The 71,291-nt window shown below is 50.2% G+C and overlaps 2 protein-coding genes across 3 annotated transcripts in view; both read right to left on the bottom strand.

The window, feature by feature from the left end:
• Positions 1–13,818: 13,818 nt before the first annotated feature.
• On the bottom strand, positions 13,819–43,920 carry LOC115082033 (sterol 26-hydroxylase, mitochondrial-like). Of its 2 annotated transcripts, XM_029586295.1 has the most exons (9): positions 43,324–43,918; positions 39,761–39,951; positions 36,425–36,624; positions 32,083–32,280; positions 19,398–19,561; positions 19,058–19,224; positions 18,324–18,405; positions 16,833–17,033; positions 13,819–15,054 (listed from the first exon to the last, which is right to left on the bottom strand). In XM_029586295.1, exons 1-9 carry the CDS (start codon positions 43,558–43,560, stop codon positions 14,923–14,925), a joined length of 1,572 nt encoding a protein of 523 aa, XP_029442155.1. In that variant the 5' UTR covers positions 43,561–43,918; the 3' UTR covers positions 13,819–14,922. The 2 variants fall into 2 exon arrangements, with proteins under 2 accessions (XP_029442155.1, XP_029442156.1); XM_029586296.1 differs by lacking the exon at positions 32,083–32,280 and having other exon boundaries at positions 43,324–43,920.
• A 10,347-nt stretch (positions 43,921–54,267) lies between these two features.
• LOC115082030 (sterol 26-hydroxylase, mitochondrial-like) overlaps positions 54,268–71,291 on the bottom strand; it is a gene marked incomplete at its 5' end in the record, with an annotated part of 39,057 nt that continues 22,033 nt past the window's right edge. The window contains 4 exons of the mRNA XM_029586287.1: positions 54,268–55,057; positions 55,850–56,050; positions 56,527–56,608; positions 61,230–61,396. Of these exons, the coding sequence (XP_029442147.1) occupies positions 54,863–55,057; positions 55,850–56,050; positions 56,527–56,608; positions 61,230–61,396 (645 nt within the window). The remainder of the gene's footprint in view (positions 55,058–55,849; positions 56,051–56,526; positions 56,609–61,229; positions 61,397–71,291) is intronic.

Below are 71,291 nucleotides of genomic sequence, written 5' to 3' on the forward strand. Positions count from 1 at the left end.
GGACCAGTTCTCTCTACATACAAGTGGAAGAGAGAGAAGTCTGTGTGGCATGGGCAGCCAGTTCAGTTAATTACCTTGGTTACTGCATGAGGCTGTTGGAGCTCCTTCACTGCTTCTGCTCCCAACACTCAGAATAAGTTAGATCTAGTGCTCAGTGCATGTTCTGCCTGTCTCATTAAGCCTAAGGGTAAGACAGAGGCTGGAAGGCCTCGAAGTAGGAATCTCAGAAAGGGGGGAAGATATATGCGCTGAAAAAAAGTGGGTCTTGGCTATCCATAGTCTGCATGGTGCTTAGTAATTTCCCTACTCCAGGGCTCATGCTGTAACTAGGAAGAGGAGGCATATGTGACTATACATGGTCTAAGAAAGGAGCTTCTAACATAGTTAAGAACCATTGCTGGTGTCTCTTGTTGCTGTGGGGTGCTGAGAGCAGAGCCCAGGTGGTGTTCTGGATCTGAGCATCAGGCAGTGGTGACTTTTCCGTGACACACCTGATCAGGTCTGAAGGGGAAACACCGGGGCAGGGAAGATGAGGCAGTGGGTATTAGAATAGTACCATCATTCCTTCCTAAGGTAATTTCTGCTTTTCATGGTCAAAATATTTTGTCTGCCCTCTTTCTGGAAAGAGGTATGCAGGGAAGAGTTAGGACAATTGCATCGTTTGAATAGGAAGAGGATTTTGCCTCTCTACTTGAAGGTCCTAAGTGATTTCAGGAGGTCTCATCATGTTTTTGTTCTTTTCAGTGGTTCCGGGAAAGGTGAGACGGCTTCGAAAGTGTCCATTGCATGATGGATACTACTCCAAGGTCTCTTGCTTGCGTGATTAGAGTATTGGGTTGGGTTGGTTGAGGTGTGTCACTGTGTTCCGGCGTTATAAGGAGGAGTTCTGTTTTGGCCGCGTTGAGTACCAGGTTTAGGCTGGAGAGGAGGAGATTGATAGCTTGAAGGCAGTTGTTCCAGAAATTAAGTGTTTTTGTAAGTGATTCGGTTATAGGGATTAGAATTTGAACATCATCTGCATAGAGATAATGTTTCAGCCCTAGATCTGTTAGCAGTTGGCAGAGAGGGAGGAAGTATATGTTGAAGAGGGTGGGGGACAGGGAGGAGCCCTGGGGAACTCCTAGTGAGGGATTGATTAGTGGAGATTCTTTATTGTTGACTTTGACCTTATAACCTCTACTGGTGAGGAAGGAGTCGAACCATCTGAGGGCTGTTCCTTTTTTCCCTATATCGGATAGTCTATTCAGGAGGATGGAGTGGTTCACCGTGTCGAAGGCCACCGAGATGTCGAGTAGTACTAGCAGGAAGGAGGTCCCCTTATCTAGACCCATAATGAGGTGGTCTGTGAGGGAGATGAGCAGGGTTTCTGTGCTTAGCGATTTCCGGAATCCGTATTGAGAGTTGTGAAGTATATTGTGGTCTTCGAGATAGTGTGAAAGTTGAACATTTACTACTTTTTCCATTACCTTAGCGACAAAAGGTAGATTAGAGATAGGGCGGAAGTTAGGATCTTTTGTGTCTAAGTTTGGTTTCTTAAGAAGTGGTTTGAGGGTGGCGAGTTTAAGCACCTCTGGGAAGATTCCCTGTGACAAAGAGCAGTTAATTATATTGGCCAAACATTTGGTTATAGTGTCTGGTATTAATAAGAGCAGTTTGGTCTAGATTTGGTCGGAAGGATGGGTAGAGGGTTTCATTTTTTTAGAATGGTTTCTATTTCTGTGGCAGAAGTGGGTTCAAAAGATTCAAATGATGCTCCCATATATGAGAGGGAGGAAAAGGGAATGGGAGGAGTGGTAGAGCTGGAGGGGAGGCGTGTTAGGAGATTGGAAATTTTGTTCTGAAGAAAGTTGCCAGTTCATTGGCTTTAGTTTGTGCTTGGTTGTCTGGGATGTTTGGCGTGGAGGTTTTAGTGAGAATAAAGCCTTAGCATCAAATACGAGGTCGTGTATTCTAAGAGCGTAGAAGTCTTTTTTTTTTTTTTGTTTTGTTCGTAGAGTTGAGTTCCTGTAGGAGTGGAGGGCGGATTTGTAGACCGCAAGTGTACTGGGGCAAGGGGTCTTGCGCCATTTGCTTTCTTTTTGTCTAAGGTTTTGCTTCATTTTCTGGAGTTCTTTTGAGAACCAGGGTTGTTTGTTTTTTAACGCCGGGTTGATTGTTTTGGTTGATAGAGGGCATAGTTTGTTTGCTACCAGTTCAGTAATGCTATGCCATGAGAGTAAGGCTGAATTCGGGTTTGAGACATCCAGTTTGGTGAGTTCTTTGGCTAGTTGCTCGCTTAATTCCTCTGAAGAGCATGATCTTCTGAATTGAAAAGTGGATTGAGGTTGGTGCTGTGAAGGATTTTCTTTCATCTTGAGGGTGGTAGAGATCAGGGAATGGTCAGACCAGGGGATGGGAACACATTTGGGAGGTATGGTGTGAGTGAATCTGGAGTTGATGAATATAAGATCCAGAGTATGGCCAGCTTTATGTCTGGGCTTATTGACGATTTGCTTGAAGCCCATTGCCGTGAGAGAGGTGAGAAATGCATCGCAGTTGGAGGGGTTGTGTCGATGTGTAGGTTGAAGTCCCCTAAGATCATAGCTGGGGAATCCAAGTTTAAGAATTTAGCTATAGTTTCAATCACTGGAGAGGCGTCTGAATCTAGGACTCCTGGTGGAGCATATATGAGTAGGATTTGAAAAGAGTTCGATTTAAAATTGCCCATTTCTAGCTTAGAGGTGGCCTTGATTGGTTGTAGGGATATTCTCAGCTCTTTCTTAGCTGCTAAAAGAAGGCCGCTTCCTCTCTTTTTTTTGTCTTGTGAGAAGAAATCGTAAAGATGTATTGGTAATTGGTTAATCAATGCTATATCCGTCGCTTTAAGCCAAGTTTGTTATCGCACAGATGTCTGGCTTAGAGTCGAGGAGATAGTCATTGAGAATATGGGATTTCTTTGTGAGCGATTGTGCATTGAAGAAAGTTACAGAGAAAAGCGCAAGACCCAGGAGTTGGGTAAGAGGGGATATCGTGATAGGGATAAGAGTTCTTATGGAGCGTGTCCGGAGCAGCGTGAGTGTGCTACCCATGGTGAAAAGTTTGTGTTGGATGATTGGGATAGGGAGGCCTTGTGTCACGCTTCTGCTCCTGTTGTTGGTGGAGTCCGAGTGCTGGTATTGGGGAAGGAAGCTTACAGTAAGATCGCACTCTGGATCGCACTAAGGGGCGCACAAAGGGGCAGGCCCCTTTGTCGTGCTCCTATGGCGCCGGAAGGACGGCAGGGAATTAAATCCCTGGAGGTCGCCGGCTAGTGACGTCACCAGAGCGCCTCCGTTCTGGAATGGCCGCTGAGAAGGAGGAGGGGCGAGTAGCCCGAAGGCTCGGCGGGCTGAGAAGGCTCGGAGGGCTGTGAGGAAGAGAAGATCCGCCTCTTGGTCGGCGGGGGAGCCCGTTGGAGGTAAGTGCGGATTTGGGAGGCCTTACCCTGGTGGGCTTTCAGCGCCGACCGCGCAAGCCCAAACTCCGCTTCTCTTCTCGTCCGTCTGTCTGTGGGGCTGATCGCCAGGAAGAAAGGATGCCGGAAGGACGGCGGGGAATTAAATCCCTGGAGGTCGCCAGCTAGTGACGTCACTGGAGCGCCCCCACTCCGGAATGGCCGCTGAGACGAAGGAGGGGTGAGTAGCCCGAAGACTTGTCGGGCTGAGAAGGCTCGGAGGGCTGTGAGGAAGAGAAGATCTGCCTCGTGGTCAGCGGGGGAGCTCATTGGAGGTAAGTGCGGATTTGGGAGGCCTTACCCTGACAGGCTTTCAGTGCCGACCGCGCAGGCCCAAACTCCGCTTCTCTTCTCGTCCATCCGTCTGTGGGGCCGATCGCCAGGAAAAAAAGGATGGTGGGGGTATGAGAACTGACGGGTAATGGAGTGATCGGCACAGGAGGTTTCAACCTCTAGATTTCTGAAGGCTGGACCGCCATCTGTACAGAGAAACTGAAAAGGCAAAATACCAAAAACAATGGCAAGACAATTAACAGTCACTGCTGCTGTAAGGCGTTTCTGTGCAAATAGGAAAACGAAGCCCGAAAAGGAGTCTAGCACCACTAAGATATGTTGGTAGCCACACGAAATAAGTGGTCCAACGTGATCCATATAGACTACCTGTCCTGGTCTTATCCCACGTGGAAGTGTTCCTTCTACATAAGGGGGTCCAGTTCTTTTAGGGTTTGTACGCTGACATTCTATACAGTCGCGAACCAGTTTCTTAGCCTGATCTCTGGTTAAAATCCCATCTGAGTGATGGCACAGAGTTGCTGCATTTAAATGTAAGGAACTATGTCGGGCGAGCCGTGCCTGTACAGTGGTTTCTTGCTGAGAGGCCGCTCTTTTGGCAGCTTCATCTACCATATTATTAAAACGAGCATACCACCCTTCAGCCCGGTGAGCTGTTACATGTAAGACCAATACTGGGACCGTAAAGGTTCGGGAAGATGAAAATATCAATCTCCAGTGTGCTCGGTGTGTTATTGGCTTGCCAGTAACATCTAAAAAGTCATTGTTTTCCCAGACTTTCATGTGTGTTGTATCCAGAGACAACATATGTGGAATCTGAACAAACCAGTATGGATCTTCCAGTGTCCAAATTGGTCATGTGTTCAGTATATGTTAATGTCTTTTGAAATGTAATGAGTTCAGCTCGTTGAGCTACCATGTCGCCTAACGGCCAAATATGTGTATCTGATACTTTCCACTGTCCTCTCTTATTAGGAGTTAAAATGACATTGGCTGCTCCCGCAAAGAAGGTTGTGAGATAGTCAGTAGATGGGGTTGCAGACCCATCGGTAAAAATGACCATCTGTGCTTGTCTAGAGTTAGGAGGGAGCATCTGGTCTGGTTGGGGATCTCTGGGAACTTCCTAACTCAATGCCTGAGTCTGCAAGACCATTTTGATAATGGAATTGTACATTGTCCCTATACTGATCGGCGCACCATTGCACCTAGCAAGTGGCGATAGAAGAAAATTATTATTTACCTGCTAATCTTCGTTCCTGTAGTACCATGGATCAGTCCAGACAGTGGGTTATGTCCCCAATCCAGCAGATGGAGTCAGCACAAGCTTTGAGGGGGCGTATCCATATATACTACTACCCCCTCTGCAGGAGTTCAGTATCGAGTATATCAAAGCCAGAGTAGAAACCCCCGAAGGATCAAGTTTGTGGAAACAGATAATGAAAACAATTGTAACCGCAACAAGTAACTGCAAACATCCTACCAACTTGTAGGGAGCTGTGAAAAACAGCGAAAAGAGACTGTGAAGACACAGAACACTGCGAGCAAGAAGGAGCGCAGAGCTGAGCAGGATCAAGAACCCAAACGCGGTGGGCGTCTGGACTGATCCATGGTACTACAGGAACGAAAATTAGCAGGTAAGTAATAATTTTCTTTTCCCTGTACGTACCTGGATCAGTCCAGACAGTGGGATGTACCCAAGCTTCCCTAAATCGGGTGGGGTCCTGCGAGGCCTGCTCGGAGAACCTGCTCGCCAAAGTGTCCAGAGACCGAAGAGGCGAGGTGCAGACGATAGTGCCTCGAGAACGTGTGTAACAATTTCCAGGTGGCTGCCCTACAAATTTCCTGCGAGGATACCGAGCGAATCTCTGCCCAGGAAGCCGCCTGAGAACGTGTAGAATGCGCTATGATTCCGGGTGGGGGAGTCCGACCCGCCCCAATGTAGGAAGCAGCAATGCCGGCCTTCAGCCATCTGGCAATGGTAGTCTTCGAGGCCTGAGACCCCTTCTTAGGACCGGCCCAGAGTACGAACAGATGGTCAGAGGTCCGGAACTCATTTGTAGCCTCCAGATAGAGGCGCAGAGTGCGCTTGACATTCAAGAGACGGAGAGACTTCGGCTCTGAGGAAGAGAAGGACGGCAACTCCACCGTCTGGTTCACATGGAATGCAGAAACCACCTTCGGAAGGAAGGAGGGAACGGTGCGAAGCGAAACTCCAGAGTCGGAGAAACGGAGATAGGGCTCTCTACACAACAGAGCCTGCATCTCCGAGATGCGTCGAGCGGAACAGATGGTCACAAGAAATACAGTCTTGAGAGTGAGATCCTTTATCGTTGCGCTGCGCAGCGGCTCGAACGGTGGTCCCGACAGGGAGCGAAGCACAAGGTTAAGACTCCAGGAGGGACAAGGGTCCCGTAACGGAGGACGCATATGCTTGACACCCTTGAGAAAACAAGCAATGTCAGGATACTGTAGAAGAGAGCCCCCATCGCTCAACAGCGAACCAAGGGCGGCCACCTGAACCCGTAGTGAATTATAGGCGAGCCCTTTTTCCACCCCCGCCTGTAGAAACTGAAGGATCTGAGGTACAGAAGCCTTAGCGGGTCTTGTGGCCTGGCTGGTACACCACAGCTCGAACACCTTCCAGACTCGAACATAGGCCGCCGACGTCGATGTCTTTCGTGCCCGCAATAGCGTGGATACTACCGCCTCCGGGTAGCCCCGACGCTGGAGGCGGCGCCTCTCAAAAGCCAGGCCGCAAGACAGAAGAGTTCTGCCTGCTCGAAAAATACCGGGCCCTGATGTAGGAGCTGGGGGAGGTGCCCCAGCCTGATTGGCCCGTCGATCACCAGCTGTAGCAGGTCCGCAAACCAGGGTCGCCTGGGCCATTCTGGGACGATGAAAACCACGGTCCCCTGATGGCTTTCTATTCTGCGGAGCATCCTGCCCACCAGGGGCCATGGTGGAAAAGCGTAGAGCAGAAGATGTGGCGGCCACGGAAGGACCAGGGCATCCACTCCCTCCGCGCCGCGCTCTCTCCGGCGACTGAAGAAGCGTGGAGCCTTGGCGTTGAGAGCGGATGCCATCAGATCCAAGTGGGGGGGCCCCCACCGATGGACGAGAAGTTGCATCGCTTTGTCGGAGAGAGACCACTCTCCGGGGTCCAGCAGTTGACGACTGAGGAAGTCCGCCTGGACGTTGTCCACACCGGCGATGTGCGAGGCTGCTAGCCGGACGAGATGACGCTCCACCCATTGCATCAGCAGCGCCGCCTCGAGCGCGACCTGCGGGCTGCGCGTGCCTCCTTGTCGGTTGATGTAGGCCACGGTGGTAGCGTTGTCCGATAGGATTCTGACTTCCCGGTTCCGAAGAAGCGGGAGGAAATGTCGCAGAGCTAGCCGGACCGCTCTGGTTTCCAGACGGTTGATTGACCACTTCGCCTCCACCGTGGACCACGTCCCCTGCGTGGCGCTTCGATCACAGACTGCACCCCAGCCTGCTAGACTGGCATCGGTGGTCACCACCACCCAATTTGGCAGATCGAGGGACACGCCACGGGCCAGGTTCGGCGGATCCAACCACCAGCCCAGACTGTCCCTGGCAATCTGCGGGAGTGGGAGAATCATCTGGTAGTCCTGCGATACTGGTTTCCAACGGGAGAGGAGCGCCCACTGTAAGGTCCTGAGGTGAGCGAAAGCCCAAGGTACAAGGTCGATGGTGGACCCCATCACTCCCAGGAGTTGCAGGTAGTCCCAGGAGGTGGGCTCTGGTAACGCAGAGAACCGTCGTGTGTGATCCCGCAAGGATTGAGCTTTGTCCTGGCGCAGAAAAACTTTGCCCAGTAGGGTGTGGAAGGTCGCCCCCAAAAAAACCCAAGCGTTGCGAGGGCATGAGGGAGCTCTTGGTCGTACTACTCGAGTCACCGCTGAGCGTCCATGATCGAATGACTTCGCCCGGAGGAGCCAATCGTCCAGATAAGGATGAACCAGGATGCCCTCCTTCCGGAGAGCTGCCGCCACGACTACCATGATCTTGGTGAAGGCGCGCGGTGCCGTCGCCAATCCGAACGGGAGAGCCGTGAACTGAAAATGCTGGTCCAGAATTTTGAAACGAAGGAAACGGTGGTGGTCCGGGTGGATGGGAATGTGCAGGTAGGCCTCCGTTAAGTCCAGGGAGGCGAGGAACTCCCCCTGATGCACCGCCGCAATCACTGACCGGACCGTTTCCATGCGGAACCGAACGACTCGAAGGGATTTGTTGACTTCCTTGAGGTCTAGGATAGGCCGGAAAGAACCGTCCTTCTTTGGTACGACGAAATAGATGGAATAGTGGCCCGAGCCCACCTCTCCGAAGGGCACGGGCGCAATAGCGCCTATCTCCCGGAGTCTGTCCAGAGTCAGCTGCACCGCTCCTCTCTTGAGGTCCGAGCCACAGGGGGAAAAGATGAACCTTCCCTGCGGGGGGCGGACAAATTCCAATGCGTAGCCGTGTTTTATGGTATCCAGGACCCACTGGTCCGAGGTGATCCGTGCCCACTCTGCGTAGAAATACGTTAGTCGGCCCCCAATCCTGGGGACAGGGGAGTGGGCGAGACTGGCATCATTTTGAAGACTTGGTAGAGGGGTTCCCGGTTCCGGGAGTAGTGCGTGCGGGCCGACGCCCGCGAAAGGAGCGCGACCAGGGCTGAGACCTGGGGGCGGATGACCGGGAGCCCGCCTGTCTGTATCCCCTGTAGCGCCGTTGCGCTCTGGCTCTGGTCCGAGAAGAAGAAAACGCTCTGGATGGTCGAAACCTATCCTCCGGCAGCCGATGAACAGCGTTCTCCCCCAGGGACTTGATGATCTGGTCCAAATCCTCCCCGAAGAGGAACTTGCCCCTGAAGGGAAGAGAGCCCAGACTCGACTTAGAGGACGTATCAGCCGCCCAATTGCGTAGCCACAGTAGTCGTCGTGCTGCCACTACCGAAACCATGGATCTTGCGAGGACCCGAAAAAGGTCGTACGAGGCATCCGCCCCATACGCCACTGCGGCTTCTAGCCGATCTGCCTGGGCAGCCTCATCGGACGGCAGGTTCTGAGACGTGAGGAGTTGTTGCACCCAAAGGAGACTAGCCCGCTGGGCAAGCGAACTGCACATCACCGCCCGCATACCCAGAGTGGAGACCTCGAAAACCCGCTTAAGGAAAACTTCCAACTTACGATCCTGTGTGTCCCGCAACGCCGCACCTCCCGTCACTGGGATAGTCGTCCTCTTCGTGACCGCCGACACTGCGGAGTCCACCTTTGGGACCTTGATGAGGTCCAGAAAATCTTCGGGGAGCGGGTACAGCTTTTCCATAGCCCGGCTGCTCTTCAGGGGGGCCTCCGGGGTGTCCCATTCCCTGGTGAGAAGTTGTAAAAATGAGTCATGAATGGGAAAGGCCCGAGCCCTCGGCCGGAGTGCCGCCAGGACAGGATCTCCCTTCCTTGAAGAAGTGACGACAGCGGGAGCTACTGGGGCAGGCGGGTCTGGTGGCGGATCCAAATCTAATTCTTGGATGATCTGCGGGATGAGGTCGTCCAGCTCTTCCCTCTGGAAGAGGCGTAGGGTACGCGGATCATCCCCCTCCTGCGTGCCGTCCCCTTGTCCCCCGTCCGGGAGGTCAAGTCCATGTCCCGCTGGGTCTGACACCGCCCCCACTGCCGCGGGCGTGGATCGGACCCGGGTAGGAAGGCGGGAGGCCCCCACTCCCGGAGGGTCGGGGGGGGGGCCGGCGTCGAGGGCGACATCCGAGGGATCTTAGGAGGGGGGGGGTCCCACAGGTGCTTCCAGCCCCTGCAGATAAGCGGTATGCATGAGCAGGATAAACTCCGGAGAGAACCCCGGCCTGCTCGGGTGCGCTTCGGGGGCGGCGTGGTTCCTGCTCCCTGGCCCTGGGTGCTTGGTTCCTGCACCAAAATCGGGGGAACACCCCCGCTGGTAGAGTCCTCCAGGGATCCGTTCCCCCTCGTGGCCTGCGCCTCAGGGCGCTCAGAATGTAAAATGGCCGCCGTTCCCGCCAAAAATGGCGGAGTGGCCGGCCAGCGCCGCCCGGGCAAAAAAGAGAAATCAGTCAGGGACTGAGGTACCTTCCCCCCCGGGAAGGCATCGTGCACAGATGTCCTCCCGGGAAATCCGGGACCCCGGGTCTCCGCAGGCCGCACAGCGGGACGGCCGCGGCATCGGGATCGCTGTAGGAGAAAAGAAAAAAGCCATGGGGGGGGGCCACGCGCACAAAAGCGCCGCTGCGGGGGGCCCCGGTCGGCCCGCACTGCCCGCTGTCCGAAAATAGAGGAGGGTGCCGCGGGGGGGCCTTCCCGGCCACATGACCCGCCCCAGACATCTTTCCCTAAATGGCTCAGCAGCCCATGAGGAGCTGTAAAATGGCCGCGGGTGAGGGAGTAAAGAGCGAAGAGGCCGGCTCCACCGGCTTTCGCGGGCACCGGGGGCTGAGTTGTGAAGGAAAAAAAAAACTACAAAGGAAAAACAAACTTACCCCTGGCTGCAACGAGAAATAAACAGCAAGGCCGCAGAGAAGAGACAAGGAAGAGAAGCCACTCCCCAGAAGTTGAAAGAACTCTGCCTTTTTTTTTTTAAACTTAATACAAACTTGATACAAACTTGATCCACAGAAAAAGACAACAGGCCATAATCAAGCAAGAAAGTGAAGAAAAAGGAAAAGGAGGGGAAGCCTGATTCCCCTACTCGCATCTGCTGGAGTCAGAAGATACTGAACTCCTGCAGAGGGGGTAGTAGGATATATGGATACGCCCCCCTCAAAGCTTGTGCTGACTCCATCTGCTGGATTGGGGTCATAACCCACTGTCTGGACTGATCCAGGTACGTACAGGGAACCCTGCTTTCAGGTAGAGAGGGCTGAGTTACTGCTTGCAGTTGTGGTATACCAGTGTAACAGTGCATGCATTTACCTTGTGCCAAAGCAGAAATTTTGGAAAGCAATATCTAACATCTGTTAAAGTGCGCTCAATTATATTAAACTTTTTCTCGGGGAGAAAGTGTGTGTAATACAGCAAATAGGTTGGGACTCATCATGATTACTTATTGTAGCTAAGAAATGTGAGTCAGAAACCTGAAGGACAAGGTCCAAATCCTTTACAGGGTTTTGATGTGCTAAAGGAGCAGAATTTTTTATAGCCTCCTGGAGTGCCCGAAGGCATTCTGAATGTAAAGTGGTCCAGTCCCTAGCTACCACTGCATCGCCTTTTAACATATAAGGGTTTCGCTAGTGCTGCAAAATTTGGTGCCGTTTTACGGGCAAAATTGAGACTTCCCATTATAACCTGTAACTGGCACGAAGTGCATGGTTTGGGAAAGGAAATTATTTTTTTCTTGGAGTGTGGGGGCCAGTGTTGTTCCTGCCATCCTAATTAGAAATCCCAAAAATTTTACTTCCTCAAAGCCTATTCTTGCTTTGGCGAAATTTACCCCTAATCCTTCTTCCCTCAGGACCCGTATCAGTTTGACCACTGTGTGCCAAAGTGCCTGCAGTGTATCAGAAGCCAAATATATGTCATCTACATATGGTATGGCATTATTATTGTAATGTCTTTGAAGGATCTCTTCAACGGCTGCTGAAAACAATACAGGGGAATTTTTAAATCCCAGGGGGAGACTCATATATTGATATTGCAGTTAACAGGGATGAACTCAAGGGGGTATACTCCAGAACCCATTGGCTAAATCTAAGGTGGCTTTCCACCTAGGGTGAGGCAAGTTATCAATCATTGATGCTGGATTGAGGGTCTGCACTGCCACAGTTTCAGAGGAGGCATTAAGGACCTGATAGTCAATGACCATACAAATCTTCCCATTTGGTTTGGGCACTGGGAGCAGAGGGGAGTTAGATTGAGAATATTCCTATCTTAAAATCCCTTGAGCTATTTTCTCATTAACAATCTCATCAAGGTCATCCCAGAATTTTTGGTGTACAGGGTACTGTTTCTGGGGACTAAATGGTTTAGTTAATGCGATTTCTATTGGCTTGGGGATGTGAACTGAACCAGTGTGTGTGGGATAAAGCTGAATAACCCCTAATGTAAGCCATTCCTTAAATCTCTTTTCTAGTTCTGCTTCCCCTACAGAGGTTTTGAGCTGAGGTGATATTGAAGCTTTAACTGCCTCTAACCCATAGGCCGGGTCTTCCCTTATCATAGAGGGGAGTACCGGTACATCATCTGGCGCGAAGTAGACTGCATATGGGTCTTCATCAAATAAACAAGCTACGTTTATGGTGCGAGATCCTTTGTAGAAGGGGGAATAAATATCTATGATTGCTAAGGGAGCTTGGGTCTGCTGTCCCGCATAGTAATTGTTATGTTTTGTTGTAAATACTGTACAGTCTCCCATTCTCGTTTCAGTATACTAATGGTAGTTCCTGTATCTACCATCCCCACATAAAGTTTACCCTGTTCCTTACTCTGGATCCACAAGGGGTTGAGTTTTGGGGCCAGGGCTGCCATGATGTGTGGCACACTTGGCCGGTTTTCTCGGGGTAGGTGTGGGAGGGCGATCAGCTTTAGTTGAAGCTCCAGATACCCGTGGGGTTCTTTCTGGTGCTGGATAGCGTATAGGTGGAGTCCCTCTATTTTCCCTCACAGGGTACCGGGGAGCCCACCCGGTGCCTGGAGGAGTTCTCTGTGGAGGAGGTGGGTATTCCTGTCTAGGTTCCCTAATCTCCCTATGATTCCTTTCCTGGGAGGATGGGTTTCTGAAATTAAAGCTTACCCTTTGGATGTACTTATCAGGTTGAGACCTCTGGCTGTCCCTTCCTCTGTCTTTATGTTTATCTGACCCTTGGTGCGCTGGTTTGAACGGCTTCCCCAGGATTAAGGATTTTCCTGCTGCCTCGTATGCCTGTTGGATCAGGAATGGAAATCGTTGGTTCCTTTCAGCAGGAGCCAAAGTGCTTAGTCTATTACTAAGATCAATACAGATAGAGGTTTCAGGACTTTCCATACCTGGTCAAAATTTTCTAAAGTCATTAATATTCCTAGTGAATAGGCAGCGGATATCCCATACTTATGTAATATTTTCTATAATACATCCCCTAGATTAGTGATCAAGGGTTTACCATTTATTGCGCTATAGTACCAGGCATAATAAGTTCCCCATGAGTCACAAGCAGACGGGGGGGACTAAATTTTGTGGCATTAGGGATGAAATTATATAGTGTCTGGTGCATCCATCGACCTGACCAGTGACTGCCTCTAAGGCTACTATCCGGGTAGCCAGATGTTCTGGTACCCGGTTAATGTCTCTAAGGGAGAGTGTCTGAAGTATCTGCTTTGTGGTCAATCTCACTATGGCCCCCATACCCCGCAAGCATCCCTGTCGGGGTTGAGGTGCTTCCATAATGATCTCGTAATGTTAAAAAGCATCTCAAGACAGTGGTGTAGTACACACCCCGTTTTCCAGCCGGGACTTAGTTCACCGCGGATCATATGATAATACTGCATCGAGAGGTGGTCTGGTTTCTGTGAAAGCCAAGCTTCCTCGCTTCTCTGATACCGGGATGGTCGGATTGTCTGTAAACAGACACTAAGTGTGTATGACATTTGGCAATCAGGGAGAGTAAAGGGTATGAAGTTCTCATCTCCCCTATGATCTAATCCCTGATGCCTCCTTTGTCAGGGCTTTTAATCGACAAATATCTTTGTTATAGCACAGGGAGGAATCACTGTCTATCTGCAAATGTAGTACAAAAGACCTACCTTCCTGAATGTGGTTTGCCTCCACCCACTTGCGAAATACAGTCTCTTGGCTAGCCCTTATCCTATAGGGGTCTGCCATTCTATATTAATATAGAATTTTTTATTATAGGTAATATCACTTTATTGGAAATTAAAATTCCTATTTTATTTTTCCCTAGATATTACTTATTTCACCATGTCGGTGAAAGTCAGGATATGCTCTGCTCCTATCCTACCTTTTCATAAGACCCTCCAGTCCTTAGGGAGGACTTTATTATTTAGAGATGAGGGTTCCCCAATAGTTATTTAGAGAAATAAACCAGCTAGATGTATAAAAATAAGTCTCTTTATTCAGATACCAGTTATCTTATTATTAGCTTATGAAGCGTTATACTTCTCAAATCTTATCTTAATCAAACAGTACAGAGCTATAAGTATAAGTACGATAACAATAGTTACTGCAACTCTAGCAATTAGATAAATATCTACTAAAGACATTTTTCTTGTAAAATAAATGCTTTCTAGTACATGATTAGCTAATATTACCTAGGTTAATTATATTAGCGAGAGTTAATTATACTACCAAGGGTTCTTGTATGCAGAATAATAACTACTTAATTAAAAGGCTTACCAATCGCATGATGCAATTAGCCTGTTGATTGTCTCTCTCGTGCAGTCAGTCAGAGTTTATCTTGCTCCGCTACCATTCCTCTTCTCGTACTGTTCTTAACAGGGGTTTAAATAGACAGAACAGCCAGGTCGGTGGGGACTCAGAATTTGAAGATAAAGTGGGAAGGCATCCCAATTGAGGAAAGATAACTTTTTTGCCCCCCCACAAGAGTAGCCAGGTGTGGGGGCTCTTATTTTCTCACTGCCCAAGAACAAAGATCAGAAGTAAAGTTTCTTACCTCCAAGGACACAGGTGTCTGAAGTTGTAAGGCATCTCAAAAGAGGCCCTCATCTAAGCAATAGTAAAAGTTGCATTTCATATGCTTCAATATGAACGTAATTTAACTGACTACACCGTACATGCAGGATTACAAAGAAACACATTTTCTGACATAGTGAGCTCACTGATAATGTGACGTTACAGTCGTCACAATTTCTTGCCCTAAGGACAGAGTACTGCTGAAAGCTGCTTTGCACAGTAGATCTATATCCATATCTGTTTATGGTTGTGCAGCCCTGGTCCTTGAAGTAATAATATGCACCACTGCTCATTCGCTCACAGGGTTGGGTGTACTGCCTGAATACTCATTTTAGGGACAGCTCTGCTCAGAAGTCTCTTCCCTGAGAGGGATCATCATTTATGCTGATTGCAAACCTAGGTGAGAAAAAACGCTCCAAAGAAATGGATGTGCAGAACATTCCTGTGAAAACATGGAGATCAGGGATTTGAGGAGTGGGGCCGGGTCCTTCCACCGGCCGGAGAGCTCATCCCTGCCCGACGCCCCGTCTCTCCAGGAGCTGCAGGTCAATAGGTCTGTTGGGGGTCAGGACAATCCGCGAAAGAGATTTCACTTCCACGCCCTGGGCGTTTGGCCTCACTTCAAACATGCGGATTATCTGCAGAAAGGAACATAAAAAATGCCAGGCTGGGTCAGAGCAAGGTCCATCGAGCCCAGCATCCTGTCTCTGGCATTGGCCAGTCCAGGTCACAAGTACATGGCAGATCCGAAACAGTAAATCCCTTTCTTGTTCATTCCCAAGCAGGCTTTTTTTTTTTTTTTTTTTTAAATAAAAAAAATGGAGCCGGTTAACCAGGGGACTGTGCTTCCCTGGGCAGAAACAGTAAATAGCTCCCTTCAGAGGAATGAAGCGTCTCTGGAATCGTAGGGGGAAGGGACCAGCCCACCGGGAAATCCCCCTTACTCGGGTATTACTCATGCTTTCTGGGTATTGAGGCTTGTGGACACAAAGCCCTGCCCTATGAGGAAAGACTAAAGAGATTAGGCCTGTTCAGCTTGGAGAAGAGACGGCTGAGGGGGGATATGATAGAGGTCTTTAAAATCATGAGAGGTCTAGAACGGGTAGATGTGAATCGGTTATTTAATCTTTCAGGTAATAGAAGGACTAGGGGGCACTCCATGAAGTTAGCAAGTAGCACATTTAAAACTAATCGGCGATAGGTCTTCACTCAACGCACAATTAAACTCTGGAATTTGTTGCCAGAGGATGTGGTTAGTGCAGGTAGTGTAGCTGGGTTTAAAAGAGGATTGGATTAGTTCTTGGAGGAGAAGTCCATTACCTGCTATTAAGTTCACTTAGAGAATAGCCACTGCCATTAGCAATGGTTACATGGAATAGACTTAGTGTTTGGGTACTTGCCAGGTTCTTGTGGCCTGGATTGGCCTCTGTTGGAAACAGGATGCTGGGCTTGATGGACCCTTGGTCTGATCCAGCATGGCATGTTCTTATGTTCTTGTGCCTGCCTGCTTACAAGAGGGGGGAAGGACTAAAACTGGCCCCCCTTCTTAGAGAAGATCTGTACTCTTTGTGCTTTTCTCCTTTTTTTTAAACTAACAATGATCTAGTCAAAGGTTATTAAGGATATCAGAAACCCCTTCCCAATAGAAATAAACACCCAACAATTTGGAAAGGATCAGGACCGCAGGTTGTCTTCCTTCACCTGCTGGAGTCAGAGAAATACTGAGGGATAGCAGATGGCACACTAGGTTATCAGAGGATACCTTCAACTTTTTTCTCTGACTCCATCTGCTGGAAGGGAGGCATAATCCAGCGGTCTGGACTGATCCTGATACGTACAGGGAACACAGTTTATGGACTTTTCCTCTAGGAGCCTGTCCAAACCTCTTTTAAACCCCGCTGTGCTAGTCACCTTGATCACATCCTCTGGCAAAAAAGTACTTTCTATGATTGGATGTAAATCTGCTGGTTGCTAGTTTCATGGAGGATCCTCTTGTACTGTTTCCTATTTATCCATCCAACCCACTCAGGATTTTGTGAGCCTCTATCGTGTCCCCTCTGTTGACTCTTCTTCAAGCTGAAGAGCCCTCACCTGTTTTGCCTTGGGTCATGAGGGAGCCTCTCCAGTCCCCTTTATCGTTTTTGTTGCCCTCCTCTGTGTTCTCTAGTTTTGCTATTTTGATTTTCTTTATAGTACATTTAGTGTCTTTTCTGAGCCTATACATTTGGACTACAAGTCCCAGAATGCAATGGGAACATGCACCCCCATCTCTGCTGTTCATGTTTGCCCAAGACAAGGAGGGAAGCCTCCTCTGAAGCTCTGCCTTCCCCGTGGCAGCAGTGGGGCACTCATCCTCCCTCCCCCCCTCCTGAAAACCAGGACTGGCTCTGGCTTGGAGGAATAAGTTGCCTCTCACCCTGCAAAGCGCCAGGTGCATCTCCAGCTCAGCGATCCGGCGCCCCACGCAGGCGCGCACGCCGTAGCCGAAGGGGATGGAGCTGAAGGGGTGGTGCTTCATGCCCCCGTCTCGCAGCCAGCGCCCGGGGAGGAACAGGTGGGGCCGTGGGAAGTTGGCCTCGTCGTACGAGAGTGCGTAATGGGTGAGGTGGAACATGGTCTGGAAGAAGAAGAAGAACACGGTCCCATTCAGTGCTCTCACCGGGCATCGAGAGGAGAGTCAGTGACTGACTCTGGGTCAGCTGGAGAGATGAGCCAGGCCTGTTTTTATCACTTCATTCTCTGAGGCCAGCAGGAGTGGCTCGGTCTGTCCAGATGGAGCCAGGTCCTCACCTTTGGAGGAACAGAAACTGGAACCGTACTCTACCCCCACGTTCTTGGCACCTCTCTGCCTCTCCCTTACCGTCCGCTTCCCCCAAACTCATTGTCTGGCCTGGTAAGAAGGTAGGGGAAGGAGAGGGGAAGACACAGGTCAGGGAGTTGCAAGGAAAGGTGAGAGAGAGGACTAAGTATGGCTCCTTTTTCAGATTTCATCTTGTGCTCCCCAGCTGGGGTTTTAATGCAGCAGCCTAAGCCTCGCTCCAGGCCCGGATTTAAGCAAAGGTGACAGCCTAGGACACCAGATTTTGAAGGCACCATCTAATCCAGGCCTTCTGCTTGCTGTAGGGCAGGGATGGCGAACTCCAGTCCTGGAGGGCTGCAAACAGGCCAGGTTTTCAGGATATCCACAATGAGCACGCATGAGAGAGATCTGCATCCAGTGGAGGCAGTGCATGCAGATCTTTCTCACGTGTATTCATTGTGGATATCCTGAAAACCTGGCCTGTTGGTGGCCCTCCAGGACTGCAGTTCACCCTCCCTGCTTTAGGGCCATGGGTCGGCTGTGGCACTCTGCCTGAGGGCACCACAATCCTCAATCCGGCCCTGACATCAGAAGGGGGTTTAAAAGAACTTTATTAAATCCGTGCAGCTGGCTGACACTACGCGCACCTCTCCTCCTGCCCAGCGAGACTAAGTCCTTTGCTCCGTGCTCTGCCGAGCGTCACTGAATTATTAAAAGTGTCCCGGGGGGGGGGCAGCTGTCAAATGTCGGCGTGGTGCATTGCAGGGGCCAGGGATCCTCTCCCCTGAGAAAACTGCACTGGGGAAAAGGACCTGCAGAGATATCCACCTGCTTTCTTGGGTGGATAAGCTTTCCCTGCAACACGACGCGTGTGCTGACTTCCCACCTTACCCCCCTACCTCCCTTTGATCCCATCTCCTTTTCCAGCAGGTAAAAGCCTGCACCTTGCTGATCCCCCGCATGCTTTTTCACCTGCTGCTTACGCAGCTGTCAAATTCCCCACCGCGCGCCCAATGGCAGAAGGTGCGCCTGACCCCAGCGCTCTGCTTAATTTCCGATCCCCTGTCCCTCTGCGATGCTCTTCCTCCCCCTCTTCCCCCAGCTCACGTTTTTGGGGAAGCGATAGTCGCCGATGAGGATCTCCTTCTCGACGGCGACCCTGGCGTTGGAGGGCACCACGGGATACATCCTGCCAGTCAGGGTCGGGCAAAAACAAAAGAAGAAACACCATTAAACTGCCTTAATCCCTGAAAACCGGTCTATGAAAGTGATCAGAGCACGGCGTTAAAAAGCAAATAAATAAGCAAGGCCCGCTCGGCGGAGAAAGCAGAGGGTGCGACCCACTCATGTAGAATTCCTGCTCGTCCTGCGCTCGGAGAATCTGGCGCTGCACCCAGAAGGCGGGTTTCTCATGGCAGAAACACCGCAAAGAGGGAGGCAGGGGCTCGCTTTATAATCTGCGCTCTTCCTTTACAGCAAGTGTAATACATAGAATAATAAATAACTGCCTCCCCCCTGTGCCATTAATAAGTGTCCCCCTCCCCCCACCACGAATGGTGCCATAGAGTTCATTTATGACACCGCCCTCTCCTGCCAGCGAAGTACTGAAAGGTCTCACTCATTGCCCCTTCCTCTAATACCGTACTGGCTGTCCTCCTATAACGCGTTATAGGATCTCATTAATGTCTGTCCCCAATTCTGCACGATAACGTCTCGTTCATGAATCCCCTCCCTCTCGGTGTCATGGCTGTTTCCCCCTCCGCCCCCCTTCAGGTCCCCTGGGTATCTCCCCGTTGCCAGGGGGCTCACAATCTAAGGTTTTTGTTCTCCTGAGGCTGTACCGTAGGGTTTCCTTAATGATGGCCTTGAGCAGCGGCATTCTGGCGATATCCTCCGTGGTGGGCATCTGGTCACCGGGCACGACGCCCATCACCTCTTGGTATAGAGAGTCCTGGATCTCCGGCTCCCTCGCCAGGTGATGCAGGGTCCAAGACAACGTGTTGGAAGTCTGAGAGGTAGAACGGGGAACTTGCAATGCGTCGGTCAAGAGAGCAAGCAGAATACGTTGCTGCTGTGATCACTTACGAGAAGAACAATGCTGAAAGGCTGTTTGTACCCCAAGCCAAGCCGTCTAAGTGCCCCTCCTCTTCCCACATCCACCCATTATGTGCCCCCACGTACCGTGTCTATCCCGGCCAGCAGCAGCTCGGCCACGCTGCCGTACACCTCCTTGAGGGTCAGCTTGCCGCTGGACAGCAGGTAGGTGAGGTACTCGCCTTCCACCTTCTCTCCGCGCTCCAGCCTCGCCTGCACCTTCTCCATCTTCTCATCAATCAACTTCTTTCCTGAAACAAAGTTCAGCCGAAGAAGTCGCACAAAAGAAGACAAACAAAGCACAAACTGCTCTCCGAGGTGCCGAGTACCCGCGGAAGGACTGAGTTATAAATACTTTTCCTTTTCAAAACAGATTTTTATGGATATCCAAAGCAGATCCAGTAAAGTCTAAAGTTTCTTATCAAAGCTTTGCCTTTCGCTCGTTAGCTTCTTCATTAACAACAACCTTTCATATTCCGGCAAGCTAACCTGTCAGCAGGGGCACATTTGGGGTTTGCTTGGTTTTTTTTACAATTAGCAGCAAAGAACATGTGGAAAATAAGCATGTTAAAATGATTTCAGGGTATTACTCCCAAGGGTTTAACACATCCAACATTTCATCTATAATAATCTGAATTTTTTTTTGTCAATAAGCAGGGCTGAATTAGCCATGGCACGTTGCTGATGTCCTCTGGCAGCACTGAACAGACCTCTCTCGTACAGCTAGGAGAGCTTTTGCTCTACCGAGCATGTGCAGGAATTCCCACTCGGGTGTTGCCTCGTGAACCCCCAAACAGGCTGATGCAATATCCGCATGGCAAAAAAGGGCACTCATAATTAAGCCCCTGCTTTCCTAATGCACCCCCATCGACCTCTCCTGGGCACGTGATGCAGTAGGCTAATGAGTCGTTGCATTAAAAAGAGGCACTGGAAAAATTGTGCATGCTTAGCACCTTCTTGGCTTCGTGCACCCAGGTGAAGTAGCTGTATGTGGGTTAGGAAAACAGACGAACAATTTTATGAGCCTCCATTTCCTAACCTGTGCACTCCCATCAAGACTTTTTTTTTTAATATATTTTTCAAATTGCTGCTTTTCTGCTATTCTGTTAAACTTTTGGGGCTCTTCAAGACTTACCGTCAGCTCTGGGGCTGATGTTAAGTTTTGAGGGTTAAAATGTGCATGTCGGGCGCACTGTTATTTTTTTACATAATTGGGGTACTAGCTAATAGCCTCATCGACATATGGTCTCCAGAACTGAACACAATACTCCAGCTGCGGCCTCACCAAGGACCTGTACAAGGGGATTATCACCTCCTTTTTCTTCCTGGTTATTCTTCTCTCTATACATCCCAGCATGCTTCTGGCTTTAGCTATCGCCTTGTCACATTGCTTGGCCATCTTCAGATCGCCAGACACTATCCCTCTCTTGCTCTGTGCATAACAGCCTTTCAACCCCCTATCACCTATAGCTCTTCTGGATTACCACACCCCAAATGCCTGACTCTGCACTTCTTGGCAGAAAACACCATTTGGAGAAAACAGCCACCAACGCAGTCTGGGTCACAGGTGAAAACGACTGAAAAGAAACAAAGGATGCTGGATGTTCTGCTATATGCTTCGGGATTGGAAATTGTGTATTCCCTCTCTATGTGTTTCCTATGCAAAACCCAAATAGAGAGCTTAACTTGGTCTTTACTCGCAGACAGAGGAGGTGGCTGCTTCATCTCCAAACTTTAACAACAGTCAAAAGAATAAACATTGTTACTGTACATAAACTGGAGATAACAGCAACCAGTGCAGTCTGGGTCACAGGAGTAAAGACAGGTAAAAAGAGGATAATTCTGCAGGATTAGGCCAGATTAGTTGCTGATGCACAGAGACTCACCAGACCCGATTGAAAACACAAGGCAAAAAACTCCCAGGCACCCGTGTTTCCCAATCAGATGTTAAATCTTTAGAGTCAGTTGAAGGGAAAAGCTGCGAACATTCAGGCTGACCGCCAGTTAGTAGTGTAGCAGTAAAAGGAAAACTGGTTCTTGCTTGCTAATTTTCATTCCTGTAGTACCACGGATCAGTCCAGACTGTGGGTTGAGCCTCCTGTCCAGCAGATGGAGACAGATCAAAACTGTCCCATATCAGGACAGAGCCTACCCTGCATCTCTTCAGGATAAAACAATTTCAAAGCAGATATAACTCCCAGAAAATCAAGCAAGTAACAAGAAAAAACTGATAAATTGAACAATTGAAAGAATTCTGTATAACAAATGCTCTTGCATAAAGATTTATTTTCATTTTCATCTGTGAGATTCTTCCGGTCCCTTAAGAAATAATAAAAAATTCAGGTATCCGGAAAACCTGTAAAGGAAGAAACCGAGCGGACGGAGCAGATCTAGTATGGGAGGGTGTCTGGACTGATCTGTGGTACTACAGGAACAAAAATTAGCAGGTAAGAAACAATTTTCCTTTCCCTGTACGTACCCGGATCAGTCCAGACCATGGATTGATCCGGGTACGTAAGCTTCCCTAAACAGGATTTATTTATTTTATTTTATTTATTTAACACTTTTCTATACCGACCTTCATAGTAGAGACCATATCAGGTCGGTTCACATCGAATAGGGGAACTGAACCAAGAACAGTAACCAAAAACAAAAGGTTGAACATGAAAAAGCAAAGTTACATTTAACAGGGAAATTAAACTTGGGATGGGACCGAGACAGTCCTGCTCGAAGAACCTGCCACCTGAAAGAACCAAAAACTGAAGCCTGTACATCCAGGCGGTAATGACAAGCAAAAGTATGCAGAGATTTCCATGTAGCTGCCCTACATATTTCCTGTGGAGACACTGACGGACTTTCCGCCCAAGAAGTGGCCTGAGAACGCAAGGAATGAGCCTTTAAACCTTTCGGAATGGAACGACCCTTACAGATGTAGGCCGACGCAATAGCCTCCTTTAGCCAACGTGCAATAGTGTCTTTGAAGCTTTATTACCCTTATTTGGGCCACTCCACAGGACAAACAGGTGATGCGAAACCCGGAACTCATTTGTAATCTGGAGGTAACGTAGCAAAACCCGTTTTACATCGAGGCGCCTCAGATCACCCCCAGATGTGTGTGCGAAGTCTTCAGAAGAAAATGCCAGGAGTTCTACTGACTGATTGGCGTGAAAGGAAGACACTACCTTTGGCAAGAAGGAGGGTACCGTCTTGAGGGTTACCCCTGAATCAGAAAAACGGAGAAAAGGTTCCCTGCACGACAAAGCTTGGAGCTCCGACACCCTTCTGGCGGAACAAATGGACACCAGAAAGACGGTTTTGAGAGTCAAATCCTTAAGTGTAGCCCTCCGCAGAGGTTCGAAGGGAGCTTCGCAGAGAACCCGAAGAACCACGTTAAGACTCCACGAGGGACAAGTAGCCCGAACCGGCGGATTCAAATGTTTGGCCCCCTTGAGGAAGCGGACTACATCCGGATGAGTCGCCACTGTGTAACCATCAATGTTGCCTAAGAGGGAGCCGAGGGCAGAGATCTGCACCGCAAGGAACTGAAAAAGACAACCCCTTGGAGAGACCGTTCTGGAGGAAGGAAAGGACCTGGGAAACCGGAGCCTTACGAGCTGACACTCCCAAAGCGGTACATGCATTCTCGAAAACCTTCCATACCCGGACATAAGCGAGAGAGGTAGCCGGCTTCCGGGCCCTCAACAGAGTGGATATAACTTCTTCCTTATATCCCTTCTTTCTCAGCCTCCGCCATTCAAAAGCCAGGCCGCTAGACAAAAGCGATCCCCCTGATCGAAAAATACGGGACCCTGCCGAAGAAGGTGGGGGAGATGACAGAGGCGGAGGGGCCGTCCGTGGCGAGATTCACTAGGTCCGCGAACCACGGTCTGCAGGGCCACTCTGGAGCCACTAGAATGATGGGACCCTGATGGAGCTCGATTCTTCTGAGTACTTTGCCCACTAGTAAACAAGGGGGGAACATGTACAGGAGAATGTCGTGAGGCCAGGGAAGGACCAGCGCATCCACTCCTTCTGCGCAATGTTCCCTTCTGCAGCTGAAGAACCTGGGAGCTTTTGCATTGTTCATCGTGGCCATCAGATCTATGTGTGGGGGACTCCCATCTGCAGATGATCATATTCATCGCTCTGTCTGACAACTCCCACTCGCCGGGATCTAGCAGCTGGTGACTGAGGAAGTCGGCTTGAACATTCTCCTTCCCCACAATGTGGGATGCTGCTAAGCGCTCTAGGTGATGTTCTGCCCAGGTGAAGAGTTTGCTGGCTTCCAGAGCCACCAGGCAACTCCTGGTGCCTCTCTGCCGATTGATGTAAGCCACCGTGGTGGAGTTGTCCGAGAGAACCCGAACCGCCTTGCGATGGAGTAAAGGAAGGAAGACCTTGAGAGCCAGGTGTACTGCTCAAGCCTCCCAATCGATTGATGTGCCAGCAAGATTGGACTGGGGACCAGTATCCTTGAGCAGACTGGCACGTTGCTCCCCAGCCGGAGAGGCTGGCGTCTGTTGTGACCACAATCTACTGTGGCGTCTGAAGGGACACCCTTTTCAGAAGGTGAGCAGGAGAGAGCCACCACTGCAGCTCGGTGACGGAAGACTCTGAGAGCGGGAGGGGCGTCTGAAATTGCTCAGACACCGGCTTCCAGCGGGATAGCAAAGCTTTCTGTAACGGACGCATATATGCAAAAGCCCAAGGAACCAGATCGATAGTGGAGGCCATGGACCCCAGGACCTGGAGATAGTCCCAGGCCGTGGGTAGTGCAAGAGAGAGAAAAGCGCACACTTGGTCCCTGAGCTTGAATGCCTGTGCGTCTGGAAGGAATGCCTTACCAACTCGAGTGTCGAATCTTGCCCCCAAAAATTCCAGGGTCTGGGATGGCTGACGTTTGCTCTTGGGAAAATTGATTATCCACTCAAAGGATAATCAACAAGACAGGACCTTGTCGACCGCCAACTTGTAGAGAAACTCCGATTTGGCCCGGATGAGCCAATCATCCAGGTAAGGGTGAACCAGAACTCCGTCCCGATGAAGAGAGGCAGCCACTACCACCATGATCTTGGTGAAAGTGCGCGGCGCCGTGGTGAGACCGAATGGGAGCGCTCGAAACTGGAAATGTTGGCCCAGGATCTTGAACCGGAGGTACCGCTGATGGTCGTGGCGAATCGGAATGTGCAAGTAGGCCTCCGTCAGGTCGAGCGATGCCAGTAATTCTCCGGAGCGAACTGCCACTATTACCACTTTTAGGGTTTCCATTCGAAAATGGGGAACCTTGAGAGCCCAGTTGACTCGCTTGAGATCCAAAATTGGACAAAAAGAGCCTTCCTTTTTGGGGATGACGAAGTAGATGGAGTATTGGCCGGACCCTTGTTCCTCCACCGGGACTGGGACTATGACACCCAGTTCCAGCAGCCTGCTCAGGGTCTGGTAGACCGCAGACCTCTTTCGACTTCCGCAGGGGGAGATTAGGTGAAGGTCCGGTAGGTCTCAAGCAAATTCTAATGCATAGCCTTTTTCTATTACCTCTAGGACCCACTGATCTGTCGTTATCTTGGCCCATTCCTCGAGAAACAGGGACAGCCATCCACCTAAGTTTAGCATGGAGGAATGGGCTGGCCGTATTTCATTGGGAGGAGGACTTTGTGGCCGAGTGTTGCTGGCTACTATCCCGGCAGGATCAACATCCTCGAAAGGAATGAGACCAGGATTGGGTTCTGGAAGCATTACATCTCGGAAAGGAATCTCATGCTCTGGTGTTATATCGCCGTTGCCCTCTGAAGCGAGTGCGGGAGGGGAAGAAAGTCCTAGACTGTTTCAGGCGGTCCTCCAGCAGCTTAAGACCTTATTTTCCCCCAATTTCTCAGCCAGAGGAGACACCTGGCCAAGACAGTGGAGACCATGGCTCGGACTTGCACCCTTAGAAGATCGTAAAGGGCATCAGCCCCATATGCGATTGTGCCTTCTAGTCAATCCGCCTGCTCCACCTCTGCAGATGGGAGGTCTTGGGTGCTAAGTAATTGCTGAACCCACCTGAGGCTTGCCCGCTGCATGAGACTGCTGCAGATTGTCGCCCGAACACCTAGGGATAAGACTTCAAAGATGCGTTTGAGATAAAATTCCAATTTACGGTCCTGGACATCCTTTAAAGCCATAGCCCCCACTACCGGAATGGTGGTGTGCTTGGTAACTGCAGAGACAGAGGAATCCACCTTAGGCATCTTAAGCATATTCAAGCAGTCCTCAGGGAGAGGGTAGAGCTTGTCCATAACCCTACCCACTCGGAGTCCTGCCTCCGGGGACTCCCATCCCAAAGAAGCATCAGCTTGTGCATGGGATGGAATGGAAATGTATGCCGAGGGGCCCTAAGTCCTGCCAGGACTGGGTCCACGTTAGGAGGCATCGCGGCCATAACCGTATCCTCAGGGGGCACTTTGATTCCCAGTTCCTGCAATATGAAGGGAATGAGCAGTTCCAGTTCCTCCCTTTGAAATATGCGGAGCACCCATGGATCGTCCCCTTCAAGGGGAGGGTTGGGAAGCAGAGGATCAGCATCCGGATCTGGATCAGGGACCAACAGCGGCTGAGGGGGATCCGGAGGCGGCAGGACCCCCGGGACCACCCTAACTCTAATGGAGTCCTGTCCTTCCGGCTCCTTAGGAGGTTGCGGTGGGGGGGCCCAAGGGAGAAGTCGTCCTCCTCCAGTAGACTAGCGAGATAAGATTTGTGCATAAGGAGCACGAACTCTGTGGAAAAATCGAGACTTCGGCTTCCTGGGGTGGGGGGGAATGAGGGGGGCTCAAATCCGGTGGAGAAATTAAAGAATCGGGCTCACCTTCTTCCTGCAGCCCCGTTTCAGTATCTGAGATTGTTTCCAAAATGGCTGCTGTTCCTGCGGTTTTTCGGGTCGGGAACGGCCTGGCCACATGGCATGCAGCTCGTCCCCGGGTCGCAGTAGTCTGGGATGCCTAGGAGGGGCCCTCCCCACCCAGCAGGCACCCAGAGCAGAGGCCTGCGCGGGAGAGCCTCTTGGCAGGCTCCCCGCAGGCACCTCAGACGCTGGAACACGGCATCAGCGTTAGAAAAAAAAATTGCTGTGAGGAGTAAAACAGCTGAGCTGAGCCGGCCGGTCAGCGAGGGCAAAGACTGCACGCTGCCGAAGCTCTCCACGGTTCTGAAGTTAGTAAAATAGGGCTCAGTTTAAAAAATCTTTCCTTCTTTTTTTTTTTTTTTAAACACAGCAGTGCAGGGGAAAGTTTCCCTTACCCCGGCCCTATGTGGACAGCTAGCCAAGGGGGATTGACTGGACCACCAGTATCAACCCAGAAGGTCACTGGGAATGGGAGCCTAGGCTGAAGATTTCAAGGGGCAAAGCCCCCCTAGGCCCCCAGCAGAGCGAGGAGACAGGACTGTCTCCCAGAAAAACAGAGAGAAATCTTTCAAATGTAACTTTTTTTTTAATTTTTTTAATATGAACAAGAGCTAATACTTGCTTGATCCTGTAAAGCAAATAGTATAAGATCCCCTCAGGGAAAAAGATAAGGCGATAAGAAGGGGAACCACAGGTTCAGCTGCCTGCATCTGCTGGAGACAGACGAATATTGAGGGGATGCAGGGTAGGCTCTTTCCTGATATGGGATACCCTTTCAGTTTTAGTCTGTCTCCATCTGCTGGACAGGAGGCTCAACCCATGGTCTGGACTGATCCGGGTACGTACAGGGAACAAGGAAAAAGAAAATTAGGTCTTACCTTCGATAATTTTTGTTCCTGTAGTACCAAGGATCAGTCCAGACTCTTGGATTTTGCCTCCGCACCAGCAGGTGGAGACAGAGCAAGATTTGACAGGCTCTGCCATATATACCAGGGTGCCACCCACAGCCTGTCAGTATTACGCAATGTCAAAGCAGAATAATTCCCAGATGTAAACTAACTATATACATGAATCTCAACTGGGAAACTCTCGGGTCACTCCTCCCAACACGAATCTGACCCAAACAAACGGAAGAAGACAGAGTTAAGGATCCTTCCAGGACCCAAAACTTTGAGTAGAATTAGAACCAGCGGACTCTCCAGACTCAATGCATCAGTGGGAGGGACTCTGGACTGATCTTTGGTACTACAGGAACGAAAAGTATCGAAGGTAGGACCTAATTTTCTTTTCCTTGTACGTACCGGATCAGTCCAGACTCCTGGGATGTACCAGAGCTCAATTACTTGGGGTGGGAACCGGAGAGGCCCGCTCTCAATACGCCTGCTCCGAAATTGCCCTCCCTGGAGTCCTGTACATCCAGACGATAATGACGTGTGAAGGTGTGCAACGATTTTTGCCGCAAATCGGCCACCGGACCAAGGCTCACCTCCGAGGGACCACGGAAATCACCTCGGGAAACTCAACTGGGGGAGGGACCCGAGGGTATCACCGCAGGAGTGTGGGGCTCGTCTTCAGGTAGGATTCTTCTGTAAATTTCGGATTTGTTCTTTTAATTTTGGTCTAACGCTCTGAGAGCGTGCAGATAGTCCCTAACTGCTATGGAGAAGGAAAATACTGAGGAGCTGCACTTCCTGCAGGGGTATATGTACTAGGGGCTGACGTCAGATTGAAATCTGATCCGTCTCCAACTGCTAACAGGAGTACACTATACCCACTGGTCCTGAGTCCATCTGCTACATGCTAGGAAATTATGGTTTCCTTCAACCACCGCAAAATGGTGGTCTTAGATGCCATATTACCCTTTTTGGGACCATTCCAGAGGACAAAAAGGTGATCCGACACCCGAAAACCATTAGTAACTTCCAGGTAACGTAAGAGGGCCCTACGCACATCTAGTTTCTTCAGATCCTTGGAAAGAGTACCCGACCTGTCGAGATGAGAAAATGCTGGAAGCTCCACCAACTGATTCAGATGAAACGAAGAAACTACCTTGGGTAGGAAAGAAGGGACCGTCCAGAGACTAACTCCGGAATCAGAGATCCGAAAGAAGGGTTCCCTGCAGGACAATGCCTGGAGTTCAGAAACCTGCCTAGCCGAGGTGATTGCTACAAAGAATACAACTTTCAACGTAAGATCCTTCAGGGTCGCTCTCTTCAGTGGTTCGAACGGGGGTACACACAAGGCTTTGAGTACCACATTTAAGTTCCAGGAAGGACAGGGTGCAAATAGCGGTGGACGTAGATGCTTTGCCCCCTTCAGGAACTGAATAATATCAGGATGAGATGCCAAAGTCCCCCTTCCACCGAACCACGTAAACAACTGAGGGCAGCCACCTGTACTCGCAACGAACTACAAGATAGCCCCTTGGCCAAACCATCCTGAAGAAAGGCCAAAATATCTGAAACGGCTGCCCGAGTAGCTCGAATCGCCCAAGAAACGCACCATGACTCGAATACCTTCCAAACACGAACATAAGACAATGAAGGCGAGGCCTTGCGCGATCGCAGAAGAGTGGACACCACCACGTCCGAATAACCTTTACTACTTAAACGGCACCTCTCAAAAGCCATGCCGCTAGAAAAAAGCGTTGTACCTGATCGAAACAGACAGGACCCTGATGAAGAAGATTCGGTAGTGCCGGGAGATGGAGTGGTTCTTCTAATGCTAGGTTGACGAGATCTGCAAACCACAGACGCCGAGGCCACTCAGCGGATGATACTCTATGCGGCGAAGGACTTTGCCTATCAGAGGCCAGGGGGGAAAGACATACAGACGGATTGACGTCGGCCAGGGTAGCGCCAAGGCGTCCACCCCCAGTTCCCTGCGCCGGGCAAAGAAGCGCGGAGCTTTGGAATTCTGAAAGGTTGCCATCAGGTCCTTGGCCGGCTGTCCCCATCTGTCGCAGATAAGCTGGAAGGCTCTGTCCGCCAGCTCCCATTCTCCGGGATCGAGCTGATGACGGCTCAGAAAATCCACGTGAATGTTGTCTACCCCTGCAATGTGAGACGTGGCGATGCTGAGAAGGTGTCGCTCCGCCCAGTGTATTAGGAGCCGAGCTTCTAGCGCCACCGGGCCCCCCCTGATGATTGATGTAGGCCACCGTTGTCACATTGTCGGACAGAACCCTGACCGACTTTCCCCGGACCAGGGGTAGGAATGGCCGAAGTGCCAGGCGCACCGCCCTGGTCTCCAAGCAATTGATCGACCAGCGAGACTCGGTCGTGGATCAGCGACCCTGTACTGACTGTCGCAAACATACCGCTCCCCAGCCAGAGAGGCTCGCATCTGTAGTGACCACTCTCCAATCCAGAGCCACAATCGAAACCTCCTTGAGGAGATTGTCCGAGTGCAACCACCATCCCAGGCTGGAACGCGCCATGGCCATTAGGGGTAAAGGAAGATGAAACTGCTCGGACACCGGACTCCAGCGGGAAAGCAATGCCGATTGTAAAGGACGCATGTGCGCAAAAGCCCATGGAACCAGTTCCAGTGTTGATGCCATGGAACCAGTCAACTGTAGATAGTCCCAAACCGTTGGTGTCTGCATCTGCAGAAGGGCCGCGACCTGCCCTCACAATTTGCGACTGCAGTCGACGGAGAGGAAGACCTTGCCTTGCCGCATGTCGAATAAAGCTCCCAAAAATTCCAGTGACTGAGAGGGATTGAGGTGATTCTTGGCTGTACTGACCACCCAGCCGAGGGAGTGCAACAGTTGTAGAACTCGCTGAATTGCTGACCGACAAAGCTCCTCGAATTTTGCTCAGATCAACCAATCGTCCAGGTATGAATGGACTAACAGCCCCTCTCGGCGCAACTGTGCCGCTACCACTACCATTATCTTAGTGAAAGTTCTGGGGGCTGTCGCGAGCCCGAACGGTAACGCTTGGAATTGGTAATGATTTCCCAACACATAGAACTTGAGGTATTTCTGATGATCCTTCCGGATCCCAATATGCAGGTATGCCTCTGTGAGATCCAGAGAGGCCAGGAACTCTCCCGGTCGCACAGACGCAATCACGGACCTCAGGGTCTCCATGCGAAAGCGTGGAATCCACAGGCACCGATTGACTTCCTTTTGATCTAGAATGGGCCAGAAGGAGCCCTTTTTCTTGGAAATGACAAAGTATATGGAGTAGTGTCCTCTTCGTTGTTCCAAGGCGGGAACTGGAACAATAGCTCAGAGATCTACCAACTGGACCAAAGTCTGATGAACCGCTGACCGCTTGTCTACAGGTCCGCACGGGGATGGAAAAAACCTCAGATTGGGAAGACGAGCAAAATCTAAAGCGCAGCCGTGTTTTATCACAGAGAGTACCCACTGGTCTGTCGTGATTGTGGTCCATGCCTCGTAAAAGAGGGTCAGCCTGCCCCCTACCTTCGGCACCAAGGGATGGACCGGCAGGACATTATTGTGCCGACTTACCGCCAGGGGCCGAAGAGGTGGAAGCAGGCCTACCAAAACGCCGTCCTCGAAAGGACTGAGGCTGTCTACCCCCTCCCGACCGAAAGGAGGATGAAGGGGTAGTAGGACGAGGGGTTAGAGACTTACGATTACCCCGAAATCTAGAACAGGACGAAAAAGACCCCTTGGAACGCGACCTGTCCTCCAGCAGATGGTAACCTTTATTCTCGCCGAGCAACTATATTATATCATCCAGTTCTTTACCGAAAAGCAGATTGCCTTTAAAGGGCAAGGAACCCAGGCGAGACTTGGAGGCCCCATCCACAGACCAGTTCCTTAGCCAAAAGAGACGTCTGGCCGAGACGGAAGACACCATGGAGCATGCCGAAGTTCTAAGGAGGTCGTACAGAGCATCCGCACTGTAAGCCACGACCGCCTCGAGACGACCGGCCTGTCTGGCTTCTTCCTCTCACAGGCCCTCGTTGGCGAGTAGCTGCTGCACCCAATGCAGACCGGCCCTTAAGGCAAAGTTACTACAGATCACTGCTCGGGCCCCCAGAGCAGAAACTTCAAAAATCTTTTTCAACTGGATTTCCAATTTGCGATCTTGGAGGTCCTTCAACGCCGTGGTGCCCGTAACCGGAATGGTCATCCTCTTTGTCACCGCTGAGACCGCGGCATCCACCTTCGGCACCTGTAGGACTTCCAGAGCCTCCTGCAGCAAGGGATAAAGTTTATCCATGGCCTTCGTGACCTTCAGGCTCAGATCTGGGATATCCCATTCCCTAAAGAGAAGATCCGTCGCTGAAAAGGGAAAATTGTAGGGGGACCACTCAGGCCCAACAACACTGGATCCATTGAGCCAAGCCGAGACTCCTCTGGGGGTGTGGCTATCCCTAACTCCCCCAAAATAGCAGGAATAAGCGGGGCCAGCTCCTCCTGACGGAAGAGGCCAGTAATGTCATGCCAGTCCATTTACCCCCCCCCCCCCCCCCCCCGAGGTGGCTGCGTTTCCTCATCCATTCCACAAGGGTCCTCTCTGCCCTAAATTAGACTTTACTGAGAAGATCAGGGAAGCAAAGCAGATTGGGTTGGAAAAACTAGAGAACCCGAGCAAGGAAGGACTTTGATTTGACCCTAACCTGAATCAACTCGAACTGCATACAGGGAGTTTTGGTTTTTTTTCCTGGGAATTTCAATGTTGTAACAAAAAAATAAATCACTAAAGTTCACTTTTCCCACTGATTTTTCTCCTGTGTTATATATCAAGGTTACTTTTCCACTGATTATTTTTCTTTCTGTTATAACGGTGAAGCTTCCAGAAAAAGCAAAATATAATCTGAAAGCGAAGGTCCCTAGATATCATACAGTGGCCTGCCAGGCTGAAGGAGGCCTGGCATCTCCCTTACCTACAGCCCAGAAAGACTCACCGAAAGCAAAGATGGTGTCCCAGCCCTCCAGGTAGCGTTTCCAGTACGGCAGCAGGTTCCTGGTCCACTTGGGTAGGAAGGTGGCATAGACGGAGTTCTTTAGCATGTAGCCGATGGAGCTGATGAACCTCTGAGTCTCCGGCGGGATCTGCTTCTCCAGGCAGCCCATGCGCGTCTCGAAAAGGATGGAGGAGATCCCTGGGGGGACAGTGGGACAGAACTAGAGACAGACGCCTGCCTTAGGAGGACAAGCTCCACGATTTAGTCAAAATATGAGAAAAGGATGTCCTGCATTGCTTCTGATGTCCCTCTTCCTCACTACTTAGAATGGCATTTAAAATCACCCACATTCATTGTAGTCTCCCCCCCCCCCTTTACAGATACACCTGTTAGCAGGAGTTCACTTGATACCAGGACTTAGTCCTGATTCAGTCCTTCAATGGGCGGAAAAATTACCTTCAGGACTCAGGGTGTTTAAATGGCATAGAAGCATGCGGACACCTGACGCAAGGGAGTGGTCTTTTTTTCAAGACTGTTCCCATGAAAATGTTGCATGTGGCACAGTCCTGATTTTCAAAAGCATTTTAAACGGTTAAAAAGGAAAATTGGTTCTTACCTGATAATTTTTGTTCCTGTAGTACCAAGGATCAGTCCAGACTGCTGGGTTATGCCTCCCTTCCAGCAGATGGAGTCAGAGAAAAGCTGAAAAGCACCCCCCAGATATACTGGTGTTCCACCTGCGATCCTTCAGTATAATCAATATCAAAGCAGAATGAAGTAAATTTATCAACCAATGACTAGATCAAGCAAAAAATGTTCCCATTTTTTTTGCAAACAATAACCAGCGAAAACTATGTATAAGTGAGCGTGCAATACTTCAAAGGCGTCAAGATCTGTAAACAGAAACAACAAAAAACTGAGCGGACTCTCCTGAACAGTATATCCCTGGGCGGGCGTCTGGACTGATCCATGGTACTACAGGGACAAAAATTAGCAGGTAAGAACCAATTTTCCTTTCCCTGTTTGTACCAGGATCAGACCAGACTGCTGGAATGTACCCAAACTGCCCTAAATGGGGTGGGACCCGGAGAGTCCAGCTCGAAGCACAAGAATCCACAGCTGGAGCTCGGACATCCAACCGGTAAAGCTTAGCAAACGTGTGCAAGGATTTCCAAGTAGCTGCCCTGCAGATTTCTTGAGGTGATATACATTGGCTCTCTGCCCACGACGCCGCTTACGATCTGATAGAATGAGCCTTAAGACCATGTGGCACTTGTCACCCATGCCATATGTACGTTGAAGCAATAGCATCCTTTAGCCATCGGGCAATGGTAGTCTTGGAAGCCTTACACCCCTTCTTTGGACTGCTCCATAAGACAAAAAGATGATCAGACATTCAAAGTATTAGTCACCTCCAAGTATCGCAGAAGAATCCATCGGACGTCCAAACTCCTCATATCCTGGCCCTGAGGAGAACTCTTATCCACCTCTGGAAAAGCTGGTAACTCAACAGACTGGTTCACGTGGAACGCCGAGACCACCTTTGGCAGAAAAGAAGGCACTGTCTGAAGTGAAACTCCAGAGTCAGATATTCGTAAGAACTGTTCTCTGCATGACAATGCCTGAAGTTCCGAAACACATCTAGCCAAACAGATAGCCACGAGAAACACCGTTTTGAGAGTTAAATCCTTCAACATGGCCCACTTGATAGGCTCAAAAGGAGAACCGCAAAGGCCACGGAGAACCAAATTCAAACTCCACGAAGGACAAATTGCCTGCAGTGGCCGGTGTAAATGTTTTGCTCCCCTCAAACTCAGTGGCTCAGACGTTGGGCGATGTGCAAGCCTCAACGCTTCATTGACTCTGGAACAAGCATCTGCTCCCCTCCAGTCTGGCTGATGATGCAGAGCAAGAAACATCATTGTCGTAGCCTGATGACATCAGGAGATGACCTGTGGCGGTGTCTGTAGTCCCCTGGATGTTGGAGCTGCTGGGAGCAAAGGGAGATACAGTCCTTCATTTTACCTAAGCCTTCTACTATTACTCTTGATGTGATTTGGGAAGCAATAACTAATTGGTCTCTGCAGCTGGGTCCATTTGTGTCTCAAACAACAAGGTTTATTACAACATAAGACTTGCTAGACTGGGTCAGACCAAAGGCTCATCAAGCCAAGTATCCTGTTTCCAACAGTGGCCAATCCAGGTCACAAGTACCTGGCAGGATCCCAAGGGGTAGAGAGAGTCCAAGCTGCTTATCCCAGAGATAAGCAGTAGAGTTTCCCCAAGTCCACCTTATTTATTTATTTAAAAATTTTTCTATACCGTCGTTAAGTTAAATACCATCACAACGGTTTACAGAAGGGCACGATAAAGAGAAATATGGGTGGTATAGATTACAAATTACTCGTGTGCCATCATAGTACGGTAACAATTTAAAATAATACACTAGGTGTGTAAGGTAAACCTGATTGTTAGGAACAAATTAGGCATAACTGTTTATGGAATTTTCCTCCAGGAACTTGTCCAAATATTTTTTAAACACAGCTTCACTAATAGCTTTCACCACATCCTCTGAGAATGAATTCCAGAGCATAATTATGTGAGTAAAAAAATATTTTCTCTTATTGTTTTTAAATGTATCACCTAGTAACTTCATTGTGTGTCCTCTATTCTCGCCGTGCCGCCACTACCGAGACCATGGACCTTGCCAGGACCCGAAACAGGTCGTAGGAGGCGTCAGCTCCATACGCCACCACAGCTTCCAGTCTATCTGCTTGGGCGACCTCATCGGCCGGCAGAACCTGAGAGGTGAGAAGTTGTTGCACCCAGAGAAGACTTGCCCTCTGGGCAAGCGAACTGCACATCACTGCCCGCATGCCCAGCGCGGAGACCTCGAAGACCCTCTTAAGGAAAACTTCCAACTTGCGATCTTGCGTATCCCGTAAGGCCGCTCCACCCGTCACTGGTATGGTCGTCCTCTTCGTGACCGCCGACACCGCGGAGTCCACTTTTGGTACCTTGATGAGAGCCAAAAAATCCTCCGGTAGCGGATACAGCTTTTCCATGGCACGGCCGACCTTTAGGGAAGCCTCCGGGGTATCCCATTCCCTAGTGAGGAGCTGCAGGAACGACTCGTGGATGGGGAACGCCCGAGCCCTCGGCCGAAGGGCTGCCAGAACCGGATCCCCCTTCTTTGAAGACGTGACGACAGCAGGTGCTACGGGAGCTGGCGGATCCGGCGGCGGATCGAGGTCCAACCCCTGAATAATTAGCGGGATAAGATCATCCAGCTCTTCCCGCTGGAAGAGGCGCAGCGTGCTCGGGTCGTCCCCCTCTGGTGTGGAGTCTCCTTGGCCCAAGTCCGTAAGGTCCGGCCCAGGCGACGCTGGGCCTGACACCGTTCCCACGGAGCCCACAGGGCTCCCCTGATGAAGAAAGGACACCTTTTTGAAACACAGCTGTGTTGGGAGATAAGTCTTTTATATTCTAAATTACAACATTTGGCGTTTGAATGAACAGTTCTTTGTTAAGAAAAAAGCGATATAATTTTTCATCCATTTGGGGTTTAAGGGAGAATGAATTACTGAGAAGCCTTTATAGGCAGAAATCAGTAGTATGATATCGGCGTTTTGGTTATAAAATCAAAGTGGATAACAACAAGAATTTATTGAAAAGCCTTCAAGGGCATCATTTAGTGAACATTAACAGATTTTAGCAAAAATTCAATAACAAAAAATGTTTCAAAAAAATAGAGTAAAAAATAAAGGGAGTGGGAGGGAGGTAAGTTAATGATTACATTACATAAAAGAAGCAAGGCCGTGGAAGGCATGCATTCAAGCGTATGAAACTTACCTTTCCCCGCATTTATAATATTTTTTGAAAAATGTGATTTTCAAAAAATTGATTTTTGAATAAATAAGTGAAGGTTTAAAGGTGGGTGAGATTATTATTGGGATACACAGATTGCATAAGTAGTTTGGTCTCACTTTAGCGGAGATTGGAAGAATTAATAGTCGCTGTTTCTGTGACATTTCAAAACCAAAGCACATCCCTAATGATCACAGCCTTACAGAGATGAGGGCAGAGAGGATCCAGGCTTCAGAACTGGAGGCAGAGGGAAGGGCTCAGTTTTGGGACTGAACAGTCTAAATGAAGTTAAACCACAGTAGCCACCCCATGGTGAACCTCCTTAGAGAGGCTCACTGTCCACAGTGATTGCATGGATGGGTGTTGATCCGTTTCAGCTGATATATATTTACAAATCTTGTCCTACAGTTCCCTTCACTGTGAGATTCTGTCTGGAATTCTTCATATTGTCAGTTCTGTCATCCACACCACGTACCTTCAAAAGCGAACCTGTAGAGGACGCTGGCCACGTCGTTCACCGTCACCCCCGAGGGGCTCTCGCGCCTGAGGTCCTGCAGCATGATAAGGAGGTCGGACACCACCTCGTTAATGATGCCGGTGTAGCGCATGGCCTCCCGCGGCTTCAGCATCCTCTGGTTCAGGACCGTGCGCAGCGTGTGCCAGCGCTCGCCTTCCCTGGGAGAAAGGGAGCGAGAGCATTACGCACAACATCGTAACGGTATCCCGTGCCAGCGCTCGATTTTACCCAATGAGGAAAGCACTTCACGAGCCGAATCTGCAGCTTTTAAAGGGGTGCAGCAAAGAGGGCTGTCTCCAGGGTAGGGGGTGTGCGGGGGGGCCGGTGGCACCTCTCCAGTTTTCTGCTCAGCTAGTGAGCAGGGGTGTGGCTCGCCTCCCTTTCCTGAGCTCATCTAGTGAGAGGGTTTGTGAGATCCCTCCCCATCCAGGAGGAAAGAAGCATCTGGAGTTGGCATCCAGATGTCATGGAATAAGCACATATTTACTGCTGCTTTTCCCTTCTCTAGCTGTTGGGCCCCAGACACACCAGTGAAGGGTGCGACGTCTTTAACACTCTCAAAGGTTTTTTAATTTATCCCCGAGTTTCCTCCTGCTCCTTGGGGCTTCCAGCTCAGTCAGAACCGGGTCCAGGATCTGGTACCATGAGTTGTCAGTCGCAACTACCTGGGGATCTTTCCTACTATTTTATATCGCCCCCTGAAATATCCTTTAATCTAGTCATTGCAGCAAGTCCTCAGCACGGAGGTCTGGGGGGGGGGGGAATCGTACACCAAGACTGCTTCTGGAATCCTGCAATCATGGGCCCTGAATGTGCCACTAGGTGTCACTGTTGCACAATGACTATCACTGTCCCCTAGGGATCTGTGAATGCTATCTCTGCGGCATCACCAGCCCCGCATGAAACAGGGAGCCTAAGACCCGAGCCAGGTCCTTTTGTGCACTGAGCCGCAGGACCTGCCCCTACAGATTTGTAAGTAACTTTACTGGTGAGCTACGGTTTTCCAGACCATGTGACCATGGTGTGGGCCCCAACTGTACAACTTCTGGAGTTCATTAATGGGTCCAGAATAGCTCTAGAGTCTTGGTGTGAATGCATGAGGCATCCTCGCCGAGCTGGAGGCCTAGAGGATGCAGCAGGAATGTGGTGAGCACTGCGGTCATGCCGAGAGTCTCACAAACCCAGCAGCTGAAAAATCGTCAGGCCAGCAACTTTCCTGTCTGTGTCCTGGAGTGGGCTGCAGGGTAAATTGCAGCTGCTCTCTGGGACATGCATGGCAAAAAGGACGAGAAAGCGAGAGAGGAATGGAGAGGGATCCTTCGCTCATTCTAAGGCGCATAGGGGGATGATCTGATGCACTGGTGCCTGTTTGGAAACATCTCTAGTTTTGCTGTGTCAGCCCATAAGCATCTGAAAGTTATCAAGGCTTCGTAAAGAGACAAAACTTACTGCACACTACTAACCTACTAAGCACAGATCTACCAGGATTTTTTGCTGATTTTTGGTTCTTACCATTTCAATATATGGGTTGAATCTGTCTTTTATGCACCGACTTACTACACAGTGTAAAGCAAACGGAAGCTTCTGGATGCGAGAACTGGGCCCTGGATGTTGTCTCCAGTTCCAGTCCTCTGCCTGCTGGGGTGGGCAGGGATCAGCTGTACTGCTGAAGACCTCAGGCTCTGCGGCTACAGTGGCCCCCTACCAGCCAAAAGCGCGGCCCTGAGGATAAGTCACTTGGAACCAGTCAGAGAGGGTACACGTGTCATCTGCCATCTGTCTGCTACATAATCACAGGAAGGGGAAAGGAATGGGAGGCCTGACACCAGACCAGAAGGTGCGTTGCTGAATGGCAAACACTAATAAGAACCTGTATCTAGCTTTAAAAGCATGTTCCAGAATGTAGATTAAAGAGAGAGGAATAACATGGAAGCCATGAGAGATGATGCCCTGGTAAGAGCCATATGAGAAAAAGTAAGGAGAGAGGCTGTGTATGATGGTTCCCTGATGAGTGCTGCACGTGAAGGTGTCAGGAGAGAGAGGCTGTGTAGGATGGTTCCCTGATGAGTGCTGCACGTGAAGATGTCAGGAGAGAGAGGCTGTGTAGGATGGTTCCCTGATGAGTGCTGCACGTGAAGGTGTCAGGAGAGAGAGGCTGTGTAGGATGGTTCCCTGATGAGTGCTGCACGTGAAGGTGTCAGGAGAGAGAGGCTGTGTAGGATGGTTCCCTGATGAGTGCTGCACGTGACGGTGTCAGGAGAGAGAGGCTGTGTAGGATGGTTCCCTGATGAGTGCTGCATGTGAAGGTGTCAGGAGAGAGGCTGTGTAAGATGGTTCCCTGATGAGTGCTGCACATGAAGGTGTCAGGAGAGAGAGGCTGTGTAGGATGGTTCCCTGATGAGTGCTGCACGTGAAGGTGTCAGGAGAGAGAGGCTGTGTAGGATGGTTCCCTGATGAGTGCTGCACGTGAAGGTGTCAGGAGAGAGAGGCTGTGTAGGATGGTTCCCTGATGAGTGCTGCACGTGAAGATGTCAGGAGAGAGAGGCTGTGTAGGATGGTTCCCTGATGAGTGCTGCATGTGAAGGTGTCAGGAGAGAGGCTGTGTAAAATGGTTCCCTGATGAGTGCTGCACGTGAAGGTGTCAGGAGAGAGAGGCTGTGTAGGATGGTTCCCTGATGAGTGCTGCATGTGAAGGTGTCAGGAGAGAGGCTGTGTAAGATGGTTCCCTGATGAGTGCTGCACGTGAAGGTGTCAGGAGAGAGAGGCTGTGTAGGATGGTTCCCTGATGAGTGCTGCATGTGAAGGTGTCAGGAGAGAGAGGCTGTGTAGGATGGTTCCCTGATGAGTGCTGCACGTGAAGGTGTCAGGAGAGAGAGGCTGTGTAGGATGGTTCCCTGATGAGTGCTGCATGTGAAGGTGTCAGGAGAGAGGCTGTGTAAGATGGTTCCCTGATGAGTGCTGCACGTGAAGGTGTCAGGAGAGAGAAGCTGTGTAGGATGGTTCCCTGATGAGTGCTGCACGTGAAGGTGTCAGGAGAGAGAGGCTGTGTAGGATGGTTCCCTGATGAGTGCTGCACGTGACGGTGTCAGGAGAGAGAGGCTGTGTAGGATGGTTCCCTGATGAGTGCTGCACGTGACGGTGTCAGGAGAGAGAGGCTGTGTAGGATGGTTCCCTGATGAGTGCTGCACGTGACGGTGTCAGGAGAGAGAGGCTGTGTAGGATGGTTCCCTGATGAGTGTCAGGACTGACCAACGCGTTGTGGTAGGTGGTTGACATTGGTAATTCTGGACTTACTCAGTGAAGGGGCCGTAGGCCAGATCTCGCATGTCCCGGTGCTCTTTCCAGAGCGCCATGTCGCTCCTCATCGGGTACTTCCCCTCCTGTCTCAGCACCTTCTCCAGCAGCTCGGGGCAGGCGATGTTCACACTCTTGTAATGTCCTACCTCGGACTTCCAGATGGGCCCGTACCTCTTCTTCTGGATGACCTGAACATGGCAAGGACATTGCTTTCAGCACTTCCTTCTGATTGGGACGTGTGGGTTCAGTTCTGACACACAAAACTATTTGTCTTCTTCCCACTACATCCCCCAGACTGACTGTCTCTAAAACAACCATGATGCAATGAAGAAATTATAATTTCATCCCATGGATTTGGCAGAAAAGAAATACATTAAGACAGGGGCGGGCAAACTATGGCCCACGGGTCAAATCCGGCCCATCATCTGCTTTCTTCCAGCCCGCCTATCTATTAAAAATTGACATTATGGACTATGCGGCGCGCGACAAGGGCAGACGTGTGAGAGCTCAGCTCCTGTTCCTGGGAAAGTCCCTTGCTGCCCTCTAATGCAAAAAATTGGTACAGAACCCAGAACTTACTTTTCGCGATCCCCAAAAGCCCCGAGATGGCAACAAAATGCAAAACCGCGGATCTGAAACACTTCGGTTTCTGCAAACAGTCGGCAGTAACCCTGTCGGCCGACAGTGTACAGGCCGCAGAGCCTGATGATGATGCAGCAAGCAGGGAGGCGGCTCTTACCTCCGCACCAGAGCTTCAGACACAGGACCTACCGAGCAGAGATGAAATGCGGGGCTGGTTCTTAGAGCTGAGAACCAACCTTAAACAACACAAATCAGACCTCCTGGCATCAATAGCGGACATCAGGGAGAACTTTGCGGCTATGGGGACACGGGTCGACGAGCTCGATGGCCGGGTGGATGGCCAGGCAGCCAATACATCTCCTATTAGGAAAACGGACCAAGCCAGACTGCTATAGTGCCCTACACAGAAACTACACCTCAGTCACATGTACAGACCCTCACCTAACAAAGAATAAAGAGACCATAAATCATAACTAGAAACATACAGACAAAAACTGAACTGGAAACTGCAACAAGCCAGAGTCTCTGTATGCAGTGTAACAAAGGAAAAAAGAAACATCACCCATCCTTATAAAACAAATCAAGAAATATAAAATCAGTAGCAGTAAAACCGTACTAACAAAAAGAACAGATTATTCCGAAACAGCGAATGAATGGAATATCCAATAATTAAAAACTCATATAAAAAATTTCTAGATACCAATAAAATATTTCAAAATAGTAGTCACAACGACCCAGTAATGAAAAATAATAAGGATACAAAAAATGTTTTGCTCTGCATACCTGGAAATGTTTGATATCCAGGTGCCCTGAGATTGTTTTGAATTAGCAGGGGGAGGGGTGGTTTGCTTGGAACTTTCTCCTCTCTCAGTCACATACCAGCGCTCTCTCTCACACTGGCTCTCAATGACACACCTATACACACATGCTCTCAGTCACTCACATATACACATGCTTTTTCTCTCTCACTTATATAGGCTCTTAATTACACATTTACACACATGCTGTCTATCTTTTCAAGCTTACACATATAGGCTTTCAATCACACACATACATGCTGTCTTTTTCTCTCACACACAGATTCTCATGCACATGCTTACAAACATGCTCTCTCTCTCTCATTTACATACAGGCTCTCAATCACATACTCACATGCTCCCTCACCTAAACCAGCTCTCAATCACACACAGACACACATGCTCTCTTTCTCTCATTTACACACAGGCTCTCAATCACATACTCACATGCTCTCTCACCTACACCAGCTCTCAATCACACCCAGACACACATGCGCTCTTTCTCTCATTTACACACAGGCTCTCAATCACATACTCACATGCTCTGTCACCTAAACCAGCTCTCAATCACACACAGACACACATGCTCTCTCTCCTACTTATACACACAGGCTCTCAATCACATACTCCCTCACCTAAACCAGCTCTCAATCACACACACACACACACACACATGCTCTCTCTCTTACTTATAGACACAGGCTCTCAATCACATACTCCATCACCTAAACCAGCTCTCATTCACACACAGACACACATGCTCTCTCTTCTACTTATACACACAGGCTCTCAATCACATACTCACATGCTCCCTCACCTAAACCAGCTCTCAATCACACACTGACACACATGCTCTCTCTCCTACTTATACACACAGGTTCTCAATCACATACTCACATGCTCCCTCACCTACACCAGCTCTCAATCACACCCAGACACACATGCGCTCTTTCTCTCATTTACACACAGGCTCTCAATCACATACTCACATGCTCCCTCACCTAAACCAGCTCTCAATCACACACTGACACACATGATCTCTCTCCTACTTATACACACAGGTTCTCAATCACATACTCACATGCTCCCTCACCTAAACCAGCTCTCAATCACACACTGACACACATGCTCTCTCTCCTACTTATACACACAGGTTCTCAATCACATACTCACATGCTCCCTCACCTACACCAGCTCTCAATCACACCCAGACACACATGCGCTCTTTCTCTCATTTACACACAGGCTCTCAATCACATACTCACATGCTCCCTCACCTAAACCAGCTCTCAATCACACCCAGACACACATGCTCTCTCTCCTACTTATACACACAGGTTCTCAATCACATACTCACATGCTCCCTCACCTACACCAGCTCTCAATCACACCCAGACACACATGCGCTCTTTCTCTCATTTACACACAGGCTCTCAATCACATACTCACATGCTCCCTCACCTAAACCAGCTCTCAATCACACACAGGCACACATGATCTCTCTCCTACTTATACACACAGGCTCTCAATCACATACTCACATGCTCCCTCACCTAAATCAGCTCTCAGTCACACACAGACACACATGATCTCTCTCTTACTTATACACACAGGCTCTTAATCATACATACACATGCTCTCTCTCACACACAAAGGATCTCAATCACACACACATACTCTTTCACACAAACAGGTTTTCAATCACAAACTTACACATACAGGTTCCCAATGGTAAAAGTCCATTCATGCTCTCTCTCACATGTACAGGCCCCAATCATTCCCATACCTGCCGTCTCACTCATACACACCCACAGCTCCTCAGACACCTATGCTTGCTCCCTCATTCACTCACTCTCCCCCGCCCAGCAGCCGCCTCCTCCACCTCCACGTCCACCCTCTCGGAGAGCCATCGGCCGCGCGGGGCTCGACCTTGTGCTTCCTCTTTCTCCGAGCCGCGCTGCTCGCGCCTCAGGCTTAGCGTGGCCTCTTCTTCCCGCGCGCGCGCGCTGCTCAGCACTTCCGCTTCCGGGGTGGGGGCGCGGGAAGAGGAGCGCGTGCCGGTGCCGCCCCAGCCCCACGGGGAGTTAGCATCTCTGCGGCGGGAGAGGAAAGGCAGCGCGGTGGGGGGGGCCCCCCCCCCCCCCGATCTGCGCTACATGAGGGAGCTCCGGGCAGGGCTACCTGAAGCTCGTGCAAGCGCAGCGCGTATCCTCGCAGGAAGATCCAGTACAGCGTCTGCAGGGGGCCGGGGCCGGGCAGCTCGTCGGGGCTCTTCGGCCTTCCCGGGCCCTCGGCGACCGCGGCTGCGGCCCGGCTGGGCTGCCTTCCCGGGCCCCGGCGAGCCAGGAGAGCCGCCACGGCCGGCGGGGGGCGGCGGATGAGCCGCGGCAGCAGGAGCGGAGGATGCGGCTTTCCCATGCCCGCAGAGCACTCGGCGAGTCCCTGGCCCGGCGCCGCGCCCTGCTTCAGCCTGAGCCTCCCGGGTGAGCCCGAGCACAAGGGGTAGGGCCTGGCGCGCTGCCATCCAATCTGGGCCTGGCGCACACCTTGCCCCACCGCAGCTCCTTAGCACGCACAGGGGTAACAGGAGCTGGGAGAAGGGCAGCACAGTGCACCACTGCCTCCCCATAACGACGCCGACTTCACTGGCATCGCCCTCTGAAACGTCTCTTCTCTTTCAACCAGCAAAGTCCTAAAACCTATGCCTTAATGGCTCCCTAGGTGGATGTGGATGCTGCAAGTTTAAAGTCCCATGCACACTGCTGTTTTATGATCCTGCTTTGGAATGAAATTTAAAGCTTTGCCATTCCCTCCTGCCTAGAAGCCCAAGGTCCAAAGGGCACCAGAATGCAGCAGGTGTGCCCGTCATGGCCGGGGCAGAGCTTGTTTTGCTGCTTACAAATTCCTTTTCTATGTTCCCACTTACTGCTCGGTTCAGCGTGGTTTAGGATGCCCAGGCTGCCCCTTTGTGGTACTCTTATGGTTACACTGGTGAGTGTTTCTATGCTGGACTCCAATCCCAGCTCTGGCACCTGCGCCCAGTACTCACAATGCTTCATGGCCAGTGGGTTGCTGGGCTCTAATCACACTCTGGCACCTGCTCCCAGGGCTCCCAGTGCTTCATGGCCTATGGGTTGCTGGCTCCAATCCCAGCTCTGGCACCTGCTCCCAGGACTCACAGTGCTTCATGGCCTGTGTTTTGCTGGGTTCCATTCCCAGCTCTGGCCTAATCTGCATGAGCTCAGAGTGGGCAATGCTCTGTGCAAGTGGAGCAGGAGAGCTGGATCTGGTCGAAGCTGGACCTGCAGGGCATGCAGAAATAATCCTGCTTAGTAAGCTCCATGGGAATCTATACTGTTTGGACCCTGACCAAGCCAGGAAGATTAACCTTCTGTAAATAAGGAGAAAAAAAAACTATCTGGGGAATAGCAATGAAACACATATGCAGGACCTAGTGGGCATGTTCCTGTTTTCATTTCTGGACTGCTTCCATGGCTGTCTGTGCGTTAGCAGAACGTAGTTCTTCACATGGTTTATTCTCGGTGGCCTTTTTGTGTGCTTCTGGGGTACTTGTGCAGTATTCTGTGTGACACTGGCTGTCTGTGCGTTAGCAGAACGTAGTTCTTCACATGGTTTATTCTCGGTGGCCTTTTTGTGTGCTTCTGGGGTACTTGTGCAATATTCTGTGTGACACTGGCTGTGCGTATAGCAGAACGTAGTTTTTCACATGGTGTATTCTTGGTGGCATGCTTGTGCGATGCTGGGGCACTTGTGCAGGATTCTGTGTGACACTGGCTCTGTTTGTCACAGAACATAGTTTTTCACATGGTGTATTCTTGGTGGCTTGCTTGTGTGCTTCTGGGGTACTTGTGCAGGATTCTGTGTGACAGTGGTTGTCTGTGTGTGTAGCAGAACATAGTTCTTCACATGGTGTATTCTCAGTGGCATGCTTGGTGATCCTGGAGTACTCGTGCAGGATTCTGTGTGACAGTGGTCTGTGTGTGTAGCAGAACATAGTTCTTCACATGGTTTATTCTCGGTGGCATGCTTGGTGATACTGGGGTACTTGTGCAGGATTCTGTGTGACAATGGCTGTCTGTGTGTGTAGCAGGACGTAGTTCTACACATGGTGTATTCTCGGTGGCTTGCTTGTGTGCTTCTGGGGTACTTGTGCAGGATTCTGTGTGACAGTGGCTGTGTAGCAGAACGTAGTTCATCACATGGTGTATTCTTGGTGGTATGCTTGTGCGATGCTGGGGTACTTATTTTATTTATTTTTTCCTAGCGTGTAGCAGATGGACTCAGAACCAATGGGTATAGTGTACTCATGCTAGCAGTTGGAGACGGATCAGATTTCAATCTGACGTCAGCCCCTAGTACATAGACCCCTGCAGGAAGTGCAGATCCTCAGTATTTTCCGTCTCCTTAGCAGTTAGGAGCTATCTGCACGCTCTGATCAGAGCGTTGGAACCAAATTAAAAGAAGAAAATTCTACTGAAGACGAGCCCTGCTCTCCTGCGGTGATACCCTCGGGTTCCTCCCCCAGTCGAGATTCCCGAGGTGATTTTCGTGATCCCTCGGAGGTGAGCCTCGGTCCGGCGGCCGAATCGCGGCGGGACCTAGCCCCCCAAAGGATCGGGCGTGGCTGAGAGGCAGCGGGTGCACCCTCAAAAGCGGCGGTGAAGGTAGTTGCCCTCTCCCCCCGCATCCGGAGACCGCCCGGGTCAAGACCGGGAAGCGCCGAAGATAAGGTAAGGTAGAAATCTTTACTTGTGCCGGTCTCCGAGGATTGAGGACGAGCGCAGGCCATCGGCCGAAGCCAGCACCACCGGGTTGATTCGCCCTAGCAGGGCCAGACCCCGGCATTTCCAAGGGCCCTCCCAGGTGGAGACCCTCCGAGGTAGTCGCCATCTTGCCCGCATGGTCGCCGTCGCCATCTTGGCCTTATTCTCGCCGCTCACATCGCCACCCGGCTGAGCGCACAAAATTTACCTGTGCGCACAAACCTACTTCTGCGCGTAAGTTATACGCACAAGAACCCTTAGACGCATAAGCGGCATGCGCAAGTCCCGGTTGCACGGACTACGCGCACTCGACTACCCGCGCGCACCTCCCGGGGTTAAGCGCTCAGATACGCGCACAAACCCCGGTTAAGCGCACAGATAGGCGCACGGCCAGGCGCTCCAGAACGAAACATGTACGCGCGGGCTACCTCGACACCTCCAATAACGGAAGTAAGATCCCTAGGCCTCTGCTCAGCATGCCACCTCCGGGCCGTCCAGAGCCAGGAAGCCGATGCCCTGGGAGATCCACCACAGGCTCAGGCTCGCCCAGGGCCGGGAACTAGCTCTTCAGGGGGCTCCCTGGAGCTAGCAACCCCCAGCGGGACTCCCTCTCAGCCGGAGGCTCCCAGGGAAGCAGCGCCACTCAATGTGGACCCCTCGTCTATTCCTTGGGTGGAACTCTTCAAGGGGATTCACGCCTTTGTCCGAATGCAAACGGATTCCTGGGCGGAACAACCACATACGTCGCAGGAGGACCCCTATGCTCCAGGCCCCTCAAGACCTAGGCATAGGCCTTTACCGCCAAGTAGTCCCACCTTCGGGGGTACGGACATCTCAGAAGAAGAAGTCGAACCCCTAGAAGAAGGAGAACTCCCCCCGGGGACAGAATCCCACCGAGCCATGAGACGGTTCTTCACAAGGGAGGAGCTCCCGGATCTGGTCTCCCAATGCCCGGCGGAACTGGCGATTCCGGATTCAGAAACCCAGGGGGATCCCGAGGAGAACCCATTTCTGGAAGGCCTTCGACAGACCTCCCGTCATTTCCCGCTCTTGCAAGCCGCTCAACAGTTGATTGACCTGGAATGGAACACCCCAGAGTCTGCCTTTAAAGGGGGGCGGGCCTTGGCCAGCCTGTACCCCCTGGATCCAGCAACCAAAGACATGCTTGCTTGCCCTAGAGTGGATGCCTTGGTCTGCGCAGTCTCCAAGCGCACCACCATTCCGGTAGAGGGAGGAGCAGCACTCAAGGACACGCATGACCGGCGGCTAGAAGCCATGCTTAAACAGTCATTTGACGTGGCCGCTATGTCTCTTCAGATTGCAGCCTGCTGCACCGTGGTGACACGTGCCTGCTGATCCCAGGCCAGGAACGGCACACCGGGAGATATCCTGGACCCAGCGCTATCCTTTCTAACGGACGCGGCCTCAGACCTCGTACGCACAGCGGCCGGAGGAGTATCATCGGCGGTGGCGGCCAGGAGACAGCTCTGGCTCAGAAGCTGGTCAGCCGACCCATCTTCCAAAACACGTCTCACAAGGATGCCCTTCAAAGGAACACTTTTTCATTGTAGAGGGTTTTGTGTATTAGTGATAAGATTTTATGCTGGGCCCTGTATTTGATCGGCAGCCAGTGAAGTTCTTTTAATATTGGGGTGATATGTTCAGATCTTCTAGTACCTGTCAAGAGTCTGGCTGCAGAGTTCTGCAGAAGTTGCAATGGTCTTGTGATATTTGCGGGAAGACCTAAGAATAGTGAGTTACAGTAGTCTAATCTTGATAAGATAGTTCTAAAGTCTTTAGGGAATAGGAGGGGTGTTAATCTTTTGAGTATGTGTAATTTGAAGTAACCATCGCTTATGATTTTTTTAACGCAGGATTTCATGGAGAATTCGCAATCTAAGAGAATCCCTAGATCTCGTACTTCTAGGGAGATGGGGTAGTTTTTGGCCGCTTCTTGAATTTCAAGCTCTTTTGTCTTGCTTAATTTAGGGGAGATGTATAGGATTTCAGTTTTTTTAGTATTTAGGGAAAGATTCATTTGGGTTAATACCTTTTCAATGGCGGATTGGTATATGTCCCAGAGCTTTAGAGTTTGGTCAATGGACTTTTGGTTCGGTATTAAAATTTGAACATCATCAGCATAGATAAAATGTGTTAGACTGAGGCCTGATAGAATTCTGCATAAAGGGAGCATATAGATATTAAATAGTGTAGAGGATAGCGAGGATCCTTGGGGCACTCCGAAGCTGAAATCAATAGGATGTGACTCTTTATCAAGAAATTTTACTTTGAAGGTTCTGTTTGTTAGGTAAGAGCTAAACCATTTGAGCGCTAAGTCTTTAATGCCTATTTGTTGTGCAGGGTTCTGTGTGACACTGGTAGTGTGTGTGTGTGTGTGTGTAGCAGGCTGTACTTCTTCACATGGTGTATTCTCGGTGGCATTCTTGTGTGATGCTGGGGTACTTGTGCAGGGTTAAAAACATAAGAACATGCCATACTGGGTCAGACCAAGGGTCCATCAAGCCCAGCATCCTGTCTCCAACAGTGGCCAATCCAGGCCATAAGAACCTGGCAAGTACCCAAAAACTAAGTCTATTCCATGTTACAGTTGCTAATGGCAGTGGCTATTTTCTAAGTCAACTTAATTAATAGCAGGTAATGGACTTCTCCTCCAAGAACTTATCCAATCCTTTTTTAAACACAGCTATACTAACTGCACTAACCACATCCTCTGGCAACAAATTCCAGAGTTTAATTGTGCGTTGAGTAAAAAAGAACTTTCTCCGATTAGTTTTAAATGTGCCCCATGCTAACTTCATGGAGTGCCCCCTAGTCTTTCTATTATCCGAAAGAGTAAAAAACAGATTCACATCTACCCGTTCTAGACCTCTCATGATTTTAAACACCTCTATCATATCCCCCCTCAGCCGTCTCTTCTCCAAGCTGAAAAGTCCTAACCTCTTCAGCCTTTCCTCATAGGGGAGCTGTTCCATTCCCTTTATCACTCTGGTTGCCCTTCTCTGTACCTTCTCCATCACAACTATATCTTTTTTGAGATGCGGCGACCAGAATTGTACACAGTATTCAAGGTGCAGTCTCACCATGGAGTGATACAGAGGCATTATGACATTTTCCGTTCTATTAACCATTCCCTTTCTAATAATTCCCAACATTCTGTAATATTTGCTTCTGTGGTAAATTCAATTTAGTGGATTAGTTGTTGCTGTGAAAAGAGCTTATCCTGATGCATGTGCCTGCCCTAGGAGGGGTCACTGAAGTTACTGCTTGCTAAATGTATTGATGGAGCCGCTGCGGGCAAATCTTCCAAGCTGACTTGGGGCTTTCTCCTGTTTCATGTCTATGGCAAACATGCTTGGTAATCGGGGCCCCTAGTTTGAGGAAAAAGGACCTGAATTCTTTAACTTTGCTGCAGAGGGGCTGCAGCATTCGCCCTGGATATGTGGAGGGAAGATCTGCAGAGACTGATCCCCCACGGGAGCCCGGAAATCCTCAAGGACCTTTACCAAGGATTCACGGGTTGACCTCTCACTGGGTAAATGCTACTTATGGACCCGCAGAACTGAACAATTCACTATTTTCTGCTCAAACCCTCAGTCAGCAGTTCACAGCCTGTTGGGACCCTGTCTGTGTACCACCGCCAAGATATAAGGTGCAGGCGACCCTGTGCAGGGGTTCAAGTTAATGCCCCCACAGAAGTTAAACACCAACTGTCTGGGATTACCTGGTGACTCCGAGGGCGTATGTGCAGCTGACTGCAAGCCTGCTTATCAGCTTTATACATGAAAGTCGGCCAAGCCAGGCACCCCACGCCCGGGTACTGTACCTTGACAATTAAACAGATCTGGCACGTATTTTAACCCTGATGAAGATGTCTGAGGGCACCCGAGGTCCACACCAGCAGCTCCTCAACCTGCGGCTAAAAGCACGTCCACTAGCTGCATGACATCTGTCTAACCGAGAACTGACTACACAGAAACACATGCCAGCAGAATACCTCTTCTCGGTCGCACATGCAGAACACAGAAAGAGCCTCATCAAATAGGGAATAAAGTATAAATGGAAATAAGCAGACAAAAACTGAACTGGAAAGTGGAACAAGCCAGACTATGTATGCAGTGCAACAATGGGAAAACGCAAACATTACTATTCTTCATGAATCAAGTATAAAACAACATTCATAATAGTACAACCATACTAATAAAAAACATACATATCTTAAAACATCTAGACTAGAAAATCCAATAATTAAAAAACACATATTTTAAAAAATTACTCAAACAATAAAATATTTCTAAACAAAAGACACAACAAATAACACCCAAAAATGAAAACTAATAATATTTTTGAAAATCCCTATTTTCCATGTTCGGGGAAATTTTTGATTTCCAATTAGCCTGAGACTTACGTGGATTACTTTGGGAGGCGGTTCACAAAAACTTTCTCCTCTCTCCCATCCACACAATCTAAATCCCTGCTCGTTCATCCTCAGGCCTCTGTCCCACCAGTCCTCATTCTTCCCTCTGCACCTCAGGCCATTCTCTCTCCTCCCCTCAATCCCCCTATTTCCATGCTCCCACTTAATCCCTCAGTCCCCCCTCACCTCAGCCATTCCCCAAGTCCATACTCTCTTCTCACCAGGTATCTCCCCTCCATCCCATCTCCTCAGACCTTTCTATCACAGTCTCTGTTCTCTCCTTCCCATTCGGGGTTGCTGTCTCTATCTCTTCCACCCTCTTCCCCTCCCTTGCTTCACCAGCCAATGTCCCCCAAAAAATCCACACAGAACAGCCAAGGAGGCTGAGACTCACTGGCTCCAGCTGCTCCACACGGTAATTGACCTTTATCTCCAGACAGTGGCCACAGGGCAGATAAGCAAGTCTAAAATGTTCCTGGCCCAGTCTTACTGTTGCTTCCAGAACTGTGGCACTCTAGGCGGCCGCCTAGTCCACTGGTCCCCAACCCTGTCCTGGGGGCCCACCAGCCAGTCGGGTTTTCAGGATATCCACAATGAATATGCATGAGAGAACATTTGCCCCCAGGACAGGGTTGGGGACCACTGGCCTAGTCCACTTACTGCTTCCAACGACCATCGTCATTGGTCAGTCAACACATTGAAATGTTGGCTAATGACAAGGCAGCAACAGCGCCTAATTACATAACCATCTGTTCAGTGAGGTTCTGACCAATGACAGGATGGTTTTTAACAATGCTTGATGACATCAATTGTCATCAAGCATTGTTAAATGCTTGATGACAATTGTGCATCAAGCCATTGTGCATCAAGACAATTGTGCATCAAGCCATTGTGCATCAAGCCAATTGTGCATCAAGCCATTATTGGTCAGCGCTATGAAGCGCTGACCAATAATGGCAGGGCAGCTTTTAACGATGCTGACGACACCACTATAGGCTCACTCAAGCTTCAATTTCTCATTTACATACAAATTAGCAATTCTCCCTCCAGTTGTGATAAAAACCTTTCCATGTCTAAAAACTGGGGGAGGGGGCTATTTCATTAAAATAATGAAGTTAAGTCCTTAGTAAATTAAAGTATAACCCCCTCCACCCACCCTAGATGTGAGAGGCCACATCCATAACACCACCTCTCAGCTGGGTGCCTAGGGATGGGGAGGTGTAGCACATCCGCACGCACGCAACTAAAGGTTCTCCCAGGGAAGGCTGCAGCAGAGAATAAAGCAACCAAGAATAACGTTACTATTGCAAGGCATGCGCCATTTGCATCACACATACTGTAGAGCAAACACAGTCACGTGGCATTACGAGAAAAGATATCAGTTTATTAGCATTGGGAAATTAGAAATATCAGTTTTGTACATTATACAAGAAACTATTTAATACCGCCCTAAATCTCAGTTCAGTTCACTTGCAAAATATTTGAAAATTCCCACCTAAATTCTGGCCAGAATAATAGCATAAACTCTCAGTTAACGTTCACGTGATTCTTTTAAGACGAGTTTCTCCACGGGGCCATTGCACGTGCTTGAAGTCCAGTGCTCAGCTCAGATTCAGGATCCACTTCTTTTGAACATATACTTGTTTGCATGTATCTTACAGTTTCTGGACGTCAGTGCCTAGTGCTCTGGCTTAGGTGATTAATAAATGTTAATACAGAAAAAGATGGGGTTGAATGTCCAGCTTCTCTCTCTCTCACACACACACACACACACACAGTGCTTCCTCTCTAGTCTACATAAAATCATGATAAATCTTTTGAATTTCCCTGCAGCTGAATCATCCTGAATGAGTTCTTAATACCATTTTTCTAGCTAAAAATAAAACCAAAAAAATCAGGAAATATCTGAACATCACTTTCCTTTCCCTCACTACAAACTAACAAACAGCTATTTGTCCCAGTACTGCTGCATAAGCACTTGTCTTCAGAGAATGACTACAAGGAACCATCTAACTATCAGAAGCTGCAATTAAACCCTCCAAGCGGCATCTCTGTACCTCTCTCTGCCCCTAAACAAAGGCAGCAATATCTTTTATACTTAATAAAAAGGTTCGTTAGCAATTGATCCCCTAATCCTCATTGGCTCCAGCAGGTATTACACACCCAAGTTATGACGCCAAGACCTACAATTGGTCCATTCGAATTAAAAATTTGTCTCCTGGGAAAATATCGAATTCATTCAAGCTATTGTAGTCTTGTCCACCAGGTGTCACTGCAATCCAGGAAATAATATCGCTGGGAGGTGCCCCCCCAAACCTGCTGGGAAGACATCAAAGGGGGCAATAAACATCTGAAGGTTATGTGGGAATGATTTCTGTTGGCTTCAAAGGGAACATTTACCATTCACATTTATCTAGCAAAAGGAACTGCCTTGTTATTTTCTTCTCAGCAGCAGAAGAAAAAAGACCCCATTATCAGTTTTTAGTGACCAACCCTGGGGGCCCAACAGCTGCTGCAGCAGCAAGTTAGTTAGTTATTTAACACTTTTATATACTGAAATTCATGTAGAAAATTACAAATCACTTCGGTTTACATTATAACAAACTAGCATGTAAGAATGATTTTACATTTAACGGGTATAAGATAACCTGGTGCCAAGTAACAGGGTCAAAGAACAACTGAATGATACACAACAGGCAAGGCAGGCGCTCTCTGCTGGATCACAGCTGGCGGCCACCCCAGCAGCTGGAACGGACGTGTGCATGCCAGGCCAAGGACGGAGGAAATCCCAGAGAATCCCAAACAGGAAGTCTGTATTCAGACCCAGTCCGGATAGCAAAGTTAATCAGATAAACTTATTCAGCTAACTTTGGAGGCGCATTCAGTAGTGGGGCCGCACCATGGAATATAGCCGGCCATCTTAAGTAGTTAGCCAGATAGCTAGAGCTGCCTAACTTTAGGACAGCTCTTTGACCCGACTAGACTGAGCTAACTCTGAATATTGGAGTTAGCCGGTTAACTTAGTCGTCTAACTCAACTCCTCCCAGTTATGACCCAGAACACCCCTGACTTATTAGCCAGCTAGAATTTATCCGGATAAAGGCTGAATACAGCCAGGTAAGCCATTTAAACGGATAACCGAAAAGTTATCCATCTAAATGGCTTCTGAATATCGACCTCATAGGTTAAAAAAAAAAGGAAGCCTGTGACAGAGGAATGAGAAGACAGCTTGGAGATAGCAGGGGTCCTTCTTGGCAGAAGAGACAGATCAATTCCAGATGTTATAATAGTTAGGCTGAGCTTGCAAGTTCCACCAAAGCTGCTCAGCACGGCGAGTTCAGTCCTGGGCTTTTAACCCCCCTCCCCAGGCGCTCTGAGGACTGAACGGCAGCAGATTCTCGCAGGTAGGGTCCTGCTTTTTCCTCACGAGCACGCAGGTGCTTGCATTCTTGCTTTTCCTTAGGGAATGCAACAGGGAAATCGGAAGGACAAGTCCCTGCATGAAATGGGAGTTCATACCAGGTCTGGATGAACCTGTCCTGAGAAGCCAGAGCCGGTTGGCAGCCCTGCTCGTGGGATGGTTGATAAAAGACCCAGGACTTCTGAACTTGGCATGTCAGGATGGCAAGGCGTTTCGGGGGAAGCTCCTTTCACCATCGGCGGGATTCCTTTGGCTGCTTTCATCCATTTGCAAGCTTTTCTACGTTACACAATCCATACCAGCGCCTGACATCTGTGGACGCCTCCTGCAGCCCTGTGCAGCGTGGCACCGTCTCACGCAGTGCATCACGGGGCTTGGACAAGCTTGGAAACTTTAAGTTGGCCTCTGTCCCGGTTCCACTGCATGGCTCTCATTTCCTTTTGTTGAACGAGGCATTAGGAAATTATCAAAATACCTGCACAATCTAGAACAAAGTAAGCGGTTTATTTAGTTATTATGCTTAGCTGTTTTCAAAACCTTCCTTCCAGGCCGCAGCCCTAGAAAAATACATTTTACCTAATTCATTTGGACAGTTAAACAAAATCATTAGGCTGTCCCTTTTTTTCTTCTGATGTTTAACTCATTGTTGATGTGATATTAGCATTTAAAGTTCTTGAGTACTCCTTCTATGCTCCACGTTATGAATCTTAAGTAAATTTCTGGAGTTGCTGTACTGTTCATCATCAGCACCTCATGCAGGTACCACACTAAAGCATGTAAAAGTGAACAGCTGAAGTGTGGGCCTTAAAGATTTTCAGACTGAAGGGAATGAGACCCAAAGCAGAAGAGGTAGAGCTATTCTAAGGCATCCAGCGAGTATAGCTGCTTTAAGAGTATCGCTTGAACACACAACAATATCATGGTGCCCTCTGCTGAGACATCAAGGAATGAAGTGGATGGGCCTTTGACCACCGAGGTACGGGAAAGTAGACTCTCCAGGTTCACCTCTAGCGCTCCTACTTCCTAGCAGTACGACAGGACGTCCGGTAGCTGGCAGTACGGGGGATCCATCACCGAAGGTCAGGCTGTGGAGCGCATGCTGCTCTGCGTCTCACTGCTCGTACGTGGAGGGGTTTGTAGGGCGGATCGCTGCCCAGTGCCTCGTCTTTCTATGAACTGGAGGTCGATGGGTTTGCTGGGTGTCAGGTTGACCCGGGCCAAGGATTTCACATCCTTCCCCCGGGGGTCCGGCCTCACTTCAAACATGCGGATTATCTGCCAAAAATGGGAAAGGGAGAGGGTGACATTAATGCGAGGGAGACATCGCCAGCGTGCGGCCAGGACGACTGCTCTGGGCCTTCAGGCCCAGGTTGGTATTTCGTTAGGAGCTTCTATAACGAGGCCTGATGTGTATTCTTGGAAAGTGTCCAGTCTAGCCCAATTATCAACCTGGGAATTTAAAAAACCTGCACCAGTGCCCTTAAATTTACAACGTGTGCTGTAGGCCGAGAGCCCTCCTGGAGCGTAGCCTCAGTCTATCCAGCTTGTTTCAAATTTCCAGGGACCTTTTTTTGGGCTGGCTGGAAATAATGCCGAGACACGAAGTAAGGAAGCTGGGGGAATAAACAGCCACACGGGCAGGCGTTAAGGCTCGTGCCCGAGGGGTGGCACTGAGGGAGCCTTCATGGAAGGGAGCAGCACTGTGAGCTTCTCATGTTAGCGTTTAAGGAATAAGCTGGGTCAGCCCACTAAGCTCGGTGTTAAATGCCATACGGGAAACCAGGCTTTCATTCCAGGGCTGGGGCTATGCTATGGAGGCAGAAGCCGTAGCCCTTGGGAGTGGAAGCCATTGCTCAGTCTAGTGGCCAGATTTGGGGGGGGTCCTGAATGCAATCTGCTGTGATGGAAAGCAAAACCAATGTGGCGGGAGAGTCCTGGGAGAGGATCCGAGGCGCCGCCGCACCACAGGGTCACCGAGCGGGCCAGGTCTCTGCACCCCCCGGGACCTCTTGAGCGTGGATTCATTGAGAAGGACTCGGGCTGGGGAGGGGGACGGCGCTCACTCACCCTGCAGAGCGCCAGGTGCATCTCCAGCTCGGCGATCCGGCGCCCCACGCAGGCGCGCACGCCGTAGCCGAAGGGGATGGAGCTGAAGGGGTGGTGCTTCATGCCCCCGTCTCGCAGCCAGCGCCCGGGGAGGAACCTGCTCGGCTGCGGGAAGTTGGCCTCGTCGCGCGAGATGGCGTAATGGCAAAGCACAAACTGGGTCTGCGGAAGAAAGAGCGGGAAGGCGGAGGTCAGAGGTAAGGTCAGACGCAGAAAGGAAACGTGTGTGGAAACGTCTTGAGGCCTAACTGCGGCGTGGAGGAGAGGAGGCCAACCCCTGAAATAACCCCACGGAGGCCACGGGTTTAAATGCCACCTTGGTCCCTGCTCACTTTGGAGGGAGACAGAGTGAGTTGCTCCTGTTATCTGAATAGCGGTGACAAGGGATCAGCTCGAGGTCCCAGGGCATCGTATCCCCGGCTTCACTGCCCCACACCGTCTCCAGGAACTGGTGCAGGCACCGACTCACCGGTGCTGTCACATATGGGGGGGGGGCATGAAGGGACACCGCCCTAGGCACCAGGCTGGGGGGGGGGGGGGGATAAGGGGGCCTGTCACGCCACCCTGTTGAGTGAGTCAGGGGATGTCGAAAGCAAAGCCTTGCTCAGGGCGCCACTGTCTCCGGCACTGCCACTCACCTTCTTTGGAAAACAATAATCCCCAATGACTATCTCCTTCTCTACAGCGACTCTGGAGTTAGCCGGGACAACAGGGTAGAGCCTGGGAAGGGACAACGAGAAGGGCCAGGGGCCCAGTGTGGCATTAAATGATGGAGCTGACACACGGGACATAGCGAGGCCCTCACTCATACAGCTGGCAAATGGATTAAGGGAAGCGCGGCATTAACTGATGGAGCTGGCACACGGGACATAGCGAGGCCCTCACTCATACAGCTGGCAAATGGATTAAGGGAAGCACCGCATTAACTGATGGAGCTGACACAAGAGACAGTGAGGCCCTCACTCACACAGCTGGCAAATGGATTAAGGGAAGCACCGCATTAACTGATGGAGCTGGCACAAGGGACATAGTGAGGCCCTCACTCATACAGCTGGCAAATGGATTAAGGGAAGCGCGGCATTAACTGATGGAGCTGGCACACGGGACATAGCGAGGCCCTCACTCATACAGCTGGCAAATGGATTAAGGGAAGCACCGCATTAACTGATGGAGCTGGCACAAGGGACATAGTGAGGCCCTCACTCATACAGCTGGCAAATGGATTAAGGGAAGCGCGGCATTAACTGATGGAGCTGGCACACGGGACATAGCGAGGCCCTCACTCATACAGCTGGCAAATGGATTAAGGGAAGCACCGCATTAACTGATGGAGCTGGCACAAGGGACATAGTGAGGCCCTCACTCATACAGCTGGCAAATGGATTAAGGGAAGCGCGGCATTAACTGATGGAGCTGACACACGGGACATAGCGAGGCCCTCACTCATACAGCTGGCAAATGGATTAAGGGAAGCGCGGCATTAACTGATGGAGCTGGCACACGGGACATAGCGAGGCCCTCACTCATACAGCTGGCAAATGGATTAAGGGAAGCGCGGCATTAACTGATGGAGCTGGCACAAGGGACATAGCGAGGCCCTCACTCATACAGCTGGCAAATGGATTAAGGGAAGCGCGGCATTAACTGATGGAGCTGGCACACGGGACATAGCGAGGCCCTCACTCATACAGCTGGCAAATGGATTAAGGGAAGCGCGGCATTAACTGATGGAGCTGGCACACGGGACATAGCGAGGCCCTCACTCATACAGCGGGCAAATGGATTAAGGGAAGCACCGCATTAACTGATGGAGCTGACACACGGGACATAGCGAGGCCCTCACTCATACAGCTGGCAAATGGATTAAGGGAAGCGCGGCATTAACTGATGGAGCTGGCACACGGGACATAGCGAGGCCCTCACTCATACAGCTGGCAAATGGATTAAGGGAAGCACCGCATTAACTGATGGAGCTGGCACAAGGGACATAGTGAGGCCCTCACTCATACAGCTGGCAAATGGATTAAGGGAAGCGTGGCATTAACTGATGGAGCTGACACACGGGACATAGCGAGGCCCTCACTCATACAGCTGGCAAATGGATTAAGGGAAGCACCGCATTAACTGATGGAGCTGGCACAAGGGACATAGTGAGGCCCTCACTCATACAGCTGGCAAATGGATTAAGGGAAGCGCGGCATTAACTGATGGAGCTGACACACGGGACATAGGGAGGCCCTCACTCATCCAGCTGGCAAATGGATTAAGGGAAGCGCGGCATTAACTGATGGAGCAGACACACGGGACATAGCGAGGCCCTCACTCATACAGCTGGCAAATGGATTAAGGGAAGCGCGGCATTAACTGATGGAGCAGACACACGGGACATAGCGAGGCCCTCACTCATACAGCTGGCAAATGGATTAAGGGAAGCACCGCATTAACTAATGGAGCTGGCACAAGGGACATAGTGAGGCCCTCACTCATACAGCTGGCAAATGGATTAAGGGAAGCGCCGCATTAACTGATGGAGCAGACACACGGGACATAGCGAGGCCCTCACTCATCCAGCTGGCAAATGGATTAAAGGAAGCGCCGCATTAACTAATGGAGCTGGCACACGGGACATAGGGAGGCCCTCACTCATACAGCTGGCAAATGGATTAAGGGAAGCACCGCATTAACTAATGGAGCTGACACAAGGGACATAGTGAGGCCCTCACTCATACAGCTGGCAAATGGATTAAGGGAAGCGCGGCATTAACTAATGGAGCTGACACAAGGGACATAGTGAGGCCCTCACTCATACAGCTGGCAAATGGATTAAGGGAAGCACCGCATTAACTAATGGAGCTGACACAAGGGACATAGTGAGGCCCTCACTCATACAGCTGGCAAATGGATTAAGGGAAGCACCGCATTAACTAATGGAGCTGACACAAGGGACAAAGTGAGGCCCTCACTCATACAGCTGGCAAATGGATTAAGGGAAGCGCGGCATTAACTAATGGAGCTGGCACACGGGACATAGGGAGGCCCTCACTCATACAGCTGGCAAATGGATTAAGGGAAGCACCGCATTAACTAATGGAGCTGACACAAGGGACATAGTGAGGCCCTCACTCATACAGCTGGCAAATGGATTAAGGGAAGCGCGGCATTAACTAATGGAGCTGACACAAGGGACATAGTGAGGCCCTCACTCATACAGCTGGCAAATGGATTAAGGGAAGCACCGCATTAACTAATGGAGCTGACACAAGGGACATAGTGAGGCCCTCACTCATACAGCTGGCAAATGGATTAAGGGAAGCACCGCATTAACTAATGGAGCTGACACAAGGGACATAGTGAGGCCCTCACTCATACAGCTGGCAAATGGATTAAGGGAAGCGTCACATTAACTGATGGAGCTGGCACAAGGGACATAGTGAGGCCCTCACTCATCCAGCTGGCAAATGGATTAAGGGAAGCGCGGCATTAACTGATGGAGCAGACACACGGGACATAGCGAGGCCCTCACTCATACAGCTGGCAAATGGATTAAGGAAGCGCCGCATTAACTGATGGAGCAGACACACGGGACATAGCGAGGCCCTCACTCATACAGCTGGCAAATGGATTAAGGGAAGCGCCGCATTAACTGATGGAGCAGACACACGGGACATAGCGAGGCCCTCACTCATACAGCTGGCAAATGGATTAAGGGAAGCGCGGCATTAACTGATGGAGCTGGCACAAGGGACATAGCGAGGCCCTCACTCATACAGCTGGCAAATGGATTAAGGGAAGCGCGGCATTAACTGATGGAGCAGACACACGGGACATAGCGAGGCCCTCACTCATACAGCTGGCAAATGGATTAAGGGAAGCGCGGCATTAACTGATGGAGCAGACACACGGGACATAGCGAGGCCCTCACTCATACAGCTGGCAAATGGATTAAGGGAAGCGCGGCATTAACTGATGGAGCAGACACACGGGACATAGCGAGGCCCTCACTCATACAGCTGGCAAATGGATTAAGGGAAGCGCGGCATTAACTGATGGAGCTGACACAAGGGACATAGCGAGGCCCTCACTCATACAGCTGGCAAATGGATTAAGGGAAGCGCGGCATTAACTGATGGAGCAGACACACGGGACATAGCGAGGCCCTCACTCATACAGCTGGCAAATGGATTAAGGGAAGCGCGGCATTAACTGATGGAGCTGGCACAAGGGACATAGTGAGGCCCTCACTCATACAGCTGGCAAATGGATTAAGGGAAGCGCCGCATTAACTGATGGAGCAGACACACGGGACATAGCGAGGCCCTCACTCATACAGCTGGCAAATGGATTAAGGGAAGCGCGGCATTAACTGATGGAGCTGGCACAAGGGACATACCGAGGCCCTCACTCATACAGCTGGCAAATGGATTAAGGGAAGCGCGGCATTAACTGATGGAGCAGACACACGGGACATAGCGAGGCCCTCACTCATACAGCTGGCAAATGGATTAAGGGAAGCGCGGCATTAACTGATGGAGCAGACACACGGGACATAGCGAGGCCCTCACTCATACAGCTGGCAAATGGATTAAGGGAAGCGCGGCATTAACTGATGGAGCAGACACAAGGGACATAGTGAGGCCCTCACTCATACAGCTGGCAAATGGATTAAGGGAAGCGCGGCATTAACTGATGGAGCTGGCGCAGGACACAGGCAACGTGGCAGTCACTGGGGGAGAAGGGACACAGGCAGCACAACAGTCACCGGTGGAGCAGACACACGGGGCACAGACAGCGTGGCATTCACCGGTGGAGGAGACACACGGGACACGGGCAGCATGACATTCACTGGTGGAGCAGGGACACAGGCAGCGTAGCAGTCACCGGTGGAGCAGACACATGGGACACAGCATGGCATTCACCAGTGGAGCAGACACATGAGACATGGGCAGCGTGGCAGTCACTGGTGGAGCAGGCACATGGGTCATGGGCAGCGTGGCAGTCACTGGTGGAGCAGGCACATAGGACACGGGGAGCGTGGCAGTCACACGGGTCACGGGCAGCATGGCAGTCACTGGTGGAGCAGGCACATAGGACATGGGGAGCGTGGCAGTCACCGGTGGAGCAGACACACGGGACACAGTGTGGCAGTCACTGGTGGAGCAGGCACATAGGACATGGGGAGCATGGCAGTCACCGGTGGAGCAGGCACACGAGACACAGGCAGCACGGCAGACACTGGTGGAACATTAATGACTATCCCCCACTCCTCAGTGCTGTTCCCCCTCCTCTCAATGCTGTATCACAGGGCCCCATCGATGTGTTCCTTCTCCCCCCAGTGTTGTACCGTAGGGTTTCCTTAATGATGGCCTTGAGCAGCGGCATTCTGGCGATCTCCTCCGTGGTGGGCATCTGGTCACCGGGCACGACGCCCATCACCTCTTGGTATAGAGAGTCCTGGATCTCCGGCTCCTTTGCCAGGTGATGCAGGGTCCAGGTCAACGTGTTGGAAGTCTGAGAGGCAGAACGGAGTCAAAATGAGTAAGTGAGCTTCCTCCCTCCTCACTAAGGTCAGAGCCTGGCAAAATTTTGCCGAAATCATTCTCAGCTTGCGGCATCCTCACTCTGTCTTAATGTCCGGGCCAGAGGGGTTTTTGTCTGTCCATTTCTGTCCAGCAATTTCTTCCAGCTCAGTCACAACCAGGACCCTTCAGTCCCAACTACCCGGGCGTCCTCCCCTCCCCTCCCCAGTCAGTGCACTGACAATTCTTGTCCAGGGGCCACGCGCCAGAGCTCCTTCCACAGCCCCTGCAGTCGCGGCACCTAAATCTGGCCAGCGGGCGTCACACCCTGGAGCGAGGACCATGACTCCCTCTCCCCCCCTGTACTGCCGCGAGTTACCGGATCAGCCCCAGCCAGTGGAGGACGCGGGCATCGCCCAGTGCACGAGCTCCCAAAACTGCGCGAGTTCTGGAAGGCGGTGCAGAGAGGTGAGGGCCCCCCCCTGCCTAAAAGCGACAAAACTCTGACACTTCCAGAGAGGCAGAGCCACTAAGTGACCCTGGTTTGCGACTTGTGCTCCGGAGCAGAGAGGTACTGGCAGGTACCAGAAGGCACTGGGTCAGAGGACTGGCCCGGCGTCTCCCTGCAGCGGCTTCTCGGGGAGACATCTGTCAGGGATAATTGGGCTGCCGGAGGGTGCAGCTGACTGACTGCTACAAGCAGGGGCGGCTGAGACAATCTGCTGCCTGAGGCGAGAGTGCCCGGCCTCCCCCATCCCAAAGCACAGCACAGGACAGGTTCCCGCTTGGAGTCTGGGAAGGGGGAGAACGCAGAGCTGAGGGGTCCCAGAGAAGTGGCAGACTGAGTTTCAGGGGTAAAATTCCTGCCAGACCTGCCCCCCCGGAGATGGAGGAGTGGTGGGGGGTCCGTGTGCGGTGCACTCCCTCAGGCCAGTGCGAGGGGCATTAGGAGAACCTTACAGCCTGGAGCCAGTTCCCCCCTCTCCACACACGATTAAATGTTATGCATTTATTTTACAATTTCATATTAACCACTTCCCTGACCCAGTAAGGGGGATTTTACATGGGAAAGGACATGCAAAGTACAGTCTTCTGAGATAAAACCAGCACTCACACCGTGTACTGCTGTGCGGCCAGCCAGACAGCCCTGCAGAAGTGACACCTGGCACCCGTGCAGTATTGCAAAGCACGTCGGGCGAGGGCTTGGCCCTCAGAAAGCCATGCGTAAACCAAACTGCAATTACAATAGCCAGAACCGAGTTTTTGGGTGGCCCAAGGTTAACCTGTGTGGGCTGTAGGCGTGCAGGTCTGAGTCCTGATAAACAATGCCTCAGCGGGCACCCTGCCATGGCTTTCTAAATAGTCTACAACAGCCATCATGCAAAGTTTACCTCCGTTATTTCAAGCACTTACCAGCATTTACAATTCATCTGTTTTCATTTATTTTATATTTATTGCAGTTTATAAATAGACAGGAATATCGTACAAAAAGCAAAGAAAACAAGTATCAGATCCAATCAACCATGTCCTCAAACAAATATCAATGCATTTTTTCATGAATCCTCTTTCTAGAAAGGCAGAGATCACTGTAACTACAATAAAATAGCAATAATCATAAGAGCCGGGTGCAGACCACATAGCAACCCAACATGAAAAAAAAAAAAAGAGTATAATTCTGGTATCACCCCAGCAAAAAAAACATGCTCCACTGCTAACATTTTGTGAAGTAACACAAACCCCTGCAAAATAATAAACCCACCCAGCACCTGGCCCTACCATATCACAGCACTGACTCTCAGGACTCAAGTAACAGCAACCTTATGAAAAAGCAGCAATGCAAATAGTACACCAGGCCCTAGAACATTAATACACCTCCTACTGGGATAAGAGAACAAGCCAGACTGCTACAAATCCCTACAGAGAAACTACACACGAGCAGCAATACTGCACCTCAGTCACACACAGACCGACGCTTACATAACACAGAAATTAGGGACTGCAAATTAGAAACAGAACCATGCAAACAAATCCAAAATAACCTGGGAAACCAGACTCTGAAAGAGCAAAATAATAAGAAAGGCACAATCCCAAAGATGGCAGATTCCAATTGCTAAAAGCGCAAAATAATTTTTTTTTTTACCTTTGTTGTCTAATCTTTGTATTTTACTGATTGGTTGGTCCCGGTCTCTTTTCTCCACTTTCCCCATGTCAGACTTTTCCTAATTCTTTCTCCCGGGTTACTCTTCTCTTTCTGTTTCTTCTCTCTCCTCTTCTCCTCTTCCCTTCCTCCCTCACACACAGACCACACATACTCATGCTTTCTCTCACAGACTTCCTCACACACACAACCTCTCACTCTCACATGCTTTCACATACACACAAGCTCTCACTGTCTCACCCAGCCCCCCAGGCTCCCATTCTTACACACACACTGAGGCTCCCATTTTCAGACACACCCTCACCCCCAGGCTCCCACTTTCTCACACACAAACGCCACACATACACTCCTGCTTTCTCTCTCTGACTTCCTCACACACACAACCTCTCACTCTCACATGCTTTCACATACACACAAGCTCTCACTGTCTCACCCAGCCCCCCAGGCTCCCATTCTTACACACACACTGAGGCTCCCATTTTCAGACACACCCTCACCCCCAGGCTCCCACTTTCTCACACACAAACGCCACACATACACTCCTGCTTTCTCTCTCTGACTCCCTCGCGCACACAAGCTCTGACTCCCACACCCAAGTTCCCATCCTCATGCACACACCCAGGCTCCCGCTTTTTCACACACACACACTTACCCCTCCAGGCTCCCACCCTCACACACATGCACAAGCTCCCATTCTCACACACACACACACACACTCATAGGCCTCTTCTTTGGCCACCACCAAACCCCTTCTGCTGCTGCCATGGGGATGGGATCCTGTGAGGGCCTTTCTGCTCCGGTCCTCTTCTTCACTACCACAGGGCTAGGATCCTACAATAAACTTGCTGCTCGGACCCTCTTCTTGGCCACCATGGGGAGGGGACCCCTGTGAAGGCCTTGCTCCAGCAGGCCTCTTCCGGCAGCCCCGATTGGGTGGGCCACGGAGCCACGGGGCCTCCTTCTAGCTGGTGGGGAGTGGGAACCCTGCCATTGTCATTCTTCCACGCCAGCCCGGGTCTTCCTGCCGGCGGGGTTTAGGAACTTCGCTGGCCTTAGAAATTAAAAGTCACAAGGAAGCGGCCGCTGCAGGGGTTTTTGGTGGGGGCTGGGGCAGCAATTGCTGCCGCTCCCAAAACTTTGCTGCCTGAGGTGGCCGCCTCACCCCGCCTCGTTACACAACCGCCCCCGACTACGAGGCTGCAAGTTTCTGTGGCAATGGGTGGGCGATTTGTAGCCACCTTTGCGTAAAGCTTCCTGTGGCTGCCCCTCAGTCCCGTGGCTTTTCTGTCTTCTCTGCTTTCTTGGCCTCACCCTGCGCCGCACGATCTCTCCTGAGAAGCGACGGACGAGAACAGAGCGGAACCAAATACAAGAATAACAGCAGCAGGAGGAGAAGGCCTGAAGGCGGAGAGTGGGACACAGGAGAGCTCGGAGAAAGGCTTCCTCGCCCGGTTTCTCTGGCCGCGTGCAGCTGGCGACGAAATTCGGACTGGAAGTGGACAGGGGCGTCACGCCAGCAACTTCATGAGGAAGGCTGGAAAAGGAGGAGAAGCAGAGGTGGTAAGAAGACGTCTCCCACAGAGCTCCCAAGAGCCCAGAGCGGAGGCCTGAGGCAGCTCTGCTCTTGCGGATGGAAGACCCCCCCCCCCCCCTGACGTCTGGGTCTTGATTCGTGCATGTGAAACATCGGGGTTGCTTCGTTTCCACACCCGTGCCACGCTCCAAGTGCCTGTCCCCCCCTGAGCTCCGCGCCTCCCCAGCACCGGCGATAATCTGCAGCCATCTCCGTTCTGAGCTCGGCAGGATTTTTACACCTAATCGTTCAGCTTCCCAAACCCGTGCATGAGGCGAGTTACAAGTCAGGTGGAGCAGGGACTTCCCTGGCTCAGCTGAGGCCCTGGAGGCTGAAGTGACTTGGTGGATAGAAGCCATTATCAGATTCTCCCACCCACCCACGCACTCAGCAGCATCCCCATCCCCTCTCTAGCATGCCCCTCTGTCTCTCCTCCCACCCCAGCGAGAATCTCCCTCCCTTCCCCTCACACACACCGTGACAGCTTTCATCCTTACCGGTGGTGGCTCCCGGGCTTCTCCTCTGTCCCTCGGCTGCCTCGCCATGCAGCACTGCACTGCTGCTTTTATCCGGGGGCAGGGAGCCTGCTGGGAAGGGCTTCAGGTGCACAGGGCCTGCCGGAAATGCATTCACGGCACCAGACAAGCAGGCACGTTGGCCCCTTGGGGGGGTGAGGAGGCGGCACTGCAAGGCACCGTTGCCTGTGAGCTGCACACGTAACGGCCGCACACCCCCCGCGCAGGGATCGGATCGGGCAGGGATAAACCAAACCCCTGCCCAATCCGATCAGTGGCATCACACCTCCCTACCCCTCCTCCCTTACCCCAACGTTATCCGCTGCTGCTGCGGGGCGAGTCTCGCAGCTCTTACCACGAGAGATCAGTCCCACGGCAGCAGGACGTTCGGTTTAAATGCGACTCCTGCTGCTGCCCATCCCCAGAACTTGGCAGGCCACCGTGGAGTCTCTCCTGTGGCAGCTGAAGAGACAGAGAGAGAGAGAGAGAGAAGGTGCACAGACCGCCAGCAGACCCCATCTCGCTGGCAGCTGAAGTCAAGGTCATGATGAGGACTATCCAATGTAACTGCTGTGGAGCCTGTATTCTGAGGGAAAGCATCTGGACACTTAGAGCTTGCCCAATTTGTGCACAACTCTCTTCCTTGAAAAAGGAGCTGTCTGAGATTAAAGATCAATTAGCTTCAATTAAAAGTAATACACCCACATTGCATTACTCAGAAAATAATTCCCCAATACCACAGAAAAACCAAGAGTCAAGAAAAGGAGATTCATTAGGCTCAGGTAGGACCCACAGTCACCCATTCTTGACAGATGGGCAGCCAACAGGTACACCCCCCCACTCAAACAGGTCATTAAGTTCTTTAAAATCCAGGAATACAGTGGGCTCTGGTAGAATTAGACCTGTCATGAGGAGACACACAATGTACCAAATGCAAAAAGAACAACAAGCCATCTCTATATTAAAAACTGAAGAAGTTCTTCAGAAAAACATTGAAGTGTTACCAGAAATGAGAGAAAAAACACAATGCATGCAGTATTTCATGATCCATAACCAAAAGAAAAATCTAATTCAGATGAATAACTCTGTCAACAGTGGCACAACTAAAAAAAGAGAGAGTGAAGTGAATAGCAAATCTCAACTAATATCTTATAAGGAGTCCAGGAAAAGCAATAACCTTAAAGAGAGTACCTGGAAGGCTATGACCACAAATGCTCATAGTTTGGGAAATAAATCCCAGATCTGCAGGCCCTAATGGCTGAGGCACAATTGGACATTGTTGCTATCACAGAGACATGGTTCACAGAATCTCATGATTGGGATACAACAATACCAGGCTATAACTTGTTAAGGAAGGACAGAGAGGATAGAAAAGGGGGAGGTGTGGCTCTTTATGTCAGAAACAACATCCAAGCATCTGAGCTACAAGGAAGTTGGGGTAAGGAAGAAGCTCTATGGCTCGACCTAAAAAAAGATGACGGAGCATCCATTTATATTGGAGTGGTTTACAGGCCTCCAAACCAAAAGGAAGAGCTGGACAGAGACCTGGTTGAAGACATCCATAAGATAGGTAAGAAGGGAGAAGAGGGTGATCGTGGGTGACTTTAATATGCCAGATGTAGACTGGAAAATCCCATCTGCAGAAACTAAAAATAGTAGAGCGATAGTGGATGCCATGCAAGTATCTTTGTTCAAACAAATGGTGTTGGAACCCACCAGAGAAGGAGCTATACTCGACTTAGTGCTCACTAATGCAGATAATGTCTCAGATGTCCAGGTGGGTGCCCACCTCAGCAGCAGTGATCATCAAACGGTATGGTTTAATATCACTAAAAGAATAGGGAAAAGAACCACAAAGACCCGAGTTTTACAGTTCAAAAACACAGACTTTGAGGAAATGGGGAAGTACCTGGAGGAAGAACTTAAAGGATGGGAGAACGAGAGAGATGTGGATCAGCAGTGGACCAATCTAAAAGGAGCAATCACCAAGGCAACTGCTCTATACGTTAGAAATGTAAAGAAAAGCAAAAGAAAATTGAAACCTATCTGGTTCTCAAAGGAGGTGGCTGACAAAATTAAAGCTAAAAGAACAGCATTCAAGAAATATAAAGGATCCCAAAGGGAGGAGCACAAAGAAGAATATTTGTATCAACTGAGGGAGACAAAGAAATTAATCAAGTTGGCAAAAAGTCAAGCGGAAGAGAGGATTGCCAAGGAGATAAAAAATGGAGACAAAACATTTTTCAGATACATCAGCGAAAAGAGAAAGATCCAAAGTGGTATAGTGAAATTGAAAGGTGGTAATGATCAATGTGTGGAGGGAGACGAAGAAATGGCAGATATATTAAACGAATACTTCAGCTCTGTGTTCACTAAAGAAGACCCTGGAGAAGGACCATCTCTACACAACAAAAAACTGGTGGGAAGTGGAATAGATGAAAATCCTTTTACAGTAGAAAATGTGTGGGAAGAGCTAAAGAACCTGAAAGTGGACAAAGCCATGGGGCCTGATGGGATTCATCCAAGGATATTGAGGGAGCTCAGAGATGTTCTGGCGGCTCCGCTGTGTGACCTGTTCAATAGATCCCTAGAAACGGGAGTGGTGCCGAGTGATTGGAGAAGAGCGGTGGTGGTCCCGCTTCACAAGAGTGGGAACAGGGAGGAGGCTGGCAACTACAGACCGGTCAGCCTCACTTCGGTGGTGGGAAAAGTAATGGAGTCACTGCTGAAAGAGAGAATAGTGAACTATCTACAGTCCGGAGAATTGATGGACCAGAGGCAACATGGATTCACCAGGGGAAGATCCTGTCAGACAAATCTGATTGACTTTTTTGACTGGGTAACCAAGGAATTGGATCGAGGAAGAGCGCTCGATATCATATACTTGGATTTCAGCAAAGCTTTTGACACGGTTCCGCACAGGAGACTGGTGAATAAAACGAGAAGCTTGGGAGTGAGTGCCGAGGTGGTGACCTGGATTGCAAATTGGTTGACGGACAGAAGACAATGTGTGATGGTAAATGGAACCTTCTCTGAAGAGAGAGCGGTTTTAAGCGGTGTACCGCAAGGATCGGTGTTGGGACCGGTCCTGTTCAATATCTTTGTGAGCGACATTGCGGACGGGGATAGAAGGCAAGGTTTGTCTTTTCGCGGATGACACTAAGATCTGCAACAGAGTGGACACGCCGGAGGAGTGGAGAGAATGAGACGGGATCTAAGGAAACTGGAAGAGTGGTCGAAGATATGGCAGCTGAGATTCAATGCCAAGAAGTGCAAAGTCATGCATATGGGGAGTGGAAACCCGAATGAACTGTATTCGATGGGGGGGGAAAGGCTGATGTGCACGGAGCAGGAGAGGGACCTTGGGGTGATAGTGTCTAATGATATGAAGTCTGCGAAACAATGCGACAAGGCTATAGCAAAAGCCAGAAGAATGCTGGGCTGCATAGAGAGAGGAATATCGAGTAAGAAAAGGGAAGTGATTATTCCCTTGTACAGGTCCTTGGTGAGGCCTCACCTGGAGTACTGTGTTCAGTTCTGGAGACCGTATCTACAAAAAGACAAAGACAAGATGGAAGCGGTACAGAGAAGGGCGACCAGGAAGGTGGAGGATCTTCATCGGATGACGTACGAGGAGAGATTGAAGAATCTAATATGTACACCCTGGAGGAAAGGAGGAGCAGAGGCGATATGATACAGACTTTCAGATACTTGAAAGGTTTTAATGATCCAAAGACAACGACAAACCTTTTCCGTAGGAAAAAAAATCAGCAGAACCAGGGGTCACGATTTGAAGCTCCAGGGAGGAAGATTCAGAACCAATGTTAGGAAGTATTTCTTCACGGAGAGGGTGGTGGATGCCTGGAATGCCCTTCCGGAGGATGTGGTGAAGACCAGAACTGTGAAGGACTTCAAAGGGGCGTGGGATAAACACTGTGGATCCATAAAGTCAAGAGGCCGCCAATGAAGAGTGGGTGACTCACCAGAATGATGGCTACTGCCTGGAGACAATACCCTTATTCAATAAACGTACACATGCTTACTGTGACTCCAACATCGTTCTAGCTTCAACAGCAAGAGGAAATGTGGAATAAAGGATCTGCACTCACAAAGGGGGGAGTAGCTGGCTTGTTACGGCGGTTACTACCCCAAACCAAATAAGCCTGTTACTTCTATTTCTATGCATATACAGCATAGTTCTCTGCTTCAACGGCAGGGGAGAAGAAAAAACTGATACTTCACGCATATCCAGCATAGCTCCCTGCTTCAACGGCAGGGGAGAAGATAAACAACCAATAAGGGCTGTATAACATAGTCTGAGTAAAACAAATAAGCATGGCTGTAGCTTGCTTATTGCGGCGGTTACTACCCCTACTACCCCTAACTTATCAGCTAGATATTCACTTGGATGCAGCTCCATCACTGCTTTCTACATTAATGGTGGGGGTGGAAAGGAAATAGAACCAAGAGCTAAGAGAAACAGATAAGTATGAGAGAAAAAAGTGTGTGAAGCTTGCTGGGCAGACTGGATGGGCCATTTGGTCTTCTTCTGCCGTCATTTCTATGTTTCTATGTTTATTTATTTATTATTTATTTATTTTTAATTTTTATATACCGGAATTCCTGTATGCAATACAAATCAATCCGGTTTACAAGTAACGAAAGGTTGCCCTGGTCTGGGAGGTTAGACTGGGGTTTTTTACATAGAACATTGAACAATAACAATCAACCATTGAACATAATTACAAGGAACAGTGAAAGTAACAATAGTATTTAACAAATAAATAATATTATTATAAAATTAACATTATTCGTGTTTTGAGCTGAGTGTGTGTGTTCGCATTTTAAAAGGAACTTTAGTTGCGTATATAGTCTGCAAGTAATCGGTTAAATAATATAATAAGAAAAGGATGACTGTTAAATAGATATTGCGAATAACCAAGTCCGTGTATGAAATTAAGTGTCAATGTGTTAGTGACACCTTGCAAAGGTTGGATCTGAAAGACAGGAGGAGGTGCCTAGTTACACTCTGGGAATTGGAACGCTTGCCTGAAGAGCCAGGTTTTTAACCTTTTTTTGAACTCTGGTAGATTGGGTTCGAGTCTTATGTCTGGTGGGAGCGCATTCCATTGATGTGGTCCCGCAGTGGATAGTGCTCTTTTTCTTAGCGTTGAATTGGCGGGAGCTGCGGCTAATGTGCCTTTGTAGGCGCTTCTGATGGGTCTGGCCGATGAGTGTAGGCGAAGTTGAGTTTGTAGAGATATAGGTGCGACGTTATGAATTGCTTTATGGATGATGGTTAAGGTTTTATATATGATTCTCTGTTTGATGGGTAGCCAGTGGAGGTTGCTCAAGATGTTTCTATGTTTCTATGGGGTCATGGGGGTGTGTCTGTGTGAGAGTGAGTGCGTATATGCATAAGTACCTGGGTGTGAGAGCCAAGCTCTTGTGTGTGTGTGAGAGTGAGTGTGTGTGTGCGTGTATGTTTGAGTACCTGGATGTGAGAGCTAAGCTCTGTGTGTGTGTGTGTGTGTGAGAGTGAGTGTGTGTGTGTGTGTGTGTGTGTATGCATAAGTACCTGGGAGTGAGAGCCAAGCTCTGTGTGTGTGTTTGTGGGGTGGGGTGGATGACAACCTGGGTG

The sequence above is a fragment of the Rhinatrema bivittatum genome, unplaced genomic scaffold (assembly GCF_901001135.1).
Source record: "Rhinatrema bivittatum unplaced genomic scaffold, aRhiBiv1.1, whole genome shotgun sequence".
NCBI lineage: Eukaryota > Metazoa > Chordata > Amphibia > Gymnophiona > Rhinatrematidae > Rhinatrema > Rhinatrema bivittatum.

Bases quoted from the DNA above. Each gene is read 5' to 3' on its own strand.
- LOC115082033 (XM_029586295.1), bottom strand. From the start codon at position 43,560: ATGGGAAAGCCGCATCCTCCGCTCCTGCTGCCGCGGCTCATCCGCCGC. The intron at 36,625-39,760 runs GTAAGTCCAGAA...CCTTTCTCCCAG, and splicing joins GCCTACGGCCCCTTCACTGA to GGAAGGCGAGCGCTGGCACA. The intron at 18,406-19,057 runs GTACAGCCTCAG...CCTGACTGGCAG, and splicing joins ATCATTAAGGAAACCCTACG to GATGTATCCCGTGGTGCCCT.